This window comes from Macrobrachium rosenbergii, unplaced genomic scaffold (genome assembly GCF_040412425.1).
Source record: "Macrobrachium rosenbergii isolate ZJJX-2024 unplaced genomic scaffold, ASM4041242v1 171, whole genome shotgun sequence".
Classification (NCBI taxonomy): domain Eukaryota; kingdom Metazoa; phylum Arthropoda; class Malacostraca; order Decapoda; family Palaemonidae; genus Macrobrachium; species Macrobrachium rosenbergii.
The window spans coordinates 549,784-621,872 of NW_027100729.1; the positions used below are offsets into that span (position 1 = coordinate 549,784).

A 72,089-nucleotide genomic window follows, 5' to 3' on the forward strand; every position below is an offset into this window, starting at 1 on the left:
AGAGAGGGTCTCTCTCTCTCTCTCTCTCTCATATTATTATTATTATTATTATTATTATTCCTGTTCAGTATCATTAGCATTATTAAATCATCATTATTTCTTCCTGTTTCCCCAATTGCCTGCACCATATTATTATTATTATTATTGTTGTTGTTATTATTATTATTATTATTATTGAATTGTATTTACTTTTTCCCTGTTTCTGTGTATATGTCTGTGCCATATTATTAATGTTATTAGTACTATTATCAGTATTTCTCCCAGTTTCCCCACATGTCCAAACCACATTGCCATTAACATCTTACAATTACCAACATTCTCTCTCTCTCTCTCTCTCTCTCTCTCTCTCTCTCTCTCTCTCTCTCTCTCTCTCTCTCTCTCTCTCTCTCTCTCTCTCTGCACCAGACTCCCAAATAATAATCTTACTAACATCAAGTTTTTTCTTCACTGTTTCCCCACAAGACTGTGCTCTCTCTCTCTCTCTCTCTCTCTCTCTCTCTCTCTCTCTCTCTCTCTCTCTCTCTCTCTGCACCAGACTCCTGAATAATAATCTCACTAACATCAAGTTTGTTTCTCCCTGTCTCCCCACATGGCCGCGCCGTCCTCCACTGAGCAGGGATGAAACGCATGTCGGAGATGGAAGGAGAGACTCCATTGAAACGCGCCCGCCCAGCCGGCGACACGGAGCTGCGGCTCCTCATCCAGAGCAAGGTGAGAGAGAGAGAGTGAGTGAGAGTTTCGGCTCCTCTCTCCCGGTTTCTCTACGCGTTTGTGCCGTATTTTGAATTGTTATTAGTTATTTTTATTATTTAATCTTATTTTTTTTCACCTGTTTTCTCCACATGTCTGTGTCATTATTGATAATTATTAATAGCACATTATTACCAAAATATTAATATTATGAAATCATATTTTTTCTCCTTGGTTCTCCACATGACTGTCCATATTTATTATCATTATTATTATTATTATTATTATTATTATTATTACTATTGTTGTTGTATTGAATATTTAACCACAAAACCAGTCATGGAAGGAGGATGATTACCATCATCCTGTCATGTATATTATGTATGTATATATATATATATATATATATATATATATATATATATATATATATATATATATATATATATATATATATATATATACATATTAGTTACACTCAAACACACACACACAGCTCCCAAAGACCTGTAATGCCCCATTTCCAGCTCAGTACCCACAATGCCCTCTCTCTCTCTCTCCTCTCTTGCAGGCCGCAGGATCCGTCATAGGGAAGGGCGGGCAGAACATCTCGCGCCTCCGCAGCGAGGTCTGTATGCAATTCGACGGTGACTAGAGATATATATATATATATTTACGATTAGACACGTTAGATGGTGTGTGATGCCCCATCCACCCACCCACCCCCACCTCTCTCATCCTCATCCTCCTGATTCCTATGCCTCGTCATCCATTCCCACCGGTATCCCATTCAGAGTGACCCAGTTGTCCCCCGCATACTTAATCAGTGCATGAAGGTTCCCGTGCACACATCCACCTTCGCTCTGGTATTCCTGTGCCCCGAAATGCTCATTCATGCCCACTGAACCCCATCTACCCACTCATAGTGACCCCAACTATCTCCAAATGTGGTGAATTTATTTGCATGGTTTCCGCCCCCGTCCACCTTCACTCTGCCATTCCTGTGCCCCAAAGTGCCATTCGTAAGTACCAAAATGGCAGTCCTGTGTCCCAAAGCCTATTCCTATGCCCTGAATTCCATTCCTGTGCCCCAAATGTCATCCCTCTGCCCCTAAATGCTTTCTTATGCCCCAAGATTCTATTCCTATGCCCCAAATGTCCTTCCTATGCCCTCAAGTTCCATTCTTATGCCCCAAAGTACCATTCCTATGCCCCAAAATGTCATTCCTATGCCCTTAAATTCCATTCTCATACACCAAAATGCCATTCCTATGCCCAAAAGTGCCATTCCTGTGCCCAAAGTGCCATTCCTATGCCCCAGAGTGCCATACCTATGCCCCAAAGTGCCATTTCTATGCCTCAAAGTGCTATTCCTGTGCCCCAAAGTGCCATTCCTGTGCCCCAAAGTATCATTCCTATGCCCCAAAGTCCATTCCTATACCCCAAAGTGCCATTCCTATGTCCCAAAGTGCCATTCCTATGCCCAAAATGTCGTTCCTATGCCCCGAAATTCCATTCCTATGCCCCAAAATGCCCACTCATGCCCATCCAACTCAACATCACCCAATTTTGACCAATTGAACTGCATGGTTTCCGCCCATTACCACCTTTGCTCTGCTGTTCCATTCATGCCCCAAATTCCCATTCATGCCCCGTCACCATCCGCCACTCGACTCGATATGCCTGTCTCAGCACTTTGATTTTGTTGACATATTTTGATTTTATTTAATTTTTTCTCTGTTTTTTTCCAATTTGAATTCCGTAGATACAGTGATTCTGTAGGGTGAAGGCTTATATATATATATATTTCTCTCTCTCTCTCTCTCTCTCTCTCTCTCTCTCTCTCTCTCTCTCTCTCTCTCTCTCTCTCTCTCTCTCTCACCCAAGTCTGGCCTGACTCATGCACTCACTCACGCACGTCCCCCCTCTCTCTCTCTCTCTCTCTCTCTCTCTCTCTCTCTCTCTCTCTCTCTCTCTCTCTCTCTCTCTCTCTCTCATGTCGACTCACGACTCACGGATTATATCAAAATTGAAAGCTAAGGAACTAATGGGATAGGTGGAGCCAAATTTTGGGCATCTCCTGAGGAACGTGGCGAGTTTAAGACTTAGGGGTTTTATGTATGAAATTTGTTTGAAAATATAGGTTTTTCATTTTGTTAAACTTGGTTTGAAAAATAGGTTTTTCTTTGTAAAATTATTTTGCAAATTAGGGTTTTTTATTTTGATTAAGTTTGAAAAATAGGTTTTTCTGTATAAAATTAGTTTGAAAATCGAGGTTTTTCATTTTGATAAACTTCGTTTAAAACTTGAGTTTTTCTGTGTAAAACTTGATTTAAAATCGAGGTTTTTCATTTTGATAAACTAGGTTTGAAACTTAGGCTTTTATATATAACAGTTTTAAGCTAAGTTTTTTTTTTTTTTTATAAAAATTAGGTTAAAAGTTTGTTCAAACTTGGATATTTTATATAAAACTTCGGTGTTTTTTTTATAACACATATTTTAAAACTTTGTATATATCCAGAAATGTAAGGTTTTGATTCAAAACTTTGTATAATAAGTTTTTTTTTAACTGTCTTAGTTTTTTATTGAAAAATTTATCTGAAAACTATATTTTTTATTGAAGACATAAATTATGATTTGAAGCAGTTTAGCAGTTTTTAATTCCAAACTTTGTATCAAAACTTGTAAGATAAACTGACACATTCCTCAGACACGTCCTCCATTTTGCACCAAATTCCAGTTTTTAAACAAAACTTTTTTGGCCTTTCATATCAAACTTACTTGGAACCTTAGATTTTCGATTAAAAACCATTTTAAACTTAGTTCTGGATTCATCCTGAAATTCAGATTCGAAAGCCGTGAGTGAGATGATAAGGCGTCAGTAGTTTTTTCTTTTTTAGAGAAAAAAATTCCACCACTACTCACTACTCTCTCTTATAATACCACCACAACCTCCTGTCTTGGTAGCCGCCCAGGCTGGAAGGAAACTGCCGATTGTCTCTCCTCCCCCAACCCTTAGAGAGAAAAAAATGAACGAGTTTTTTTTAAGGACAATATAGCTGGTTTTTATCCATTTTTTTCACCAGACATAATATTTTTCCTCACTTTCGCCATTCTTGACTCCTCTCTCTCTGGGAGGGGGAGGGGGGGACGGTCTGCTCACTGCTACTACCACTTCTACCACTGCTGTAACTATACCACTATAGAAATAGTCCATTGAACCGAAGTTTTAGGGAATATTTTGTGTGTGTGTGTTTTTTTTTTGGCCCCCCCTTATGTGACGATAGTCGGCACAGTGGCACAAAAAAGTTTGAGCAAGTAGAGTACTGTACTTATGTTGAGGATTGTACATACAAGTTGATGATTCATTGATGTTAAATGGTAATGTAATAAAGCATAAAATAAGACAAAGAGACAAATAAGAGAGATATTTGATGATGAAGGAGAAGACGAAGAAGCAGAAGAAAGAAAAAAAAGAAAGTCAGGTCTCTATACATATATATATATATAAAAATCTCTCTCACTCAGTGATGCCCCTCCCGGCCCGCACTCTGCTGTCGTGTGTCTCGCTCTCGCTCGCTCGCTCACTCACTCACTCTCTGTCTCTTTTTCTCTCTCTCCCCCACACGAACAACACATTCGCGTGTGCCCCGCCGTTGTTGTTGGCCCCGCCCCATGTGGTCTTCTCTGATCTCTGATTGGTTGTTCTGTCTTGCCCAATCAACCAACCAAACAACCAAACAACGTCACGAGCCATGCCCGCCCGCCCGCCCAACCGCCCGCCCGCCCGCCCGCCCGCAATGCCCGCCCGCCATGCCCCTCTTCTTCTTCCCCATGAGCAGAATCCAGCCAGTATTATCGTCCCAGATTGCCCAGGCCCCGAACGGTAATTAGAACCACCAGACATTTGTGTGTTTCTCTTGTTATATTATTCTCTGATGCTGCTGCTGCTGCTGCTAAGTTCTCTTTGTTATTGCTCTGCTCTGTCTGCTCTCTCATCTGATCCGATCCGCTCTGATCATGTCTGATGGTCATGTGATCTGATCTGCCTCACTCTCTTTACATATATATATATCCAGCGTGTGGTGTTGGGCCGCGGGGAAACGTCCCACTGGCCGGCCACCAAGAGAAAGAAAGGAAGACGGAAGAATGAAGCTTTTGGGGTAGCCGGACGCTGCTGCCGGTAATGCCGACACCTATCTCTGATGATGCCGACATCTATCTCTGATGATGCCGACATCTATCTCTGATGATGCCGACATCTATCTCTGATGATGCCGACATCTATCTCTGATGATGCCAACGTCTATCTCTGATGATGCCAACGTCTATCTCTGATGATGCCGACGTCTATCTCTGATGATGCCGACACCCATCTCTGATGGTGCCGACATCTATCTCTGATGATGCCGACATCTATCTCTGATGATGCCGACATCTATCTCTGATGATGCCGACATCTATCTCTGATGATGCCAACATCTATCTCCTTCTCCTCTTCCTCTTTGCTCCAAGGCAAGGAGGGGGAGGTGTCGGATTAGGGACATCACCGGTGTCTGCTACCCCAGCAAGCTAATGCCGGCCAGTGCCCGTTTCTTCCCTCAATGCCCGGCTCCCACCGCACAATGCCCAGGCAAATGGGGCCCTGATGATGATGATGAATTCAGTAGTTGTCCTGTATGGAGGTTGAAACTATAAACACTTTTATATTATCAGTATTATTATTATTATTATTATTATTATGATTATTATTATTATTATCAGTATTATTATTATTATTTTAATCAGGTTTTTTGTTCCCCCATTCACACTTTCGTCCGAATCTCTCTCTCTCTCTCTTTTGTTTGTGGACTACTCTTACTGCGATAATTCTAGGCCTCGTCTCTCTCTCTCTCTCTCTCTCTCTCTCTCTCTCTCTCTCTCTCTCTCTCTCTCTATTGGTTCTTCTTGATCTCTCAAACCCCCTCCCCCTCTCTTCCTCCCTTAAACCCCCTTAATCCAGTCAGACTCCCCCTGTCCCAGAATGTCCCCCTGTGTCCCTGAATGTCCCAAAATGTCCCCCTGTGTCCCCACTGAAAAAAAAAACCTTCCTGAGAACAGTGTCGATGATACGTCGTTACGTCGCTTGCATCTGTGACCTGACCTTGTCTTTCGTGTAAGTTGTGTCTGTGGAGTTGACGTGTCTTAAAGTGCATGAGTTTTTTTTTCTCTCTCTTTAAAAGTCAGTGGATAGATGTGTTTGTCATTTGTTTTCTCCCCCCACCCCCATGGCGTCCGCATCTCACCTTCCTCCTTCTCCTCCTTCTTCCGTTTTCCTTATGCTTGTTGTCTTGTCTCTCTCGCCCTCCGCCGTTGAATCTCTTTAAAATCTCTTGAAATAATCTCTTAAAACAAATCTCTTGGTAATCTCTCTCTAAATCGCCAACCAGCCTCTCCAGTAAGTATGGATAACAGGGTGCTCCAGATGGCGTGAACATGTGGGGAAACTAATGTTAAATTCCTAATTCTGTTAATTGTCTCTTGAGCTTCATGTTTTTATTGCAGGTTCTTTTGGTTTTAGTGTTGGGATATGTCCGAGCATTCCAGTTTGCTGTGTGTTTTTATGATGCAGATTTTCAGTCTGAAATTTAACATATATTTAAAACATACGGGACATTTGGGGTCATTTCCGTCTAAAATTGAACAGATATTTAATGTAAAAGATATTTAGCACCAAATACATTGTCTTTTCAGTCTGAAATTTAACGTGGAAGATATTTAGGTCAAATACTTTGAATAACCAGTCTAAAATTTATAAGGGAAATTTAACCTGAAGATATTTAGTGTCAAACACATTGTCTTTTCAGTGTGAAATTTAACAGATGTTCAGCTTAAAAGATATGTATTTTGCATCAAATACTTTGTCTTTCCGTTCTGAAATGTAACTTACATGTAGGGTCAAATTCTTTCCAGTCTGAAATTTTTAACTTATATTTAAGAAATTTTTAACTTATATTTAAGGTCAAATACTTTGTCTTTCCAGTTGGAAATTTAACAGATATGCAGTGTCAAGTACATTGTCTTTCAGTCCGAAACCTAACAGAACTGTCGTGCCAAATACATTGTCTTTTCAGTCAGAAATTTAACAGTATGTAGTGTCAAATACTATGTCTTTTCAGTCTGAAAGTTAATGGATATGTAGAGTCAAATACTTTGTCTTTTCAGTCAGAAATTTAACGGATGTGTAGTGTTAAATACTTTGTCTTTTCAGTAAAAAATTTAACAGACATGTAGTGTCAAATACTGTCTTTTCAGTCAGAAATTTAACAGGTCTGTAGTGTCAAATACTTCTTAATTTCAGTCTGAAATTTAACTTGAATGTAGGATCAGATACTTTTGTCTTTTCAGTCTGAAATTTAACTTGTGTGTTGGGTCAAATACTTTGTCTTTTCAGTCAAAGCTTTAACTTAATGTAGGATCAAATACTTTTGTCTTTTCAGTCTGAAATTTAACTTGTATGTAGGGTCAAATACTTTGTCTTCTCAGTCAAAGATTTAACTTAAATGTAGGATCAAATACTTCTGTCTTTTCAGTCTGAAATTTAACTTGTATATAGGGTCAGATACTTTGTCTTTTCAGCCAGAAATTTACAGATGTTTGGTGTCAGACACTTTGTCTTTTCAGCCAGAAATTTAACAGATACGCAGTGTCAGATACTTTGTCATTCCAGTTTGAAATTTAACTTGTATGTAGTATCGGATACTTTGTCTTTTCAGTCTGAAATTTAACAGATGTTTAGTGTTAGATACTTTGTCTTTTCAGTCTGAAATTTAACAGATATGTAGTGTCAGATACCTTGTCTTACCAGCCAGAAATTTAACAGATACATTGTCTTTTCAGTCTGAAACTGAACAGATATGTAGTGCCCAAATACATTGTCTTTTCAGTCAGAAATTTAACAGATAATTAGTGTTAGATACTTTATCTTACTTTGTCTTTCCAATTTGAAATTTGACTTGTATTTAGTGTCAAATACTTTGTCTTTTCAGCCAGAAATTTAACAGATGTTTAGTGTCAGGTATTTAGTGTCAAATACTTTGTCTTTTCAGCCAGAAATTTAACAGATGTTTAGTGTCAGATACTTTGTCTTTTCAGTCTGAAGTTTAACAGATACATAGTGTCAGATACTTTGTCTTTTCAGTCCTAAATTTAACAGAAATTTAACCTTAAAGATAGGCAACATCGAAGATATGTATTTGTGGTCAAATACATTATCTTTTCAGTCTGAAATTTCACAGAAATTTAACCTAAAAGATGTTCAGTATCAAGTACTTTGTCTTTTCAGTCTGAAATTTAATATAAGTTTAACATTAATTATATATATATATATATATATATATATATATATATATATATATATATATATATATATATATATATATATATATATATATATCTGGAATGCTCTGAATTAAGGATTCTCTCTCTCTCTCTCTCTCTCTCTCTCTCTCTCTCTCTCTCTCTCTCTCTCTCTCTCTCTCTCTCTCTCTCTCTCTCTCTCTCTCTCTCAATGGTAAGTGTATGGCAACGCTTAATATGGTCTTTTACATGTGATGTCTGTGTGGATTTCATTGTTTGGTCGTTTTTTACCTACCAGTGCCACCCATCAATATTTAACTGTTATTGCTGCGGTGCTCTCTCTCTCTCTCTCTCTCTCTCTCTCTCTCTCTCTCTCTCTCTCTCTCTCTCTCTCTCTCTCTCTCTCTCTCTCTCTCCCCCCACACCCCAATGTATACACCTCCATATAGGATACAAGAAAATATAAAATACTGTGTTTTCACTCTCTCTCAATATATATATATATTTTTATATATATAAAAACATATACCATGGATGTTTTTCATTTCGTTTTTAGTTTAGTTTTTTATTTCAAAAACATTTTTTCAGTTTTATTTGATAGAAAACTAAATTGTCAGAGTAATTTGTACGTGGCGGTACAGTGAGTCAGTATGCCGAAGGGAATTAATTGAGCATTTTTTGAGAATTTGTTAAGGCACAAGAACTGCGGCCAAATTGACTCCCTGGACCAGCCGGCTCCCTGATTTTATATTATATCATATTGAAAGAATTGTTTTATATTATATATGTGTTTATATATGTGGTTTTCCGTGTTTTATTCCTGTGGTGCTCTAATTTTGTTTTCTGTTGTTTCCCGACTCTCTCTCTCTCTCTCTCTCTCTCTCTCTCTCTCTCTCTGCGTATTTAGGGTGTTGCCTCGCCTAATGTACCTAAACCGTATAGCGTTGCCCCGGGTAACAAGACAAAACTTTGGCCCACCCCCGAATTCGTCATGGTGTTCCGTGTTTTGCAAATCGATCCTCTCTCTCTCTCTCTCTCTCTCTCTCTCTCTCTCTCTCTCTCTCTCTCTCTCTCTCTCTCTCTGAGGAGGAGGAGGAGGAGGGGGTGTGTTTGTACACCCTCCTCCCAGTCCCCCCTCTTAACTGAGAGAGAGAGAGGGGGAGGGGGGGTTGTTGAGTGTGTTCTTTACCTGACCCACTGAGGTCCAAATTAGGGTAAAGTGGACCACCTTTCTTACCTGCCTGCTCTCTCTCTCTCTCTCTCTCTCTCTCTCTCTCTCTCTCTCTCTCTCTCTCTCTCTCTCTCTCTCTCTCTCTCTCTCACATTGTGAAATATAAAACTTTTTCTGAGGTAACGATAACCAGTTTTGTATCTCTCTCTCTCTTATAATTGTGAAATATAAAACTATTTTTGAGGCAACGACAACCAGCTCTCTCTCTCTCTCTCTCTCTCTCTCTCTCTCTCTCTCTCTCTCTCTCTCTCTCTCTCTCTCTCTCTCTCTCTCTCTCTCTCTCTCCCTGTCTGTGTGTGTGTGTGTGTGTGTGTAGGCGTTACGGACATGTCACGTGTTTGCATTCCAGGGTGTTGACCATCGGTGGATCCGAAGACGTTGTTCTGAAGGTTCTCTCAGAGGTCCTCGAATGCCTCGATGAGGTAGGTCACTCCTCTGCGAGGTCTCTTTTGCTTGAGTATCAAGAGTGTGAGGTCTGTCGAGAGTCCCTTTGTCACCTTAACTATCAAGAATGTGAAGTTTATTGAGAGTCCCTTTGTCACTTGAAATATCAAGAATGTGAAGTTTATTGAGAGTCCCTTTGTCACTTGAAATATCAAGGATGTGAAGTTTATTGAAACTCCCTTTGTCACTTGAAATATCAAGAATGTGAAGTTTATTGAAAATCCCTTTGTTACTTTAAATGTCAAGAATATGAGGTAGATTGAAAGTCCCTTTGTCACCTTAAATATCAAGAATGTGAATTGGAATAAGAAATCCCTTTGTCATTTTAAATATCTAGAATATTCAGTGGATTAAGAATCCCTTTTGTCACTTTATTCTTTTTGATTAGATATCAAGAATGTGAAGTTTATTGAAAGTCCCTTTGTCACTTGAAATATCAAGGATGTACAGTGGAATGATTTAATCCCTTTTGTTTCTTTTTTAAATATCAAGAATGTGTAGTAGAACAGAAGTCCCTTAGTCAGTTTCAATATCAAGAATGATAGAATATAGTTGAAGGTTCTTCTCCCCCTTGTAAATATCAAGAAAGTGACATGGATTTCTAGGCCCATTGAGATATCAAGAATAAGAAATTATTTTAGACCCTTTCACACATTTATATTTTGAAAGTGTAAAGTCTGTTGGAAGCCTCTTTTCTTTTTTTGAATATCAAGAATATGAAATGAGTGAAGGGGCCTTTACCCTTGTTTTGAATATCAAGAATATGGAGTGTTTTGAAGGAGCCTTTTTGTCTGTCTTAAGATAAAAAAAAAATAGAGAGTACTGAAGGCCCCTTGTCACTTTTTTAATATCAAGAATATACAGTTCATTATAAAAGGTCCTTCTCAGTCCCTTGTAATATCTAGAATGTAACCTGAAGATTATGAAGCATTGGAGGCCCCTTGTCCATTTCTATCACCTTCTGAATATCAAGAATGTGAAATGATTGATGACCCTTTGTAGCTTTTAAGTCTTTTGGGAATGACAAGTATATTAGGAGAACTTTGCCCACTCTCGAATATCAAGAATGACCTCCTGACGCAGGCCCAGCAGAAGGGGAACACGGAGACGGACGCCAGGATCCTCGTGCACCAGAGCCAGGCAGGTTGTGTCATCGGCAAAGGTGGGGCCAAGATCAAGGAGCTGAGAGAGGTGAGTCAATATCAAGAATGTTGACGGTGCACTGTAGGCATTGCTAGAGGGTTTCTTTCATTCAGGCCTGCCCACTGTACTCGCAGTGAGTGACCTCTTAGACCCCAGTGCTTGGCCTTTGGCCTAAACTCTCCATTCCATTCCGTTCCAACAAGAATGTAGATATCAAGAATAGGGGGCTGTGTCTGAAGGAGTACCCAAGCACTGTACAGTAATATCAAGAATGTTGATATTTAGAATAGGTAATAAATAAGAATAATAATAATATCAAGAATACCTAAATAGTAATAATGATAATAGTAATATATAATAATAATAATATCAAGAATAGGAATAAGAAGAATATCAAGAATACCTAAGGCAGTACAATACAGCAGTACGTCTGTGCATTTATCGATTCTGTATGTGCGTGCCTGTCTGTTTACTGCCTGTCCCCTAGGTGACGGCTCCGCCCCCCCCCCACCCCCCTATTTAGGGGGGTTCAAATGGGTCCCTCAGGGGGTGTTGGCAGGTCCAAGGGAGGGGGTTATGGGCCTGAATTTGGGGGTTTTGGTCCCATAACATGGGAACTGGTTACTGTTGGAGAGTTTGTAAGGGATTATTATTATTATTATTATTATTATTATTTCTGGAACTTTAGATCTTGTCGAGGAAAATGCTGGAGTTTGTCGACAATTTAGGGAGAAATTTTTAATGGAATTTGTCGAGAATCTGTGGAATTTGTAGAGAATTAAGGGGAATTTTTTACGGAATTTGTGTCGAGAATGTTGGGAGAATTTTTAAGGGAATTTGTAGAGAATCAGGGAGAATTCTTGGATAATTTTTATGGGCTTTGTTGAGAATTTTGGGAGAATTATTCGTGGGATTTGTCGAGAGTGAGGGAGAATTTTTTAGGGAATTTGTAGAGAATTATGGAGGTCATGGAGAATTTTTATGGAATTTGTCGAGCAATTAGGGAGAATTATTCGTGGAATTTGTCGAGAATGAGGGAGGATTTTTAGATAATTGTTTATGGAATTTGTGGAGAACTTTTTAGGGAATTTGTAGTGAATTATGGAGAATTTGTAGAGAATTATTCATGGAATTCTTAGAGAATTTGTGATGAATTTTCCTGGAATTTGTAGATAGTTTGTAGAGAAAAATGTTTATGGAATTTGTAGCAAAATATCCACAGAATTGTTTTAATTGTTTCAAAGATTCGTGGAGAATTATTTGGGAATTTGGTGCAACTTGTAGAATTTGATAAGGATTAACGCTGGAAGTTGGCGAGAATTAGGGGGAATTTGTAGGAAATTTTTCATGGAATTTGTCGAAATATCCCCAGAGTCATGGAGAATTATTTCGAGATTTGGTGAGTTTTTTTTTTTTTTTTCCAAAGTTAGGTAAAGTGGATTAAAATTATGGAGAATTATTTTGAGAATTTGTTTTGAATTTTCCAGAGATTCATGGATAATTATTTCAACATTTGGTGAGAATTTTTTTGCTAAAGTTTTGTAAAATTTTGATTGAAATTATTAATTTATAGAGAATTGTTTCCAAATTCCATTGACAATTTAAATTATAATTTTTTGCTCTTTCGTAAAACCTCTTGGAGAATTATTGCTGGAATTTATTGAGAATTATTCCAATAATTTAAGTAGAATTATGTCAGGAGTTGCAGAGAATTATCCCAGAATTTATTTAATTATTGTCGAGACTTAGAGAATTATTTCCAAATTACCTGTAGAATTTAATGAGAATTTTTTGCTGAAGTTTCGTTTTGCTGGAATCTATAGATTTATGAGAGTAATCCGTAGAATTTATATATAAAAGTTATAGAGAATTATTTTTAAAATTCTATAATTTGATATATATAATTATATGTATGTATATTATAGAGAATTTTTGTTAATATTTTGTGGAATTTTGAAGAGAATTATTGTCAGAACGTATAGAGGAGAATAGTTCCCACAATTTATGTAGAATTATTTCCAATATTCATAGAGAATTATTTCAAAATTCTCTGTACAGTATCACGAGAATTTATTTTCGCCCAAAATCCGTAAAACTTGCAATATTTAGCCGCGTACATAACCTTCCCTTCGACTAGCGGCGCGAGTCGGTGCCCATAAATGCCCAGAAATGCCCACAAGTACCCACGTACCCACGAGTACCCGGCACAATGGCGTCTTTGTTGGGACCAATTCAATTGACACGTGGCGCAAGGTGTGTCTGTGTGTATGTAGGGGGTAGTAGGGATGGAGAGGGGTGTAAACCCCCCTCCCTGTGGGGAAGGGGTGTAAGCCCCCCTTCCTGTGGGGCAAGGGGGGGTGTGAAACACCTAACTTATAGACCGATACGGCGAGTTATTTGGGGGGTACAGTTTGAGAGAGAGAGAGAGGGGTTGGGAGAATGTTGGGGGGGACTTCAACAGCCCCCCCCCAGTCCCCAACACTCCCTCTCCCTCCCTCCCTCCACCACCAACAGCAGCTTGTGTGGTGGTGGTGGTGGTGGTGGTGTGGGTCGATAGCTCCAGGTAACCGAGAGAGAGAGAGAGAGGGAGAGAGAGAGAGCGGTACTTCCAGTGGTGTCATTGCGAGCCGAGCTGCCTTTCGGAGCAGTCCTCCAACCACTCCCCTACGGAGGCGCCCTTCTTCGGTGTCGTATTAGCATATACGTGTAGAAGGACTCTTCCTCCTCCTCCTCCTCCTCCTCCTCCTCCTGGAGAGACGCCGAGGGTTGAGGAGCCGGCGGCGGCGGCGGCGGCAGCGCCCCCTACAGAGGAAGAACTCTTTAAAAAACCTTTGAGTGTTTGACGCCATTTGTGTGATTTGGAAAAAAAGATTTGATTTTCCGTACTGGAATAATGTCAGTGCCCTCAGCATTCGTCATACATCCTCCCGAGGGAGCGGAGGAGGAGCCCTTCCTCCCCTCCCGGAGGGGATGGCCTACTACTGCGTCCAGGAAGCAGGAGGGAAAGCAGAATAGGCGGAGGACGACGACGACGAGGAATAGCAGACGACGAAGCAGGTAAAAGTCCTCTTCTCTTCAGCAGCAGCAGCAGACGACCGAGTTGGGTCTTGGAAGTAGTATATTCCCGTCGGAATACCCGTCCCGGCGTCCTTTGGAATATATTATTGGACTCCCTAGATTCCCTGTCTATCCGTCTATCGTGTCTAAGTCCGCAAATAGATAGAAATCAGCCGAAACCACCCCCCCCCCTCCCACCCCCTTCCGAGTTCCCTGCGGAGGAACATTGGACCAATTCCCCTTCGGAATATATATATCAATAATAAATTCCCCCGAGGCGTGTCTATCGATCTGTCTATTTTAAAGCCAAGTTTAGTATTAATCGCTAAAGCTAAATCCTTTCTCTCTCTCTCTCTCTCTCTCTCTCTCTCTCTCTCTCTCTCTCTCTCTCTCTCTCTCTCTCTCTCTCTCTGCCACACCCTTAGTCATCGATCTCATGCATGTTTTGTGTGTGTGGGGCTGTGTACGTACGGACACGCACGCACGTACGTTTACGTCTGTGTTCGTGTACGTAATAGGTACGTGATAATGGCACGGCCATCGATTTGCGCGCGAAAAAATGCGCGCCAAAAAAAATAATAATATATTAGACTAGTTTGAATCTCGTCAACACAACGGCTATGATGATATAAAAGTGGGGGGGGGAGAGGGAGAAGGAGGAGGTAGGAGGAGGTCGGTAGGTAGGGGGAGGAGTTAGTAGCGCGTATTGATCTCTCTCTCCCTCTCCCTCTCGCTCTCCCCCCACCCCCCCACCCCACCCCAGCACCGACCTAAACCTTTCTCTCTCTCTCACCAGCCGACATCTTGCTTTCCGTCGAGACTTCTACTTCTACCAAATCGTTCGGTTTTGTCGCATCGCGGCGACTTGAAGTCGCTAAAGTCGTTTTTATTACGTCCGTTGATTAGAGGAGGTGACGGATCGAGTCGCTGTCGTCGTAGGAGAGAAAGAGAATGAGAGAGAGAGTGAGAGAAATAGTCGCTTTTGTGGACGACAAATGCAGACGTATTTTGGTGTCTTGAAGCTCTAGGCCGAGAGAGTGCGTGCTGTATCATTGGCGCAGTAATTGCTCTCTCTCTCTCTCTCTCTCTCTCTCACTTTGTCGTAATCTCTTCATTAATCCACCAAATATTTTAGGATTTTTTTAGATATTTGAAGTTAAAGACTTCTAGACCTATGGGTTGCATTTCCCGATAATGACTGAATTTATTGAAGTTTTTATTTATATATAAAAGAGTTTTCTTCTCTCTCTCTCTCTCTCTCTCTCTCTCTCTCATTATTGATTTCGTAGAAGGTCTGGGGAGGGAGGGGAGAGAGAGAGAGTTTATCGAGGAAGAACCGGGTAACCACTTTTTACATTTTAATGTTGCGGCCCCAAGTAGGTTTCTCTCTCTCTCTCTCTCTCTCTCTCTCTCTCTCTCTCTCTCTCTCTCTCTCTCTCTCTCTCTCTCTCTCTCTCTCTCTCAGCTTGTTTTATTACTCGGAGAATTATGCTTGCCAGAGAGAGATTTAGTACTATACACTGGGACAAAGAAGTGACGTCATCAGCTTTAAGGTCAATAACCCATCTCTCTCTCAATTTCAATTATGACCCAAAATTTTATCATCAGATCTTGACCCAAAACTTCAGTTTGCGGAGATATTTTAACCCAGAAATTTAATTTACGGAGATATTTTGACCCAGAAATTGAGTCTGCAGAGATAGTTTGATCCAGAAATTTAGTTTATTGGGACATTTTGACCCAGAAATTGAATTAGGGAGATATTTTGACCCAGAAGTTCAGTTTATGGAAACATTTTTACCCAGAAATCAAATTAGAGATATTTGACCCAGAAATTGAGTTTATGGAGATAGCTTGGCCCAGAAGTTCAGTTTACAGAGACATTTTGACCCAGAAATTGAGTTTACAGCGATATTTTGACCCAGAAATTGAGTTTATAGAGATATTCTGATCCAGGAATTGAGTTTACGGAGATATTTTGACAAAGAAATTGAGTTTACAGGTATATTCTGATCCAGAAATTGAGTTTACGGAGATATTCTGATCTAGAAATTGAGTTTACAGAGATATTTTAACCCAGAAATTGAATTACTGAGATAGTTCATCTCAGAAGTTGCTTGCAGAGATATTTTGACCAAGAAATTGAGTATACAGTGATAATTTGACCCAGAAGTTTAGTTTGCAGAAATATTTTTACCCAGAAATTGGGTTTCCAGATAGTTTGACCCAGAAATTGAGTGTATATAGTGGGTTTACAGAGATAGTTTGACCCAGAAATTGAGTGTATATAGTATACTGACCCAGAAATTGAGTTTGTGGAGATAATTGGACCCAGAATTTCAGTTTATGGAGACATTTTGACCCAGAAATTGAATTACTTAGATAGTTTGACCCAGAAGTCAGTTTATGGAGATATTTTGACCTAGAAATTTAGTTTTCTGGAGATATTTTGACCCATAAATTTGGTATATTGGGACATTTCGACCCAGAAATTGAATTACAGAGATGGTTTGAGCCAGAAGTCGAGTGTATGTAGGCATTTTGACCCAGAAGTTGAGTTTGTGAAGATAATTTGACCCAGAATTCCAGTTTACAAAGACATTTTGATCCAGAAATTGAGTTTATGGAGATCTTTTCACCCAGAAGTTGAGTTTATTGGGACATTTTGACCCAGAAATTGAATTACAGAGATAGTTTGACCCAGAAGTTGAGTGTATGTAGGTATTTTGACCCAGAAATTGAGTTTGTGGAGATAATTTGACCCATAAGTTCAGCTTACAGAAACATTTTTACCCAGAAATCAAATTATAGATATTTTGACCCAGAAGTTCAGTTTACGAAGACAGTTTCATAGAAATATAGTTTACAGAGATAATTTGACCCAGAAATTGAGTTTATGGAGATAGTTTGACCCAGAAATTGAATTGCCTACAGAGATAATAGATAATTTGACCCAGAAGTTCAGGTTATGGAGATTGTTCGACCCAGAAATTAAGTTTATGGGGATATTTTGACCCAGATATTAAGTTTACGGAGCTAGTTTCGCTCAGAAATTGAGTTTAAGGAGGTAGTTGACCCAGAAATTGAGTTTATGGAGATAGTTTGACCCAGAAATTGAATTGCTTACTACAGAGATAGTTTGACCCAGAAGTTCAGTTTACAGAGACAGTTTGACCCATAATTGAGTTCACGAAGATGCTTTGGCACAGAAATTCAGTTTACAGAGATAGTGACCCAGAAATTAAGTTTACAGGGATAATATTACAGATAAATTGAATTTAAAAAGATACTTTGACCCAGAAGTTCAGTTTATTGAAATCCTTTGACCCAGAATTCAGAATTCACATTAAGATGAAAATATTGACACCATATTTGGTTTATGTATAAATTTGACCCAGAATTCAATTTACAAGGTCAAGTTTGACCCAGAGTTTTATTTACAGGATCAAGTTTGACCCAGAATTCAAATTACAGGGCCTGGTTGGATTTAGAATTCAATTTTCCAGGTCAAGTATGACCCAGAATTCATTTTACATGGTTAGGTTAGACCCAGAATTCCATTTACAAGTTAAATATGACGCAGAATTAAATTTACAGGATCAAATTATGACCCAGAATTCCATTTACAAGGTCAGATTTGACCCAGAATTCAGTTGACGTAAATATGACCTGGAGTCTCTCTCTCTCTCTCTCAAACCTTTCTATTCTTTATTACACCTTTCAAACCTTTCTATTCCTCCTGTTGCGCCTTTCAGACTTTTATATTCCTCCTGTTATGCCTCTCAGACCTTTCTATTTCTCCCGTTACGCCTTTCAAACTTTTATATTCATACTTTTATACCTCTCAAACCTTTCTATTTCTTCTGTTATGCCTTTCGAACTTTTATATTCATACTTTTACACCTCTCAAACCTTTCTATTTCTCCTGTTACGCCTTTCAGAATTATATTCATCCTTTTATGCCTCTCAAACTTTTCTGTTCTTCCTGTTACACTTCTCAAACCTTTCTACTCCTCTTCTTACACCTTTCAAGCCTTTCTGTTCCTCGTATTATGCCTTTCAAACCTTTCTATTCCCCTGTTCCACCTTTCTATTCCTCCTGTTACTTCTTTAAAACCTTTCTGTTTCTGTTTCCCTTTCAGGAATCTATTTCTCATGTTATGCCTCTCAAACCTTTCTTATCCTCCTATTACATCTCTCAAACCTTTCTGTACCTTTCTCCCGCAGGAACGTGGAGGCCAGATTAATCTATTCCTCCTGTTATGCCTTTCAGACCTTTCTGTTCCTCCAGTTGTGCCTTTCAGACCTCTCCATTCCTCCCATTACACCTCTCAAACCTCTCTAATCCTCTCTCCTGCAGGAGTGCGGAGGCCAGATCAAAGTCTACACCAACTGCTGCCCCCACTCCACAGATCGCATCATCCAGATCACGGGCGATCGCAAGAAAGCCGTCCAAGCCATCACCAGGATACTAGAGCTGCTGAAGGAGGTACGTGACTCTCTCTCTCTCTCTCTCTCTCTGTGAGACATTGCCACATCTCTCTCTTTCTGATTCCCATGTCTCATGTCCTCTCTCTCTTGCAGAGTCCAGTCAAAGGCATTAACAACCCCTACAATGCCCACAACTTCGACGAGTTCTTCGCCAGCGAGTACGGAGGCTGGGGCGACGCCAGCAAGACCAACAGGTTCCCCGCTGGGCCCATGGCCCGAGGACCTCCCCACATGGGGGGCGGTCTGATGGGCCGAGGACCCATGGGCCCACCCAACGGACCCCCAGGAGGACTCCACGGGCCGCCTCCGTTCGGCAGGCGCGGGCCTATGGGACCTCCAAGGGGGCCTCCTCCGATGAGAGGTGGTCCTCTGGACGGGGATTTTGACGGCGGGATGCACAAGGTCAAGGCCTTCATGAACGGCAGCGATCTCCACAACAATGGGGATCTGCCCACCACCACTACACAGGTGAGAAGGACCTCCCTGGAAGGACTTTTGTTTCTGACTTCTTGGACAGTTCCCTCAGGAGGACTTACCTTTTTATTCTGACTTCTTGGACTGTTACCTAGATGACCGTTCCCGTAGGAGGACTTCCCTTTTTGTTCTGACTTCTCGGACAGTTACCTGGTGTCCCAGAAAAAAAAAGCTTTTTGAATTTGAAATGGGAACACAGCTGTATGAACCTTGAAATTCAGAAATGACATGCATAAAGAGGTACCTCAGAAGGACCTCCTTTTTTTTTCTGACGTCTGGGACTGTTACCTGGACGACAAGTGTCCCAGAGGGGCAGCAGTCCAAGCAGAAATCGATAAAAGTTCAACTTCACAAGGAAAAAAATTGATTTCAGTCACTATGATAAAAAGATCTTTGATAACATCCCTTCATTCTTAGCTTTGGTAAAGGACCTCCTTTTTCTGTCTGGTAAGAAACCACTGTATTATCATCGCAATTTATTTAGGATGAAGAAATGTACAGTGCTGTGTTGACTTTGTCATACCTTACTTAAGTAGGCTTAAGACCAACTCATGAACAATTCAGGACACGAACAGCCATTCGGAACATATTCGTTCGTTTGTAGTTAACTATTTCCTTTTCATCAAGGACATGAAGTAATTGTTCGTGTCAATGTAGGATTTAAGTGCGCGTCAAATTCTGTAATTCGTATTGTCCCCCTAAACTATCTTGACCGTTTCAGGTGACCATCCCCAAGGACGCCGCAGGAGCCATCATCGGCAAGGGCGGGGCAAGGATCCGCAAGATCCGCGCAGACTCGGGCGCTGCCATAACCATTGAGGACATCCGGCCAGGCGGGAACGACAGAATCATCACCATCAATGGCACGGAACCACAGATCAAACACGCCCAGTACCTTCTACAACAGAGGTAGAGTGTATTCTCTATTTGTTGGGGGTTTTTTCTTTGCAGTGTCCCTTCCGTTCCTTTGAGTGTACCTCCTCCTCTGTTTATCATATTCTCTCTCTGTGTTCCATCTTACTTTCCTCAACCATCTCCTGACGATTGTTTCGTCGTATCTCGGCTGCAAAAGGTCTGTTTCCTCCTGTTACCTATGCCTTTCAGACCTTTTTCTTCCTCTCAGTTTCCCTTTCAAACCTTTCTATTGCTGCTTGTGTCCAGTGTGCTACTAATTCAAGTATTCTGTTGAAAATCACAGATTATTAATGTACGGTAACTTTTCAAATATTTTTACATTCCTGTCCCCAAACGGCACATTAAAAAGTGGCCTCATTGCAAAGGTTAACTCGTGAAAATTGTCTCCAGACAACTTTAACTTTGTAGAATACCAGGCTGTGTGATATTTAACATGTTAATCATTGCCAAATGAGACCATTTTTCCAGTAGTAAGTTGAATTATTGCCGAGCCCATAAGCGCTGTGAATTTTTCGAAAGGTCGCGAATAAAATTGACGCACTTCTGCATGGGTAATATACTTTTGTAAGTCCTTTCATCGAGGCTGTTTACTTGAGTAATGCTCTCTTTTCGTAGTTCTCGTGCGTCAGTTTTGTTCCGTTTCTTGTAAGACTCGGAATGGTATTAAGATCTGGTAAACTTTGTAATCAAGAAGTGCAACTGACATAATTGCATGCGCTTGTGGGAGAGACTCTTGGTTACCGAGTGTGAATTGTCTATAGTAAGAGTTGCTTTCATTGCATGCCAAGATTGACCTGTCAAACTGCTTGCTAACATGGTTCTGTAACAATTAACGTGGCTGGTGTGAGCTTTCTGTCTTTAACAAAACTAACAGGCACTGGTGGTATAGTGTGGTTAAAATTGAACATAAAAGAATAGGTTTTGGACGACCAGTCAAAACTTGTCAATTTGTGTGGGATAAATATTTAAAAACTGTTAATATCCTATGGGCCTTGTCAGGTATGTGTAGATGTCTCCCATATTAACTTGTTAATTTAGCTTGTAAAAGCATATATAGGTTAATATCAACTAACATTGACATGTAAAAAGGTACATTTCAAGGGCCAACTTTAGACAGACTTCCCAGTTTAGTCTATGTAAATTGTCTTCAGGATTCCTTCTAATGCTTTATATGAGTTTTCGATTTGTCACCCCTATAGAACGTACAATATTATTGTTATTATATTATTATTATTACTGTTATTATTATTATTCAGAAGATGAAGAACCCTATTCATATGGAAGCCATTGACTTGAAATTCAAGCTTCCAAAGATTATGAAGGTGTTCGTTAGGAAAAGTAAGAGGAAGTAAAGGGAAATTCAGCAGCCCAATGAAAAGTAGGTTTAATTTAGGGGACACAGTAACTTGTAATCCTCTGGGGTCAGTATTATAACAACAGCGATTTTAGAATCCAAGAATCTCGTAGGTTAGGGCATCCTGTACTTGAAGAATGATCTCTAGGCGGCAACCGCTGTCCAAACCGTACATGTAGAGACTTTCCGGCTGCGTTGTCGGTCGTAAGCGACTTCCCACAGTGTTGTCAGCTTCCCACAGTCCTGCCGCTCGACTAACAGCAAGCTACTAACAACTAACCGCTGGCATATGCAGTCTGGAAGACTAGTGATTTTGTTGTTTGGTGCTGAGAAACAAGAAATCACTAATCCTCCTACAGCAATTGCTAATACTCTGCATGGTGGTGTTGGTGGAGATGTTGGAGATGTTGGTGGTGGTGGTTTTGTCGATGGAGAGAGGAGGGGGACAAGTTCGCTCCTCCTCTGCTTGGGAAACTTGCCGCTGTCTGCCCGCGTCGCCTCGAAGGATTTCCTCCGCAGACGGGAGACTGGTTTTGTACTTTAGCACCTCAGCTTAACAGATGCTCTGTGGGTCTGGCCTCTCTTTTGAGTATTTGATGAGATTTTCCAGATTTTTTGTAATCGACAAAGACCCTACATTACATTACAGCCTGCACTGGAATACCTTCTAGATTTTTATATAAACAACAAAGACCCTACATTACATTACAGCCTGCACTGGAATACCTCCTAGAATTTTTATATAAACAACAAAGACCCTACATTACATTACAGGCTTCACTGAAATACCTTCTAGATTGTTTATAATCAACAAAGACCCTACATAACTTTACAGCCTGCACTGGAATACCTTCTAGATTTTTATATAAACAACAAAGACCCTACATTACATTACAGCCTGCACCTTGAGATTTTTATATAAACAACAAAGACCCTACATTACATTACAGCCTGCACTTGAATATTTTCTAGACATTTTACACGGGACACCAGTTACACAGTTCCTATTGGAGAGGTTCACCAGGCATTACCTAAGGTTCTTTGCAGCGTTCCTTCCGTTTCAGCACTGATTGACCTCATAGGTCCCATTGCTTGGCCTTTTGGCCTAAACTCTACATAGCCCATTCCAAAAATAATCACAGTGTATCTGATAAGTATGGGAGGCTGCTGACCTTGCATCTGTTAAGTTGAGGTACTCCTATTAATTTAGGTTAATTTTAATACTTTTTTGTACATCTCGCTAACTGCTGCTCAAGTTTGGTTCAAGTGTGTATTAATTCAAGTGTTTTGATGAATACTGTATATTTATATCCTTGTCGTCATTACTATACATAAGTTTCCTCTGTGAGATTTTATGTCTTAAATCCACTTACTTGAATTGTTTTTATATTTAATATGTAGACTTTACCTGTTGTATATACAATTTTTAATAAGTTATACATATTAAGAAATATATATGTGTATATAAGTCTAGGTCAAATGTGTGATTTATTTGTACTAATTATTCTAAGATGTTAACAATGTTATTGTTTGGCAAAGCACAATTATTATTTATGTTCTTTCCGTCTCATTTCAAACAAAAGTCAACGGACAGATTGGCTGTCTGGATGCCAGCGAGTTCATGTTGCAGTTTCTCAGTCTCTATCATATTCTCTTTCTCTTCCATCTTACTTTCCTCAACCTTCTCCTGACAGTTGTTGCATAGTGGTTGCACTGCAAAAGTTTGTCCTCCTCCTCCTCCTCCTCCTCTTCCTCTCACGCCTTTCTATTCGTCTGGCCCAAATTTCTTATTCCAATTCAGTCTCTTTAAGAGAGATCGAAACACTGCAACACAAGACTCAACGACACCCGTACGGCCAGACTGTTTGGTGAATCTTGAAAGAAGCCGGTTCAGTTTAGGAGAAAGTTTGGAAACAGGCCACACTGACAACCCACTAATGACACCGCACTCTCCTTCTCTCCCGCAGCGTCCGCGAGTTTGGAGGTCCACAGGGCCGCAGATTCTGAGCTCTGGGAACGGACCAGCATCCGCTGCCGCCATCGTCATCATCAGATTCTCAAAAGTGTTGATGGATGTACACCCTTTTGTTTTCTTCACCCAGCCCTCCTGTCAGGTTCATCAGGAGGACGTTTTTGTTTTTGATAATGAAACGCAAGAATAGAAGACATAGATTTAACCATAACTATTAAACTGCTACAGAAGAATATGATGAGTACTGAAGAATGTGTACTGTAAATGAGATAGTCTTACATAAATGCATAAGCGATGTTGTTATGCAGCCTACTACGTCAGATGTGTTTATAAGAAGCAAAAAAAAAAAAAAGCAGATTAGACGAGACGTGAGATACCGCGAAGCTGACGTTATTAATTAGTACGTTCTGCCCCTTAATTCTTGTATCCCCCTCCTGATTTTTCAGCAATGCCTAAGCCGAAGAAGGCTTGACATGCGAGTCTTTTGTGTGTCGAGAGAGAGAGAGAGAGAACACGTCTCGAGAACGTCCTGACATATGTACCGCGTCGTTAGGACTGCCGGTAGCACAAAAGTAAAGCTAAAAGATTTAAAAAAAAAAAAAAGAGAGAGAGAGAAGTACTGTACGTATAATAAAAGTGAGCGTTTAAAGTCAGCTTGGCCCTAGGTAGGGTACACGAATAACGTATATATATATATAACTTCCTCGGAGGCATTGTGGGTTAGTGCGTTAGGTTTAGGGAGAGGTGTTCTCGATGGAATGTTTGTGTGTGAGACCTCGTAGGTGATAAAACATAGTTATTCCATCCAGTCTTTTTTCAACAAAGTGTTTAAGAATCAAAAGAAGTACCATAAACCAGTCTATATATAGTTTTTTACTGCAAGCTGCGTATTCTAAGTTTCTATAAATATATATATAAAATATGATTATATATATTGACTGTATCCCAGATGACTGCTGCATGGATTTCTTCGTTCTGTTCCTTTGCATCAATTCACAAGTTTACTACGGATTATAAGATTTCAAATATATATATAGAGAGAGAGAGAGAGAGAGAAAGAAAGAGAGAGAGAGTGCTTTTTTGCTGTATATGATGAAAAGCCTCTTGAGTTTTTTTTTTCCTCGTGTGTTTTAGTTTTCCCGTCCTTTCTTCCTTTCTTCCTTCCTTCCCCCCTTCCTCCTTTTGAAATTTGACGAGAAGATTCTTTTGTTGTCCGTGAGGGGAAATTAGTTCGTCTCTAGCCGCCTCGTGTTGGAAGCCATCGTCCATTTTAAGTAACTATATGAAATATTCAGGTATATTTGACTAAATGCTAGTTCCAAAGTAAACACTGATGTATTTTTGTACAATTTTATTGTCATAATGCTTGTTTCTTGTTGTTCTCCCAAGGGAACAGGGCCACGCCGTCACGTTCTCTCGACTGTGCCGTGCCGCTGCTGTGTGTCGCGTCGCCTCTCTTTCTATTCTACTGTTTGCCGTTTCTCTTTTCGACCTCCACTTCCTCTTCCGCTCGTCACGGGACTCCTCTGGCTACGTATAGGTTAGGTTCCCTCCTTTCACGATCCACCTCTCGTCATCCATCCGTCTGTCTGTCTCTCACACACACACACACACACACGCATGCGCCAAGAGATGCAGACGCGTCGCGCGCCGCTGCGCTCGCCGCACACGTCGTTATAACAGACCACTTTGTCTCTCTTCTCCTCCTCCTCCTCCATCTCCATCTCCATCTCCGGATGAGCCATCTGTCGCTCTCTTGGTGAGATATAATAGATCTATTTCCTGCCTTAAACTCCTGTGCTATATAAGAAGAAGAAGACCTTGACTGTTTGATGTTGTACTACTCAATATAGAGGCTATAACTGCCCTTGATCGCTTTAGCTCCATTCTCCTCCTACTCCTCCTCACTGGGTCGTACCCGATGTTCACTTAGCCGGGTTTGTTTCGGAAGATCAGATCAGCCTTCTCCTCCTCCTCCTCCTCCTCCGCGCCTTTTCCGCAGCAGTTGTTGCGATCTCAAAATGTAGGTCGAAGAACCTAGGAACGCAAAACAGAGTTTCGAAAGGATAGAAATTTAAACCGTCGGAAGGCACTGCCACGATCAACCGCAGTTAAGTAACATCCGGATACACCCCTTTTGTTTGTTGTCTGTACCTGAAGACTTTAGAGAAGCCATTTGTCGACGTACAAAGGTTTTTTTGTCGTCGTCACCACTGATATGAAAGACAAGAATAGGACACCACCCAAAAAGTGTCGTCGTTACTTTCTCCTCTCCTTTGAATCTTCCTCCTCCTTCCTCCTCAAGACCTCTTCCTCGACCACCTGTAGAAACCTCCTCGTCGACCTTCTAAGACCTCTTCCTCGGCCACCTGTAAAGACCTCCTCTTCCTGGATGAAAGCCAGCCTCCCCCAGAATGAACCAAGAATTAAAGAAATAGAAGAAAAAAAAACAAGACCGGTACACTCACACACACAACTGGGAGTGACTGGGCCCCCCTCTTTTTCTCCCTCACGTACCCTAATCCGACACTTGCTTTGATAGTGGTGGCTCCATTTGAAACTTTTAAAATGTATGAATTACAGAAACTGGCCAAAAGTGCGCATGGATATACTATTCATTTTAGACAGTCATGTAGGTATTAATGTCCATCCTCTGCCCTCGTTGAACCTATAACCCTCCCTCCCCCCCCTTGCTTGATTTCAAATTTATTATTATGATTACGATGATTTTTTTTGTTTAAGGAAGCAGACATTCCATGCTACCCGCGTCAAATTGATGAAGTTGATCACCGTTGAGTTTCAAAGTTATTTTGCCAAAGTGTCGTACCACAGTTTCCAGTGATGAAGTTGTGTACTGCTTATATAATACTACTTTCGTTGACTCTTTTCTGTTTCTTTTCAGAATTGTAAGATAATAGAAGAAGCCTACACAGATTTTGTTGAGACTTTTATGATTAATATGATTATAATTAATATGATTATTATTATTATTATTATTATTAGTGATAATACTAGGACCTCCAGTGTTTGTTACAGTTTTACCTTTTCATAATTTTAGTTTGAAGAAGTAAATAAGCTTTCCATAATGTAAGAAAGAGCCTTAACTCTTATATAGGAACTAGGTACTCGGTCCCATTGCCTGCATAAATTAGTTTTTTGAAGTTTTACCTCGTATAGAGTTTATGTCCAGTGGTATATTCATAGAAATCTAACGATGGGACTCTCCTTGCTTATCAGGGGATCACTCAATATACTATGCATCAACTGGCTCCTTGCAGACATGGCTAGAGTAGCAGCTTCTTGAGAGAGAGAGAGATAGAGAATAGTTCTTGGGAACTGGTCCCGCTTGTCGGAGAAAGAAGGCATCGTCTGTCGCGGTGCGAGAAGATGCAGTTTTTTGCCATATGTATGTCACTGCTTTTAATGAGATCTTGTCTGTCGTGGGAATGTATGACTGTGTACAGACTTTGCTCCTTGTCAGTGCTTGTACTTTCGTTAGAGGACTTCCTCTCTGTTTTGGGAAGTCTGCCCAGGACAGAAGTTCACCCTCTCGCGCGGTACGTACGCCATTTTTGGAAGAGGCAAAAGTTTTTCCCCACGAGCAGCCTCTTGCCATAGGCCGTCCCCCGGCAGCCTCAGTCTGTCGCGATTACGCAGACAGTTTGTCCGTCAGTACTGCACGACGTGAGCTGTAGGAACTAGCGAACAGGTCGATGGGTTCTTCCTCCGACAGGCGAAGCATCATCGGCCCAGAACCCCCACCGCGAACAGACGCGACGTGACGGGTTTTCGTCTTGGTATTCTCGCTGAGTTAAACACATTACTAAAACCGAGAGAGAGAGAGAGAGAGTACTTCCGAGAGACGATCTGGTCGAAGACAGAATCTATCTGGTTACATACAGATGTGCCTCTGCTCCCCTGGAAAGCAAGAACTGTCGTCAGGAAACCTGAATGTTCACAACATTAGATTTGATTTATACATAAGGACCAGACACCGTTACTCGTGTCCATAGTTTAAAACTCTTGAAGCCATCCATTTTGTAATGTGATTGATTGTATTTTGCATTCATATAAAGGATTAAATATCGGAGACACCTGTGAGTTTTTATCTCCACCCATCGCTCGTCTTCTTCAGAGCCTCTCGCGAGTTTTGCTCTCGGCTGCTGTTACAAATCCAGTTTGGGACGAAGACAGTCTGTGGGAGAATCCTTTTGTCCGTTTGTCAGAATCTTTATTTGTGTCTCACCAATTTGTCCAGACTCGGTAAAGGTCCTGCCGTACAGAAATTTCTAGCTTTGGGACATGAAAATTGCACGTTTGACCGAAGGCTGGAGCGGCGGCCGGCTGCACTAAAAAGCACGGCAGCTTTCCAGCAATTCGGGTGATCTTTCCAAACTTGAGGAGTCTGGACGCGTTGGTGTGACGAGCTGAAAATGAACTTTTATTTAGCCTGTAAGGAATTGCCTCTGCGTCTGTCGTGTGTAGAAGACACTTCGCAGAGCCAATATATTTATAAATTGTACTTTCAGCGACGAACCTGATCCCGTGTTGGGTAGGGTCGGGTCGCACGAGGTATGACGAGTGCGTTGCTTTCCTTCAGTTGACAAAAAGCAGGGCATTGCTATTTAGGTGGCTTGCGTCGACAGGTTCTAGCTGCGAATTCTAGCCACGTAGATCCATTTACAGCCAGTAAAGTGCCTTGCGCGGTCTTAGATTAATTCCCTAACCATCCAACATGGTCCAAAAACAAAAAAAGACTTATTACTTTTAATGTGTATTTCAGTGTGTATATTTATCCTACTTGTTCTGTAAAAATATAAAAAAAAAAAATCCAGTGTCTGTGTTTTTGTCCGTAAGGGTTACAGAGGGTCTATATATATATATATAGAGTTTGAGGAACAATTAGCTTTTATCCATCTCGTCTCTTATGAATGCCATGGAAATAAAATAATAAAAGTGTAGCGTAATACGTGAAGTCTCCTTCAACCCACAGTTTTGCCTGAGCTGAAGATTTACTTTGGAGATGATGCTATAACCCCTTCCGTCTTCCTTTCTCAACCCTCTCCGGACAGTTCTTTCACGTTGCTTTCACTGCAAAGTGTTTTTTCTCCTGTTACATCTTTCAGACTTTCTATTCCTGCTGTTACACCTTTCTATTCCTCCTGTTACACCTTTCTATTCCTCCTGTTACGCCTTTCAGACCGACCTTTGTATTCCTCCTGTTACACCTTTCTGACCTTTGTATTCCTCCTGTTATGCCTTTCTGACTGACCTATGTATTCCTCCTGTTATGCCTTTCTGATCTTTCTATTCGTCCTGTTATGCCTTTTCTTTTCTTTTGTCTTTCAAACCTTTCTGTTCCTCCTGTTACGCCTTTCTGACCTTTCTATTCCTCTCATTTTCCCTCTCAGCTCATATGACCTTATAATGACCTCATCGCAGGTCACAGTGCTTGCTCGGCCTTTGGCCCTAATGTCACATTCCATTCTTAGAGACAAACTACCGATACTTTCAAAAGTTTGGCTAAACCGTCAAACAGCACAGAAGTCGTGCCAACCTTTGACACAACTAATGTTTCAGGACGGCTAAGTGTCGTCCCTCGCACGGATGCCGTCTCGTCTACGCTCCTAACCACCTGGGACTCACTTCCCGACTGTCGAGAGTCTGTGACGTCACAATGGCATTGTCCAAGTGTTACGGGCTGCTCTAGATGCAAGAGCCTGTGCTGGGTTAGTCTGAAACAATCATCATTTTCCAAATGGCCTAAAATTTCTTTATCTGGTTCCCAGCTGTTTTTTTTTTTTTTTTTTTTTATTATTCAGTAAGTGAAATTTCATATGGAACAAGAAGCTCACCAAAGGGGCCACTGACTTGAAATTCCAGAAGCTTCCAAAGAATATTAAGGTGTTCATTAGGAAGAAGTAAAGGGAAATACAGAAAGAAGAGATCCCACTCATTTAAAAAAAAAAAATATATAAAAGTATATTAAAGTGCAAGAGAACAGTTTTAGGGTAGTAATGCATTGCATCTTCCAATAGTTCCAATAGCGACAACCTCAGCAGGGAGGCTGTTGTTCCAGAGTCCAACAGTGTGAGGAATAAAAGACGTCTGGAACTCTGGAGAAGTTTGACAGCATGTCGGCACGTTTGGAGAATCTCGTTGCTCTCGGGAGGAGAAGGTGGATCAGGGATCGGCTGTGGATACGAGAGATCTCTGTTGAAATATAACTTATGAAGTTGAGAACTTAAATTACACATTTTCAAGAGTAAAAGATTCTTGTGACATAAAGGCTGGTTCCCCGTAGGGGGTTAGTGCTGTCAGTACACCTCATGCAATGCACTGTAGGCATTACTAAAGGTTCTTTGCGGCGCCCCTTCGACCCCTAACCGCAACCTCTTTCATTTCTTTTACTGTACCTCCACTCATATTATCTTTCTCCCATCTTACTATCCACCCTCTCCTCACAATTATTTCACAGTGCAACTGTGAGGTTTTCCTCAGTGATGTTCCTTTGGCCAGTGGAACAGATGATCTTGTCTCTTTATCTAGCCCAGATCTGAAGAGCAGCAATGTGCATGTCTCCTGAAGGAAGGAATATTACGAGTTTGGAAACAGGGGCATAAAAAAAAATCCCAAACAATTGTTGTAAATGGTAGTACTCTATCAGCTGAGATTTTGAGACTGTAAACCATCGAATGCAAATGGCTGCCGGTCACGTTTATATTCTGAGATGCAATAATATTTTATGATAATAATCATCAACCTGTACTGTATAAAGCAACAGCGTTGTCTATCATTGATTATGGAAGCGAAATACATGGCTGGGTATCGGACAGAGCACCGAAAACGTCGGATCCAGTTCATGTCGAGGGCCTTCCTCTGGGTGGAAGGAGAAGCCTTGTGATTCATAAGAATCAGAAGTAGCCTTTGGAAATACTGTAACAGAAAGTCGATAGTATTTCCAACAGCTCACCTTGGCAAAGGTTTGTTAAGTCTGGCAATGAAGAAAGAAAGTAGGTTTGGAACAAACGTTCCGTTCCATAAACGTGGAAGACGGCATATCTGGAACTGCTGTCGATTCCTAGTAACAGATCTGGAACAGACGGTATCGATTCCAGCACCCAAGGCGACAGCTGGTCTGAAATAATTGGCGTTCACGTCATTACTGGAAAGAAATCTCAAACTGGTGGCATTATTCCGGACACTAGGTCTAAAGATGGCAGTCGTTGCATAATGAATCGACTCAAAGCGACACCAGTCCACATTTCTGGATTCCTGCAGCTTGCCCAAAGGACTAGTTTGTATGTGTGATAAGAAAACTGTTGAGGGCGCCGAACAGCTAAGCAGACAAGACTTGAGGCTGGAGGAAAGCTAGCAAAAAAGCCTTCGATGTTGTCTACAGTGCGCCACACAAAACGCTCGCCAAAAGCTATAGGCTTTCACCTTCCTATTAGACCCCCGGTTGGGGGGGGGGCGCAAAATGGTGAGGCAATGCACTTTAGAATCAATTGCAAACAATGATGGGGTCAATTGCAATATCGTCGTCAGGATCCTGCCCTAAGGTCCAATTCGTGGTTCTGTTTCTCACTACAAAAATCCTTTCCTGATATTGACATCATTCAGAATGTCTCGAATAACTCGGCTGAAGACAAAAATACTCCCTTACGGAAAAGGTACAATTTCTGAAGTGGGGTCAAGTATTAACAAAAGGAACTTGATTATATAAATACATATATTTGATAGGATATATTGCTGTAGCCTGCCACATAATTTCATCTCTACAGAGGGCGTTCTATAGAGCAGACATCTGTTTAGCAAAAATGATGTTATTTCAACCCATTCTGAACAATAATTGAAATGAATAACAAAAACAAAACACACTGTAAAAGGGATTGAAGGCGTAATACCTTTGGCCCATAGCTGCAACCCCTCTCATTCCTTTTACTGTACCTCCTTTCATATTCCTCTTTGTTCCATCTAACTTTCCAGCCTCTCCCGACAATGCATAGTGCAACTGCGTTGAGGTTTTCCTCCTGTTACACCTTTCAAACCTTTTACTGTCAGTTTCCTTTTCAGCGCTGAATGACCTCATAGGTCCCAGTGCTTGGTCTTCGGCCTACATTTACATATTCACAATTCAATCCAATTCAGTCACGATGTGGCATTTTTGAAAGTGGGAATCTATGCAGGCTTCTGAGTTTAGGCACGGGTGGGCCTATACATGACGCACGAGACGGTTCCATTCTCGCAGCAAAGTCCTTGTGGTGCAGACGTTATACCTCGAGGTTTGAGTATTCTTACACTGTAGCAACGCCACCTGTCAAAATAAATTCAATATTAGTTAAAAAAAATAGTACAAGAGCTAAGAAACAGTATATCACAAATAACTTACTGCGCTTTTCAGACGTGACCAAAATGTTGATTTTTTAAAAGAAATTCTAATCCCTTACTTATAATACCATCCTGTATGATACTACACGGTATACATGTACGTATATACGTAACGTATGCACGTCGTCTTCCTGCAAATACCAACATTCACAGATGATTTAATCTATAATAAAACAATACTATACATTTAAGAGGAACGTGAACGGAGACACAGTAAAAGGAATGAAAGAGGTTCCTGCAAAGGCCCTTAGGAATGCCTACGGTATTTTTTTTTACTGTTCACAACTGTAATTCTGACAGAATGTAAATTTTATCATTACCTCATTTACAGATTAAAAAACTCGAGCAATGTTTTTGAAATGCGGCCACATTTGCGGCCCCTTAGCGACACATACTGTTCTAGACTGACTTCCATCCCAATTTCAGTCTTGATTTCCAAATCTCACTCAGTCTGCCCATTGTTCGAGTGGCTCCAGTCAGTCTTAAACAAAATTTCCATTTGTGCATCGACACTATCTAACTGTAACCTTTCTTCAGTAGCCGTTATTATTATTATTATTATTCAGAAGATGAACCCTACTCGTCTGGAACAAGCCCCCCACAGGGGCCGCTGACTTGAAATTCCAGAAGAAGCTTCAAATATGAAGGTGTTCGTTAGGAAGAGGAAGTAAGAGGAAGTCAAGGGAAAAACAGAAAGAAGAAGAGATCCCACTTAAGAAAAAATAAAATAAAATGCAAGAAGAATAGAGCAATACATTGCACCTCTGCCTGAACTTCTGAAGTTCCGATTGATTGCACGACGTCCTCTGAAGGGAGGGAAGCTGTTGCGCAGTCCAACGGTGTGAGGAGTAAAGGACCTCTGGAACTTTTGGAGAAGTTGGACAGCAAGGAACATCTGCTGCACGTTGGTGCTTCTGCTGTTCAGCTAATCTGGTTGTTCTCGGCAGATGAAGGGATCAATTGGGAGAAAATGTTTGGACTTCAGGGACTGTGCTAATAGGGACTCCAATTGGAACGCTGCAAAGAACCTTTCTCAAGTAGTGCCTGCAGTGAACCACGTGAGGTGCGCTGACGGCACTACCCCCTTACGGGGTATGTGGACTTGGAGATCAACTCTTTAGCATTTGGATGAAACCAACGCCTTCCTGACAAAATGTTTCGTAGAAAAAACTAATCATTATTTATCATTATTGTCTTACATATTATATGTCATTTGAATTGAAAAGATAAATTACAAATATAAATGTACAACAATAATGGTAAAAATAATTATTTCATAAAAATCTGTCATAAGAATATTTCAGTAAACGTTAAACTGAAACCAGTCATCAAAAAAGACGGCAAAACTCCCAGTGGTGGCCTCGGCCACAGCCCATGAAAATCAGCCACAGTCCGGTGGTGGCCTGCGTTGTTGGTACCTAAAACGGTGCCAGAAGTATGATTATGGCTGACTTTAACCGTAAATAAAATAAAAAAAAACTACTGAGGAGGCTAGAGGGCTGCAATTTGGTATGTTTGATGACTGGAGGGTGGATGATCAATATACCAATTTGCAGCCCTCTAGCCTCTGTAGTTTTTAAGTTCTGAGGGCGGACAGAAAAATTGCCGACAGACAGACAAAGCTGTCACAATAATTTTCTTTTACAGAAAACTAAAAAAAAAAAAACTGTATAACTTTGAGAGTTCTGGTTCGTCCTTAAATTAAGGGACGCTGACTTGAGTTTCAAGAAGCTTCCAAAGAATATTGTGGTGTTCAGCTGGAAGAAGTTACAGAAGGTAACTTCTTACAGAAGGTAACAGGAAAAACAAAAACAATTCCTTTGAAAAAATATAAACGAACAGATAAATAGATAAAAAGATAAAATATTAAAATACAAGAATTCTTTTAGGGTAGTAATGCGTTGCATCCTTGCCTGGACTTTTAAGGTTCCAACTGCGTGGTGTCCTTGTTAGGGAAACTGTTCCACGGTCAAACTTTGTGAAGATTAAAGGACCTCTGGCATTTTCAAACTAAATGCCCTACAAAGAGACAAAAAGATCTCGCACTCCATCGTTCCATCTTTTCCTCGTGACTGTAAACACTTTTTTACATTTTTATAACATGTTCCTGCGCTAATATATGCGCTCAATCCAGCCGTGGTCATCGAAATTCTTCTCTAAACCAAGCACTGACTGTGGTGTACCTTATCAGTCTGGGCTGAAATATTACTCTTCGCGACAAAACGGGCGAGAATTCCCGAATGTCCCTTACCCAATTTTTCCAAGAATAGGGGAAAAACGTGGAACTGCAATAACCACATTCCGATGTTCGTCCAGGATTTGAATGTGGATCTGGAGTATTGGAAATAAGTCATTACTGACCTGACCATGGGAAGGATACAAGTCTATTGTCAAAGTAAGATGTATTTTATTACAGCTACCCAATTCTCTCATACCCCAGTTGGCTTGACACTTTTCCAAAGTGCCCCCTTAAAAAGGGTACTAAGAATATAGTAACAGATGTGTCGCCTCCATTATCATCATCATTATTATTATTATATTAGGAAAAAGACCTTCTTTAATACAGGTTTTGTTAAACAAAATGACAGTTTCAACAGCATTTATTTTATATCGAAAACGCTCAATTCGTCTTATCAGTTGCTTTTCTTGCGCTGGAATGGTTGCAGGCAATTGACCGATATCCATATCTGGTGGTTTAGTGATGTGTAGGAGGTAGTTCTCGTGGGTTGTAAACTAGTCTCGCCCTTCTCGTCAGGGCTACACCCCACCAGAACTACCTTCTACACATCACTAAACCACTGGATATGAATATCGGTCAATTGCTTGCAACCATTCCAGCGCAAGAAAAGCAACTGATAAGACGAACTGAGGGTTTACTATATAAAATCAATGCTGCTGAAACTGCCATTTTGTTTAACAAAACCTGTATTATTATTATTATTATTATTATTATTATTATTCAGAAGACAAACCCCTATTCATATGGAAGAAGCCCACAAAAGAGGCCTCTGACTTGAAATTCAAGAAGAAGAATATTAAGTGTTCATTTGAAAGCAGTTACATAAAACCAATGGGGGAAACAGAAAGAAAACATCCTTGTAGAAAATATAAATAAGTAAATAAACAGGTAAAAATATGAATACATTATTAAGATACAAGAACTGTTGTAGGGTAGCAGTACACTGCATCTTCGCTTGGACTTCCGAGGTTCCAGTCGCACGACGACATCCTCGGCGGGGAGACTGTTCCACAGTACCTAATCAGTCTGAAGCTATGTTGTTATTATTATCAGTATTACCATCAACAGTCTACCCAGCCATCACACTGGGATACCTGGCATTCGTGGTTCCCGTTTCCTGATGTTAGCAGTTACGACCGGACCACCAACATGGTCCCTCCCTCATCACTTCTTCACAAGTTGTTTTAACATACTTTAACAGAGATCTTTGCCTGCCGGGAGTAACCAGATCTGCCGATCAGCAGCACCACCGATGTGCAGTCGAACTCCTCAGTTCCAGAGGTCCTTTATTCCTCACACCACTGGATGACTGTGGAACAGCCTCCTCCCTACTGAGGATGTCGTGCAGTTGGACCTTCGGAAGTTCAAGCAGAGATGCAATGCATTGCTTCCCTGATACAATTCAACACTTACATTTTTATTTATCCATCAATTTATCAGTTTTCATGATAACCAATATCTCCTCTTTCTGTATTTCCAATTCTTACCTTCTGTTGCCTCTTTCGAACAAACACCTTAATATTCTTTGGAAGCTTCAGTTTCAAGACAGTGGCCCCTTTGGTGGGCTTGTCCCATAAGAATAGGGTTCATCTTTCGAATAATAACAATTATAATAATGATGATAAAAAAGGTTATTATACAGTCATTATACTTTTTACTGCATTCTGAATCGGTTTCTAAAGCACTGGACAGACTGCAAAATGTTGGCAAGCCTGTCAAATTTCTTCCAAAGGAAATTTTTCCAAACATTGCATTCAGTGAGCTTAAGGTGGTACCAGATTCCTGTAGATAACCTGAATGAGTCTTAGTATAAACAAAGCAGAGATTCCTGCTTACACATCTGGAGATCAGCAAAGCTGTTTGATAATATGGTAACCATACATAATATGGTTTGCTGTTAATTGCGTACTACGCTTTATAAATCCATCTAGATCTTGTAGAGCAGACATTAAATATACAATAGTTAAACTGACATTATGAATTCATAATTAGACTTCTTGTTTACTGAAGTTTCTACTTCTGATATTTATTATCATCATTATTTAGTAGATGAAATAGAGCCTTGATGGCTCGGTCGGTAGAGCAGCAGCCTCGGACTTCACGGAGGTCTGTGGCGCGGGTTCACATCCTCAGCTGACCGGTCGGAGAGGCGGACCCTTTGCTATCCGTGTAGACACCCTGGGATTATGTATGTAATCAACGGATAGGTTTGCTGAAAGCAAATGGGTGTTACAGACTAATACACACATAAACAAAGCCACTCCAACATCTTCTAAAACATATCTAAAAACATAACAGACACCTCACACGTCTCGAACTGTCGACCTAACCACCCAGTTCTCCTCGCTCCTGGGAGAAAGGGAGCTGGGATTTGGTACGATACATGTACACATTCACTACCGGGGTCTAAGCGATGTCAGGCAGGGCAGCCGATCGAGGCTACGGCCTACCCCAACGCCAAATCAAAGTCCTTCAAAAGAAGGCATCGTGCTTACCCCATATAAAAATGGGAAAAAGCACGTTAAAATGAAGAATATTATTTAGTAGATGAAACCTAATCATATGGAACAAGAAGCCCACCAAAGGGCCCACTGACTTGAAGTTCGAGAAGCTTCCAAAGAATATTAAGATGCTCATTAGGAAGAAGTAACAGAAGGTAATGAAAATAAATAATAATGTCGTGCAGTTGGAAATTCAAAAGTTCGAGCGACGATGCAATACATTACTCCCCTAATGCCTATTCTCCTTACATTTTACCACATTTTTATCTATTTATCAATTTACTTTTTCTTTTTAATAAGTGAGATGTCTTCCCTCCGTATTTCCCTTTACCCCTCTTACTTCTACCTAACTGAACTGAATTGAATATAGGATTCAGGCCAAAGGCCAAGCACTGGGACCTACAAGGTCATTCAGCTCTGAAACGGAAACTGACAGTAAAAGGTTTGATAGGTTGAATTTCAAGTCGATGGCCGCTTTTGTGGGCTTGTTCCATATGAATAAGGTTCATCTTCTGACAAATAATAATAATAATAATAATATACTTCGGGTATAGGCCCTCTTTCAAACATGTTTTGTTGAATATGATGGCAGCCTTGGTTGCATTAATCTTGTAGATTATTTGTTCAACTCTTCCAATTACCCTTTTTTCTTCTTCAGTAACAGAATTGAGTAAAATGCCAAAGTTCATTGTAGAGGTTTTATTTATAAAAATATCAAAAGTCGCAGGTAATGGAGATTCCGAAGGCGGGGTCCCAAAACGACCCCAGAAGCACTGACGACCCCTACAGTGAACTTTTTTTGGCATTTTACTCAATTCTGTTACTGAAGAAGAAAAAAGGGTAATTGGAAGAGTTGAACGAATAATCTACAAGATTAATGCAAACAAGGCTGACATCATATTCAACAAAATAATATAATAATAATAATCATCATCACACCCTGGGCTGTAAAACAGTTTCCCTGCTAGGGTGTCTTGCAACTGGAACTTCAAAAGTTCAAGCGCAGACGCAAGGCATTACTACCCTACAACAATTCTCCTTGTATCTTAATAACTTATTTATCTTAAAACATAAGTACAAACATAGGATTATCAGTTTTCTCTCTTTTACACGTTTAATTTTTAAATTTACCGCCGGACATTAGAGAACTCTAAGGTTGGTCGTCACATACCAGAATCTAAGCAAACTTCGCCTGAGTTGGCAAGATTGTGGTTAGTTGGACAATAAATCACACAAAGGGAAGACGTGTGTTTTTGTTACTCCGGCTCACAGAGAAAGGCAGAATTAATGTTCAAGTCGAACTGACGGAAGAATACCACACTAACTCTAATAAACTTTAAGATGTCATGGGCCCAGGATACACCCAGATCGCCAAAAGTGAGCGAACAGTGAGATAATGAGGGGGAAAAAACTTTGGAAGAATCAGAACGACATCGAGCGTTACGACCTACGAATGCCCGTGACGCTCTGAGGCACAAAAAATGGCGGGCGGAGACGCAGAACAGAAAAGACATGAGATTCGGGATGAATCAAATTACTTCCACTGGGCGACGAGAACCAGAGCCGCGCTCGCCCAGAAAAGGCGGTGGGAATGTGTACTGACCCAGGATACTCTGATGATCAAGATGGCTGGATGCAACTGCAGCTTCAAAGAAATACTGACGCACTCGGCTGTCTCACACAAAGAGTGGATAATCTGGATCTGGACGACATCATCGAATGAACCAAAGCAAAGGAAACTTGGGAAATTTTGAGCGATATCCACACAAAAATGGATACATTTCAAAGAGTCGATAAGCTGAAGGAACTGCAGATGCAGAAAAACTGAGGAAATGTCTATGAGGGAATATACAGTACAGCCTATGTAATCAGATTGGCCAGAGTTGTAAATTCAGCTCCAGAAGAAGAAGTGGCCCAATCTGGAGACTCAACGGTAGCCGTGTTTGTGCTCATAGGTCGTAAACATATTCCCAAGTATCAAAGTTTGTTGAAGTCACAATTCCCAAAATCTGAAGATTTAAATATCAAGAATGTAAAGTCAGTACTGCTTCTCAAGGAGAGGCAAGATAAACTCGAGGCAAGAAAGGAAGAGGAATCTTCAGTCTATAAAACAAACTTCACAAGAGGTTCAAGAAAAGAAGATGGAACCATTTGTCTGATTTGCTGGTAGCCAGCCCGGACATACAGCAAGAAACTGTCCGGAAACTACAAGATGCAAGGCAAACAAAATAAAAGAAGCAAAAATAACACAATCAGGGAAGAAAGCACAACACGACAGTGGTGAAAACAGTGAAAGTGAATCTGAAGATGAGGAGCTAAAAGCAAAAGTTGCCAAAGCCAAAACAAATACAAAGGTAATTGCTGCTCTAGCTGAAAATGAAAGTGGAAAGGCAGAGAAGGTGAACGTGACTGTAATTAAGTCATCATCAGTGCAAGACGAAGACTCCGTATAAATGGCACCTCACAAAGACATAAAACTTGTTGACTTTGAAAATAGCACCGCAGGTAACGTAAAGTGGGGCGACGGAAAGAAGTCTTCAGTCCTGGGGAGAGGAAAAGTGATTATGAAAATGAAGGACCAGCTAGTTACTTACAAAGGGGTTAAACAAGCGAAAATGAGAGACAAGTATTTCTGAAAGGATACTAGAATGAAGCAGCTAAGATGTATCAGTGCAAAGCCAAGACAATTTGCAAGGAAATGAGACAAAATTAAAGAAGAATGAAGCTATAGAAATTACAGGGAACAGAGCAGCCATAAATTTGTGGCACAGAAGATCTGGCCACGTACTAGCCTTCCCAGAGGTTTGTGAAGCAAAGGGAAAACTTGAACACTGCACCACACGCATGGAAGTCAGGTCCAAAAAGAAGAAGCCAATGCCTGCAAGTGATTCAAGGAGTACTGGAGTGCTAGAAATACATGGTCAGGGGAGAGAGAGGCAACAAGGAATTCTCAACTTTTCTTACAGAGGTGAACAGAGAGATGTCTGACAATCCCATACACTCCTCAGCAACATGGAAGGGCTGAATGCCTAAACCAGAGCTTACTGGCCATGGCAAGGTGCATGATGATCGAGTCTGGAGTACCACAAAAATCCTGGACTTACGCCCTTCTTCGTGCAAATTACACCAAGGACAGAACTATGTAAATGGCCATAAACGAGATTCCATTTGTGCTCTGAAATGGGAGAAACCTCAACCGTGACGACCTGAAACTGATCAAAGTGTTGGCCGTGAAGCTTGGGCTAAGCTGAGGGTGACTCCAAAGCTCCAGGTTCCAGTGGAAAGAAGTATCTAAGTGGGAATGTCCAAACCAAAAGGGACAGAAGTTGTGGAGCATCAACAACAAATCACGATCAACGCCATACAAGCTGAAATTAAAGAAGAAGAGATTTACCCTTTCAAGAACAAGGAACCAGCTGTGAAAACCTCAACAAAGAAGAAAACCGACTGGGAGAACCTTTTCTCTGATGATGAAACCAACAACAGAAACCTGGAAAATCAAGAATACATTCCTGAAAACCAAAAACTCATCAAGAAATTCATCAAGAGAACCACGATGAGGAACCCAATTCGAGGAGGTCTCAAAGGACGAAGAAAACCAAAGAAGTGCCAATGTTGCAAGGTCAAGACAGATTTCCATCGAGTGGGAAGCTGCCACGCTGCAAGAAATGGAGAGATTAGGAAACACAGGCACATGGAAAATAGTACCAAGAGCAACAGAACACAAAGTGACTGACTGCAAGTGGGTTTCCAGAAGAAACTACAACGAGCTCGGTGAGGTGGTGGTACACAAAGCAAGACTTGTGGCCAGGGGGGTCCTTGCCTAACATCTGGTGTGGACTATGTCAAGACTTATGCCCCAGCAGTTAGAAAATCAAGCATAAGACTGCTATTGGCCTTAGCTGCTGAAAATTGTGGACTCAAGGAAACATTTTGTTTGTGAAGCGGAGAACAGTACCTACGACTTGCCTCAAAGCGGTAGGAATTGGAAAGAAAAACTAAACGACAAGCTGACAAAAATGGGAACGATTAGATCTGAATTTGACTGATGCGAGAAAAAAACAATTACTAGAGTTCATGTATATGATTTTAACATTGCTGGAAATTCAGATGTGACTTATTTCAAGAACTCAAGAATTATTATGCATAAAAGATCCAGGAGAGGCATCAAGTATTCTTTCCATTCAGTGCATCAGAGAAGATCCATCAACAATTCTGATTCACCAGAGAGGCTGCATTCAAGAAGTGCTGACAAGTCAAAATCTTTCTGAATCAAAACGGTTGTCAGGAAGCAGAGAATATCTGCCTGAGAAAAATCAACATCAAGTACCTTCCATCAAAGAAGAACTCGGCTGATCTCCTTACCAAGGTCATCTGCGCAGAGGACCCAAGAACTAGTCACTAAATTGGGACTATGTCACTTACACCAAACAATGGTTTTCTTACTGTCAGATTTGCAAGTTCATATTTGCCAATTATTTTTGCAACGTTAATTTATAGTTTATATTGATTCTGTTGCTAATACTCATTGTTTGCATATTATACCCATCATTATTTACTAGTTTTGAGTACAGCTACAGACTGTCCGTGGCAAACTGTAGATAGTCGGACGATAAAACGCACAAAGGGAAGACGTGTTTTCGTTACTCCGACTCACAAAGAAAGAAAAGCAGAAATGACAAAAGAATACTGTACCACACTAATTCTAATAAACTTTAAGATTTTATGTATTCATTTAATAATTCATTATCTTTTTTTCTTTCCTAATAACTGTTCTGTTCTTCCTGTAGCTTCTTCAAATGAACAACACAATGTCTGCCTGCTCACTTCACAGGGCTAAACAAAAAGCAATGTATGGATTTACAACCCCCTTTTGCCAAATTCAATCAATCACTATAGATCATCCATCTTCAGACAACCATTCTGTTGGGAAATGTGGAATTCTTCCGCATTCCTCTGTGTTCCCCGAGTTTGTTTTAACCAGCCACTTTTTTCATTTCCGAGGGATACTCACCATCACTTAACATATAGAAGCTTCAAAGTATCTTGCTATGAATCAACTGTTTGGAGACTGACTGACTGATTTATAGATTTTTGGCATACATGCCAAGCACTGCAGCAACTATGGCCATTCTGCGCTTGAAGTCAAACATCAATTTAGCCAAAAATCATGAAAACTAGAAATTTCGATAAAAAAACGTACCAAAAAATATATATAAAGTCTTTAGTACAAATTAAACAAATCTGTAAAATCTGATAAAAAGTTATTTTCTTTAAAAACAACATTAGTTTACTGATACCACAATTAATACCAGCAGTTCCCCTTTCTTGGGTAAAAGCTGGGCAATCGTTTAACAAATGCTTTACTGTCAAAACTTCTTGACAGGAACTGCAGTTTGGGGCCTGTCCCCCTCTCCACTTTGCACTCAAGTATCTGTGCGTGGCATGTCTAGTCCTACGTGCAGCCTTCTTAAAATACTGGTAGTCCTCCGACCTGGATGATCTGACGGCTGCCATCTCCATATTACTGTGCCAATTATGTTTTCCTAACCAATGTGCCACTTCCTACTTGTATAGATGTGGATAATTTACTTGAAATCAGTACGGGAGGTTTATGAGTGCCTGATTATGTAGCAATCTTATAGATTCTTCAGCTGCCTTATTGTCTACCCAACATGAGCTCACCCTGATACGCTTCCGGAAGTACAGGAGGGCCGGCCATTCCTGTTCTTCTTGTGCTAGATGGTGGAAGGGAACCAACTGTTCCAATGACGATAAAAGACTACTCGAGCCAGCATATATGATGAAACTTCCATCATTCCTTCATTAGAAACATATCTTACAGCTTCAAGAACGGCGGCATATGATTCAGCCGCGAATATCGAGCAGGAAGGGGGTCATTTCTTCTTGATTACATAACTTCCTACTACTGCTGCACAGCCAGCGCCATCCATCGACTTAGAGCCATCGGTGAATATGCCCTGCCCTCTGTGTTGGAGGCCATCCTGAAGAAATTGATAGATTTACACCAAGGTGGAGATTTTGGGTATGCAACCTACGCTACTGGTGTTGTCAGTGTGCCAACACCTCCACTTTCTCTTTCTCGTCCTACCTCCACAGGTTTGGGCAGTCGGTGTCTGTCGCCTATAATTTGAATTGCTGTTATGAGGTTACGGATTTGGATATGCAATCTCAAGCTCAGACTGAAATTGGGGGTATGCCCGGGTTTACATATATACTAACTACGCGGGAAGGGCTGTGTGCCCCCGTACATGTCTGGAGCCCCAAGTCATCTACATCTCATTTTCTAGTTCGTGTGAATCTGATGGCTTTAGTTTTATGAGGTGAAAACTTGGATCCCCTAGCATCTGCCCGCTTGGAACCTGCAGTTATTGCAGTCCGAACCTTCCTACAGATAGCAAAGTCATCTCTACAAATAATGATCCTTGGATCCCGGTTAGTAGGCCATCCATCAGACTACTGATTGCCATCACAAGTAAGGTAACACTCAGCATGCCACCTTGAGGGACACCTTCTTGTACACAGGAAGAGAAAAATGCAGATCCAATGCAAACTTTTAGCAGAGAGAACCACGGAGAGGGCCGACTTCCTATGTGCTGCATTGTAATTGGCTGAGCGCCAGCTGCCATTTTGAGTGTGTGTAACTGGAGGTTGCTAGAGACCCAATGTCAACTGTGATCTTTTGTGTACATCTTCGTGTTCTCAAAGCGTACAGTTTATGAAGCAATTGTGTGTTACAATGAGACTAGAATATCAATTTAACATCAAGAATAAAGCGTCCAAAGAAAAGAAATTCCGTAAAAACAGAAAACTTGAAAATTTCCCATAAATGAATTCGTATTAATCCAACGAGTATTTTGTTAACAGGTCTTCACACTGACAGATAAGTATAGCCCTGTCTAACTCGATTAAGCTTGGCATGTGTTAATGCTTTTGGTGGTGATTTTAATGCTAAACAATGTGTGCGATGTGTATGTGTTGATGCCTTTGGTGGTGGTACGTGATTAGTAATTAAATACTACCTGTTTCCAATAGGTTGTGTACAGGCATAGCACGTTCTTCTCCCACGGCCTATTATATCTGCCATCATTTAATGACTTAGAAGTACAATAATTACTTTTCCAGATGCAGTCCTTTCACAGGGAATTTTACATAGCCTAAATGTTTGAGAATATGTATCATTTTATTTTACAGAACTTTGAATAAAACTGTTTAAACACTTATGGGTTATTTTTGTTTGTAAATATACCACATACATGTCTGTAAGAATATCGGAGAAGTGTAAAATTTTTACCCCACTAAGGAATTGCCTAAATAGGTATTATTTGGAGCAAAGTCTGTTCTCCTGATCTAGTCACATTTTCTGTGATGTATCTGAGTGGTCCTCTTACTGTTACACACTTATATAAACCTATTTGTACCCTTATTTTCTGATATACGTCCATAAAATGAACAATCATAACAGCTGTCAAGTAAATAAACATTGGCAGTTTGTTGTGTTCCAGCATAAAGACAAACTGTTGGCCCTACAGCGGCCAAATTACGCTGCACATAGGAAGTCGGCCCTCTCTGCTTTTAAGTAGTCATCTGATATTAAATCCTTAATGAAATAATACATATTGCCTCCAATGCCCTAAGAAGCCAACTGCTCCAGAATACCATCCCTCCGAGAGGTGTCGTAAGCTTTCTCCACAACAAAGAAGAATCCTACGACTTGATTCCGGATGGCAAAAGCATTCTGGATCTCCCTTGATAACATTACAGTAATAGTGGGTACATAGTACTCCTATTCTTTCTGAGTCCAGATTGCCTATTAGATAAAAACACTTATATTTACCTGCCTATTTTGATGGTTCAAAACACCAAAAACCCTCTTAAAAATGCTTACACCTGAATATTTTAATAGTTTTATCACAAAAAGTGCATTAAGTCATGAAAATGATATGAAAAAATACAGTAATTTGTGAACGTTTTTGTATGAAAAATACCGAGAACAGGCGAATTTTCCACGAACGATATGCGTTCCACGGAGAAATACGCAAGCAGGCGGGGTCCCTGTATATCTTCTCCACCGTTAGTATAGGCAGCGGGTCTGGAGTGGATTTCCTCTGCAATTTCCTGATCTCATTCCAGGTTTGGCTAGATGGTGATTTTGCTAAAACCTCCGAGATGTACTTTATCCATGATTATCTCTTACCGCTTTCTTATTGTTCTTCTCTGCTCTGCACACGCTATTTTGTTTGCCTCACAGGGTGATCTTAAATACCTACGCAAGCATTTCTGGTGACTTTCCTAAAGACTGCGCATTTCTTATTCCACCAAGGAACGGCTGGACGTTGTGGAAAACCTGCAATTCTAGGTATACATTTCTCTGAACTGGTAAGTTTGAATTGGAGAAGGGACGTCCTTGGAATTCCTTTCAATGTGTGTTAATCTTTCGTAAGAACTCCCAGCTGCTACTTCTATTTACCACTTTCGGAAGCATGCATATAACACCCCATCTATCACATACACTACCCCTGTACCAAAGAGTATATTTTGCATTAAAATCACCCAAGTTGTGCAGAACACGCCTGAAGCATTGTGTCAAGTTGGATGATGCTGCATATTACAGATTCTTAAGTTCAGGGTTACCATCATTTTTATTGAATTCCTGACAGGCAAGAGCACCTGACCCAGAGGGGATGGAGCAACAACTGTTACAAAGGAAGGAAGCTCCCTGGGGCCTCTGCCACAGGGGATGGAGCAGCAACTGTTACAAAGGAAGGAAGCTCCTTGGGGCCTCTACCACAGGGGATGGAGCAGCAACTGTTACAAAGGAAGAGGCTCCTTGGGGCCTCTACCACAGGGGATGGAGCAGCAACTGTTACAAAGGAAGGAAGCTCCTTGGGGCCTCTACCACAGGGGATGGAGCAGCAACTGTTACAAAGGAAGAGGCTCCTTGGGGCCTATGCCACAGGGGATGGAGCAGCAACTGTTACAAAGGAAAAAGCTCCAGCACTGACTGGAGCCCTTGTGGTATTAAGGGATCAAGAGATTTAGAGCTCTAGCAAAGCTCTTAGCTGTTCATGCTTCTTCAAAGCAGTCCAAGCTTCCCACTAGGCTTCTATTTCAGGACAGTTCATTCTAGTTTCCATTAATGGGCCAAAGGTACTCAAAATTTTGTTGTAGCCATACCCAAAGAATCAGATGACTGGGAGTGCATGGAACAAGATACTATGGCTTTGGGAGGAAATGGGAAATGCCCCATAGGATCTGAAGTGCCCCAGACTATGGTCATATACACATGCAGGGCATCAGAAGAGGATAAAAGAGTCAGCAATATTGCATATCCACCAGCCATCGAGCTTTTGGCCCTTGCAATGAATTGTCTGGAGAGGGATGAGGAAAGTATGACAGAAGTAATTTGAATGGAGGTACGTTCGAAGGAACAGGAGAGAGAGAGAGAGAGAGAGAGAGAGAGAGAGAGAGAGAGATATATATATATGAATTTGCTCCTCCTCGCTTAAGCAACTGGGCTGGGCAAACTACGTAACACATTTAGGACGTAGCCAAGATAAAACTCCTCATCAACCGACGCTGGAAAACGTCAAATGAAATCCCAGTCAAACCACTTCGTCCAACCCAAGAAAATTTTTTTGTGCAGTGCAAAAGTTTGTATCGTTCTCGCTCTCGTACGGCGCGACACCGACTTACAGCTCTTCTCCAGCGCCGTTAACGGCATTTTACAGCGCAGTAACTTGATGTCGCATCTCGGCTCCGACTCCTCAACCTGCAAGAGACGATTCTCGTAAATGTTCGGTTTCCACGTTTGATGCGTTTTATCTGTTTCGTGATTTATTAATTTAATGGGGAACAGAAAGGTCTGGTATGAATAAGTAACAGGAGAAACAGAAAGGTTTGAAAGGAGTAACAGGAGGAGAACCTCGAAGCAGTTGAAGAAGAAGAAGAAGAAGCACTGCGCAACAATTGTCAGGAGAGGATTGAGGAAAAGTCAGATGGAAGAAAGAGAATATTAAAGGAGGTACAGTAAAGGAATGGAAGGGGTTGCTTGCACTGTGGTAATAATAATAATAATAATAATAATAATAATAATAATAATAATAATAATAATAGTGTCAAGTAACAGGCTTTCTGATAAGTAACACAGTTACTATGGATTTCAGGCAAAAAATAGTGTGTTTTTCTTTAATATCTCCCATACTAATTATTTGATCAGAATATTACTTTGACACAGCACTCTATAGACCTCCCCCTAATTTTTGATACTATAATGCATTTTCAAATCCTGTTAATTAAGGTGTTTACTCTTGTCCTAGTAAAGCCAAAGCCAAATCTTTTTGGTAAGTTTGTTAAACAATCGAACGTATGCTGACCCTCCCTCACTTCGCTCTCCCTCCCTTCTCTCACTTTGCGAATGTCTTATCTAATATTTTCCATAATATCCACCTTTAACATTGGTATTTTCCAATATATTTGCCATCAACGAGGATATTCATTCGAAAATCCATAATGATAATATTGTAAAAAAGTAACGGGAAAATAAAGCATGGTTTTGGAAGTCAAGAAGGTCTTATGGTTTCTTAAGATTCTTTTAACTGTGGAAAATGATGAAACACACGTTTTCCAAAGGCAGGATTGATTGGCTTTACCTCCTTGAAAGGTAGAGTAAATGTAATCCAAGTGTTATATAAGTTGACTGAAAAATTTTTCGGTGTACTGGCTCAAACCATTAACTATCGTAGTTTGGGTATCTGCTATGGTTTATGCCTAAGCAGTTTGTTGTCTCAGTGTTTGTTGGACTGAGGAGGTCTTCCCATCATATTCATGACTGGCATGTTACTTTGCCCCAGTAACGCAAAAATGCATTTGCATTACGTCTCCATTCCATATACAAAATGGAACAAGCTAACACTTAAATAAGGATTAGTCTTAACAGGTAAGAGAAGCTTCAGGTTTGTTGGACACACACAATAACACAATGTGGCATAAGAAACACAAGCATATTACTGAATAAGTAAATCTTAATATTTACCTATAATTCACTCCTTATGTATATATGTGTTCTGTGTGTGTGTGTGTGTGTGTGTGTGTGTGTGTAATTGTGCATATCAAGTTTTGTAGTTCGTTTTAGTTTTAAATATATTTATTTGTGTCACAGTATAATTCTGTTTGTATTCTACAGCTATTGTGTTTTCCACACAGGCCTTATGATTGTATTGCAGACGTCATGGGCATGAAGACGACGACAGTGCATTCACTTTTACAGCGAAGCATGGGAACAGCACCACCTGGAACAGACAATTACCGTCAACGACACACATGGTACCCCGACACCCACACCAAGTGCCTTTGATAATTTTGCTATGGTGCCATTCACCGCTATGTACACGGTGAATTCGCTAAGAAGAACACATTCACCATTAAAAGTCTGACACAGGGTTTACGTGAAAATGGCATCATCCCAGCTGGAAAATATCAGTGTGGCGATTACTACATGACATGGGGTTCTGCTATAAGACCACAAACGGAAAATGTATGTCAAAAAGAAACTCTTGAGTGTGCTGGTGCATTCTGCACTCTCCGAGCACTTAATGAATATCGGAAGGAGGGGAGAAAGGTGGTATACATCGATGAAACATGGTTCACCACGAGGATGCATCCTAGCAGCGAGTGGGTTGATGCCACACAGTCCATGACAAGTGCCACATACAGTCGGCAGGTCCCTCCCGGAGAAGGGGAGCGTTTTGTGCTTGTTGCTGCAGGCACAGAAGATGGTTTCATTGAGGAATCATTCTTGTGTTTTTCCTAAAAAAACAAAACTGGTGACTATCATGGCGAAATGAATGCCGACCTCTTCGTTCATTGGCTCACGTCCCAACTTCTTCCATCATTGCCTGAGCCAGCAGTGCTTGTGCTTGATAATGCACCCTACCACAACCAATTCAGCGAAGATAGTCGTTGCCCAAACTCCTCCACCATTGAAGCAGATATCATGAAATGGTTGACGTGCCGCCAGATACCATTCCCTCCAAACTCCACACGCCCTGAGCTGTTGCAAATCTTCAAGCAAAACCACCCACTACCTGTGTATAATATTGACAACATCATCCGTTCATGGGGACATGAAGTCGCCCGACTACCACCTGCTCATCCTGAGCTCAATGCTATTGAGCAGGTCTGGGGCTTTATGAAAAAACGTGTGCGTTGCTCATTGCAGTAGCGATTCACTCGGGCAGATTTACAGGCCAGAATAGAGGAAGCGAAGGTTAGTGCAACAAGGGAAGTGTGGGGCGGTAATAAGACGGTCCAGAGCTTCATACTGGTCAAATGATAACATCCAAAGACCTGCAGATCCTATGTATAATCATCACCATAAACAGTGATGATGAGGATGATCTGTTCCTTGACAGTGATGATGATTAGGAATAAATTTTTTGTGATTTTTGTTCAATTGTTTCCTTTAAACTGATGGCGATAATTATTTCACATTAGAGAGAGAGAGAGAGAGAGAGAGAGAGAGAGAGAGAGAGAGAGAGAGAGAGAGAGAGAAACTTTTATCATGCCTCTCTTATCATTAACATCTTTATCATGATTATCATTACAACTGCTATCACCAGCAGATAAGGTAGCCCAGTTATGAAAAATAACAGTAAAACGAAAGGGAATGCAGACTGGAGATACATTAGATGAAGATAATTCTGCATGGCTGTTCAATGCAATTTATGCTGTCTGCACCTTAAAAAAGGAATTAAGCTTGGCTTTAGATATCTGAATCTCTTGTAACTGTCTGATGGGTCTTAAGCTGTATTATGAGATTTAATTTTGGTTATCTTTCCAAGTCGTAGCCGTAATCCATTAAGTTAAGAAGCCCTCAGGGCAGGTTCATCAAGTTGGATAAATAAGCTAAAGGCTGTAAACTCCTTATACACCCTGACGAAATACAACAATATCATGAAATGTTAATAAGAATTATAACAAGAATCCAACATATCAATTCTATCAGTTATTAACAAATATAACAGGTTAGAGAAAAGGTAGAGTTTACGCGGAGAGAATAATTACTGGAGGGATAGGAGGAGGGTCAAGACAGAGGGAGGGAAGGAGAGGGGGAGGACGGGGAGTGTAGGCATTCGAATTGCTGTACCTACTTACCCGATTCACTTGGCTTAGGCTTTATTAGGCCAAGAGTAAACACCTTAATTAAAGAGATTTTCCAATGCATTATAGTATCAAAAATTAGGGAAGGTCTCAAGAGTGTTTTGTCAAAGTACCATTCTGATCAAGTAATTAGTATGGGAGATATTAAAGAAAAACACTATTTTTGCCAGAAATGCATAGTAGTAAAGTAACAGGCTTCCTGATACGTAAGTCTGTTAAGTAACAGGCTTCCTGATAAGTAACAGGCTTATAAGTAACACAATCCATTAAGTACCATTCTGTTAAGTAACAAGCTTCCTGATAAGTAACAGGCTTATAAGTAACACAATCCATTAAGTACCATTCTGTTAAGTAACAGGCTTCCTGATAAGTAACAGGCTTATAAGTAACACAATCCATTAAGTACCATTCTGTTAAGTAACAGGCTTCTTGGTAAGTAACACAGTCTGTAAAGTAACAGGTTGTCTGATAAGTAACACGTTGTCTGATATGTAACACGTTGTCTGATAAGTAACAGGCTTTCTGATAAGTAACAGTCTGTTAAGTAACTGGCTTTCTAAGTAGCACAATCCATTAAGTAACAGGCTTCTTGGTAAGTAACACATTCTGTAAAGTAACTGGCTTTCTGAAAAGTAACACAGTCCATCAAGTAATAGTCTTTCTGACAAGTAACAGCCTGTTAAGTAACATGCTTCCTGATAAGTAACAAAGTCTGTTAAGCAACAGGCTTCCTGATAAGTAACACAGTCTGCTAAGTAATGGGCTACCTGATAAGTAACAGGCTACCTGATTAGTAACAGTCCATAAGTAACATTCTTTCTTTTAAGTAGCAATGTCTGTTAAGTAACAATTTTCTAATAAGTAAAAAAGTCTGTTAAGTAACAAGTTTTCTGATAAGTAACAAGCTACCAGATAAGTAACACAGTCTATTAAGTAACATTCTTTCTTTTAAGTAACAATGTCTGTTAAGTAACAAGTTTCCTAATAAGTTACAAAGTCTGTTAAGTAACAGGTTTTCTGATGAGTAACAGGCTACCAGAGAAGTAACACAGTCCATTGAGTAACATTCTTTCAAGTAACAGTCTGTTAAGTATCTGGCTTTCTGGTGAGTAACACAGTCTGTTAAGTAACAAAATCTGTCAAGTAACAGGCTTCTTGATAAGTAACATTATCTGTTACATAACAGGCTCTCTGAAAAGTAACAGGCATCCTGATAAGTAACAAAATCTGTTAAGTAGCAATCTTTCTGTTAAGTAACAGGCTCCTTGATAAGTAACATTATCTGTTACATAACAGGCTCTCTGAAAAGTAACAGGCATCCTGATAAATAAAAAAATCAGTTAAGTAGCAATCTTTCTGTTAAGTAACAATGTCTGTTAAGTAACAGGCTTCTTGGTAAGTAACAAAGTCTGTAAAGTTACAGGCTTTCTGATAAGTAGTAACACTGTTAAGTAACAAGCTTACTAAGTAACACAATCCATTAAGTAAAATTCTGTTAAGTTACAATGTCATTTAAGTAACAGGTTTCTTAGTAAGTAACACAGTCTGTAAAGTAACATGCTTCCTGATAAATAACAGTCTGTTAAGTAACAGGCTTCCTGATAAGTAATAGGTTTCCTGATAACACAGCCCATTAAGTAACATTTAAGTAACAAAATCTGTTAAGTAACAGGCTTTCTAATAAGTAACAGTCTCTTAAGTAACAGGCTTCCTGAGAAGTAACAAAGTCTGTTAAGGAACAGGCTTTCTAATAAGTAACAAAGTTCACTAAGTAACAGGCTCTCCAATAAATAACAGTCCATTAGGTAACATTTTTTCTTTTAAGTAACAAAGTCTGTTAACTAACAGGCTTACTGATAAGTAACAAAACCTGTAAAGTAATAGGCTCTCTAATAAGTAACACTGTTAAGTAACAGGCTTCCTTATAGGTAACAAAGTCTTTTAAGTAACACGCTCTCTGATAAGTAACAAGCTTTCTGATAAGTAACCCAGTCCATTAAGTAACATTCTCTCTGTTAATAACAGGCATCTTGATAAGTAACAAACTCTGTTAAGTAACAAAGGTAATGCAATACTCAAAGGATCACTTACCTGAATGTCAGAAAAACACATCGACTCCCAGAGTGACTCGTGACAGCGGACTCATCGCCTTGTGACAGCGGAATCAGCTTCTCCTGACAGAGGATGTGTAGTCTTGCAACAGCGGAGTCAGTTTCTCGTGACAGTGGACTCATCTTGTGACAGTGGAGTCAGCTTCTTGTGACAGCAGACTCATCTTCTTGTGGCAGCGGAGTCAGCTTCTCGTTACAGCAGACTCATCATCTTGCGACAGCGGAGTCAGCTTCTTGCAACAGAGGACTTGTTGCCTTGTGACAGTGGAATCAGCTTCTCACGACAGAGGACTTGTCGCCTTGTGACAGTGGAGTCAGCTTCTCACGACAGAGGACTTGTCGCCTTGTGACAGTGGAGTCAGCTTCTCATGACAGGGGACTCATCATTTTGTGACAGCGGAGTCAGCTTCTCACGACAGAGGACTTGTCGTCCTGTGACAGTGGACTCAGCATCTCATGACAGACTAAAAAAAAAAGGCGACACACTCTAAGAATATCGCTCGGCCATGCCCCCCTTCCCATGAAAGTTTCCTCTTCATGACAACACAAATACTAATTCTCTCTCTCTCTCTCTTTGCGTCACTGACCACTGCAACTCGCTCGTCCCAGGGGCAGGGGGTAGTAGACCCCAGAGGGAAGTGACCCCCACCCTTTTTTTCATCAAAAAGTCCTCCAAATTTTGACCATTCTGACGTTTTGGAGCCACATTTCTTCCATCATGGTGTCGTAAATCGGGAAATCATTTTTGATATGTTTGAAGAGTGTCGTAAAAAAAATAGTATTATTTACAACTTTTCTCTTTTTTTGAAGACTATTTATATTTTTTTTTATTTACTTTTAATCATTTTTTTCATTCAGGTCTTCCATTCAATGCTCATCCTCATCACTTCCATCACTGCTGCTGCTTGATGAGTGGCTCAGCTCGCTCGAAAATGACTCGAACATGCGTTCGAAAGCGACGTCTTTCTTGTGGTAGTCTTCCTGAATCGCTTTCGAACGTTCTACGCACCTTTTCCAGTCGTCCGCCGTCACGTTATCGACGGCTTTCAGCGTCAGCTCTTCGACCCTGAGTCTCCCGTCGTTCGAACTTCCCTCCTTTACTTCTTGCTTGATCTGCGCCCACACGAGCTCGATCGGGTTAAAGCCGCAATAGTACGGCGGCAGTCGGAGCACCTCGTGTCCTGCGGCGGCGGCGAGTTCGTCGATCTCGTAGCGCAGCTTGGCTCTCTTGTGGAGCTGTACGAGCCGATACAGCTCGGGCGTGGTGTGCGAAGGGTCGTGGGGACCCGTTGTCGCTTAGCCACTCGACGACATCTTTTCTCGAATTTCCCGCAGGTGCCCTGTTCAGCTGCGCGTTGTGATAGGGAGCGTTGTCCATGATAATTAACGACCTCGGGGGGATGTTCGGCATCAGCTGCTCCAGAAACCAAGTCTTGAATGTGTGGCTATTCATGGAATCATGGTAATCTCCTTTATTACCGGTCTGGGATTTGAACATCAACAGCGCACCAGGAACGAAGCCCTCAGAACTTCCCGCGTGGACGAGGACGAACGTGCCGCCCCTGCCGATCGTTGCGTCACGCCTGACAGTACCCTCCTTATCCGTCCGACACTGTTCGACGCTGGCGTCTTCGTCGATGCGAGTTTCGTCGAGGTAAATTTCTGGCCTTGGACACTCGCTGCTCCTGTTGGTTTTGAGCTCCCTCAGGAACCTGTCTCGGGCAGCAACGTTATCTGGTCTCTCCATCAATATGGCTCTGCTACTGCTACAGTGCTTCTTGTACCTGAATCCCATGCTCTTCAGTAACTTCCGCAGGCTTGTGCTCCCGCCTCTAAAATCCACCGGCGGCTCCCTCAGTCGCCGCAGCAGCAAATCCAGCGTGGGCAGCTCTCCCCTTTCGTAAAAGGCGAGAATTTCTCTCCTTATCGCCGCCTTGTCGAAATCGTCGATCCTCCCAAGGACAGTCGCCCGGCGATTCCGATGCAGTGGCGATCGAATGACTCCGTCTCCGCTCCTCTTGCCCTGGAGCCTGATCTTGTTGATGACGCTCTGCGAAACGTTCGTTGCCTCGGAAGTTCTCCTGACTATTTCTTGTATCAGGACGGTCTTGTCCTTGTTATCGAAATACCTGAAGACGTTAAGGACAATGTTCCTGGCTTGGCTGACGAGTGCGGTTGTCCCCGCTGGCCTACCGAGGGTCGGGGTAGGGGTGGTAACGGACGCCATCCTCCTCCCCCCTCTCAATGCATGAAGGTCTCTGAATCTTGCATCATCAGCCGACTCTGGCTCATGATAAGGACGGCGCTGCCAGAGCTTCTCCCGACAGCAGACTCCGCGTCTCGTGACAGCAGACTCAGCGTCTTGTATAGCCTGGAAAAGCAGAAAGATCAGGACCACTTGTGCATGGGCTACCTCTCACACAAGCACTCGTTAATATCTAACTGGTTAATGATAAGATCTTGTTAAATTATTTTATTTATATCTTAAAGGTTAGCGATAAAATCTGGTACAATTATTTCACTTAGATCTTCAAGGTCAACTAAATTATTTCACTGCAAGCGGATTGGCATCAGTGCCAAAGATATCGGAATGATTTTGCATTCCGCGACAAACTTGAAATATTCACCGCAATTCCATCGGTCTACAGCGTGAAAACTTACCGAGCAATCTGCCTCGATTTTAGACAGCGAAAGGCGTGATGCCCACAATCCCAAACGGCAGTTGTAGGTAACCTGGAATTGAAAACTGCCACCAGATTATTTAATTTCCATTCTCGTTGACCCTAATCTTCAGCAGTGTCCTCCTACCCTAATACTGTCCTTCCTATGAAACTAATGATGTGTTTAGGACCCTTTATGCGCCTTTCAGGCCTTTCTGTTCCTCCCGTTATGCCTTTCAAACCTTTCTGTTCCTCCTGGTTTCCCTTTCAGCTCTGAATGACCTCATACTGACCTCATCATGAGGCCAGATTCACAATGTGCCTGTTAAACTGAGGTGCTTCAAATGAACCTAACGGAGCCTGGCTAGCGACGTCATTACCCAGATTTTTGGTGCCGGTAAGAGCTTTATCGGCGCTATTACCACAGATTTTCGGTCAGCGGCGCTTTGCCAGGAACAGGACCCCTGCTGTTAACAGGGGACTGCCTATGGGAAAATATTTCCGCGTAGGTGTCGCAAACACATCAGGCCTATAACCGAACACTCTCAATAAAGGTTACTCAGTCCTACGGTAGTGGAAATCTCGTCTGTGGAACAAGAGACACAAACTGACCTAATCGAAATTCTCGTCACCCAAACTACCTCGCCTCACATTAACTACAAATGTGACGTCTTACCTAACCTAACTTGGAACTGAATCCCGTCTGAGACGATACAAACCTTTCGCAGGTATCGATAGGTATTGTGCTCAATGAGAGAGGCTGTCCCTTACAAAAATGCAGACACTGCCCAACATACGAACGAGTTACGTCCCGAACGGCCATTTGTATCTCGAATCGTTTGGAAGTTGGCCTTTACGCTATTTAAGTACAGTGGTATAGAGCCAATACAGCACTGTACCTTTTTCCACCCTAAAACGCAACACGTACAGTACTGTACGATGTACATGCAGTACTGTATTTGATAAAGTACAGTACTTTATAAACTGTAACTGAGCCGAACAGGCGCGCAGAACAAAGTCTGAATTCATTGGTGGCAAAGGGAAGCATTCCAAACACAATTTTCATTTACGATCGCGTCTATTTGTATCTCCTGAATGTTCGTATCTCTTGAAAGTTCGTATCTCTCGAATGTTTTACTTTCTCTGAATCTTCAGCTGAAGAGAACCCTTATTATGGAGAGAGAGAGAGAGAGAGAGAGAGAGAGAGAGAGAGAGAGAGAGAGAGAGAGAGAGAGAGAGAGAAAATGGACAAGTTAAAGGTGATAGGCTACAAAGTATAGAAAGGTTTGAAGCAGCTGTGCTGTAATATGACTTGGCTACAGGCACAGCAGCTGCGTTGTAATATGACTTGGCTACAGGCACAGCAGCTGGGTTGTAATATGACTTGGCTACAGGCACAGCAGCTGCGTTGTAATATGACTTGGCTACAGGCACAGCAGCTGCGTTGTAATATGATTGGCTACAGGCACAGCAGCTGCGTTGTAATACGACTTGGCTACAGGTACAGCAGCTGTGCTGTAATGACTCAGCTACAGGTACAGCAGCTGTGCTGTAATGACTCAGCTACAGGTACAGCAGCTGTGCTGTAATGACTCAGCTACAGGTACAGCAGCTGTGCTGTAATATGACTTGGCTACAGGTACAGCAACTGTGTTGTAATGACTCAGCTACAGGTACAGCAGCTGTGCTGTAATATGACTTGGCTACAGGTACAGCAACTGTGCTGTAATGACTCAGCTAGGTACAGCAGCTGTGTTGTAATATGACTTGGCTACAGGTACAGCAACTGTGCTGTAATGACTCAGCTACAGGTACAGCAGCTGTGCTGTAATATGACTTGGCTACAGGTACAGCAACTGTGTTGTAATGACTCAGCTACAGGTACAGCAGCTGTGCTGTAATATTACATGGCCACAGGTACAGCAGCTGCACTTTAATATGACTTGGCTACATGCACAGCAGCTGTGCTGTAATATGACTTGGCTACAAGTACAGCAGCTGTGCTGTAATATGACTCAGCTATAGGTACAGCAGCTGTGCTGGTATATGACTTGGCTACTGGTACAGATTAAAAAAATTATCATTATTATTATTATCATTATTATTTACAATTCTATTAATTTTTTCCTATTTTTAAACTATCAAAATTTAAAGTAAAAAGAGCAAAAACTTCAAAATTTTTTACTCTTTAATATTTCTATCAACAGAAATACATAAAATAAAATTTAAAAAAAGTCGAAATTCCTTTTGCAGAACAACAAAGGGTAAATGTGAAGGAGACTGCCACACAAAGATATCGTTTTTTAATGCAGCGGACCCCTACGTATCCGCGGGGGATGCGTACCACTGAGCCCCCCGTGAACAGGTCAAATCCACAAATACTTGACACCCCTCTAAAAATGCTTATAACTGCCTATTTTGAGAGTTCAAAACATCAAAAAACCCCCTCTAAAAAACCCTCCAAAAATGCTTATCCAGGCAGTCCCCAGTTTATGACAGGGGTTCTGTCTTAAGCTGAAAATCGTACGAAAACCTTACTTTTAATGCTCTGCCGTCTTGAAAACGACGTAACATGCATTTTTAGTAAGTTTTTCATCAAAAAAAGACCCCAAATTTTTATCATCCTGCCATTTTGGAGCCACGTTTCTTCCGTCGGATCGGCGTCATAACCCCGGAACATGCGTTGTGACCCGGGAAATAATTTTTGATGGATATATTTGAAGAGCGTCGTAAGATCGGAACGTCGTTACCCAGGGACTGCCTGTGCCTCAGTATTTTAATAGTTTTATCACAAAAAGTGCATTTAGTCATGAAAATATGAAACTACAGTAATTTGTGAATATCTATGAAAAATGTCGCGAACGCGAATTTTCCGTGAATAATGCGTATATATGCTCCGCAGAGAAATCTGCGGATAAGCGAGTCCGCGAATAGTGAGACCGTGAACATGGGGGTTTACTGTATAGAAGAAACGTGGCGAATCTTATACGCCATTTTCTACATAATTCAGCCTAAAATTTATACAGGCAGTCCCCGGTTAACGGCAGGGATTCCGTTCCCAGCCGAGCGTCAATGACCAAAAATCGCAGCTAACCGAAATCAACAATAATGGCGCCGAAATCCCCACTTAACAGCGCCGTTAACTGGAGACAGGCGCCATTAACCAGAGATCGGTGCCGAAACCCCGCTTAATGGAGCCGTTAACCAGAGATCGGCCCCAAAAATCCGGTTAAAGACGTCGCTAGCCAAGTGCCGTGACACTGAACGCCGTTAACCGAAGATGCCGGTAAGCAGGGACTGCCTGTATTAATAAAGGATATCTTTGTACGGCCTTTTCCTTTACATTTAGCCAATAAAGAGTATGGCGTATTTAATGCAATACAAGCGAGAAAATTTTATAAATTCAGTCTTTTACGTTTTTATGTTAAAAAATATTTTAATGAGGGATATCTTTGTGCAGCCTCCTCCTTTACATTTACTCGACAGAGAATATGGCGTATTTAATGCAATACAGGCGAGACAATTCGATAAATTTACCGTCTTTTACATTTTAACCTTCATCTCTGAAGGTCTGGTATGAAAAACAGCGCCCTATGGAGCTTTACCTTAGAATTACCTTCATTCCTGATAAATTTACTTTAATAATTATGTAGCCTATTAAAACGCCCTATGTCCAAAAGCAACCGGATGCCCTGGTGAGAATCGGAGAATCCAGGCTGGGTCTGGGGGGCCAGCAGAGGCACGTTACCTCCGAGACAGCGTCGCAGGTTAGGTTAGGCTTCACATTATTCAATGGAATTAAGCTACCCCTAGGCTAGCATATATCATTAGATATATTCTAGCCTAGGCTATGTCTGGGGGTCTCATAACAGCTAAATCGAGCTTTTCCGACGGATGTGAATTAATATATGTTGGACTTATGGCATCATAATCTAAGTCTGGCCTCTCACATTTCATTGGGGTTAGGCTACCGCCCTTATAGTCGACATAAGCTTGCCTAGGCTACATCTGGGGGTCTCGTAACAGCTAAATCGAGCTTTTCCGAAGGACATAAATTAATACAGTATCATAGGTTAGGTTAGGCCTCGCACCTTTCATTAGGGTTAGGCTACCTGCCCCCCCAATAACCGACATAAGCTAGCCTAGCCTACGTCTGGGGCTTCGCAACGGCTAAATCGAGCTTTTCCAAAGGAAATTTATAAAAACATAAAATTTTTATTGCTAATTATTACATAAACAACAATCCACCATTACGAGCCCCAGCAGCACAATTTTCAAAAAATACCCAAAATCACCCAGGGTTACCCCTTACCGCGAAAAATTACCCATTCCCGCCCTATTCCAACCTCGACCTGCCTTGACCTGGCCTAAATTGGGGCACTGGGTCATACTTGACCACGTGGAGGAGGGGCATCTGCCCCCCTAAATGAACGCAATACGGAGCTACCCTAATACATATGACTTTGCTTAGGGTGCCTAAGGGGAGGGGCTGTCGTTGACGCCGCGTAAAGCCTTCACATTTTCATTCATATCGTCGATAATAGCCAATTATTTTTATAAGTAATTGCTTAAATATAATCATAAACATTATTCTTGGTTGTTAAGTCGCTTACCGATACCAGGAAGATAATTAGGACGAATTATTGACGAAAGTAAGGAAACTTTCGCCATTACCTCTGGAGGTTCGCTGGGCGTGTTGGTTAGTGATCACAGTTCCGCGCATACGGGCCCCCATAGTCATAAACCCTTCACATTTTCACTTATGTCATCAATAATACAGGGTTATTTTTATAATGAATTACTTAAATACACTTATAAAACATTATTCTTGGTTATTAATTCACTTAAGAATATCAGGAAGGTAATTACGACGAATTATTGACGAAACTAAGGAAACTTTTCCCGTTAGGTTTGCCATGTTGGTCATAGTTCCTCGCACAATCTTCCATAGGAATTTACGGCTTAAAATAAGCTTATTCGATAATAATAATAATAATAATAATAATAATAATAATAATAATAATAATAATAATAATAATAATAATAATAATAATAATAATAATAATAATAATAATGGTCGTGAAAGCTTGACGAGATATTAAACATATTTGGAACATTATTTTAGCTCTGTTGGGGAGCCAATGCAGCTTTTATTAATATTGTCTCTATTTATCATACTTTTGTAGATATATAAGTCGTATATTTAGGCGGATTATGATAGATAGAACTACGATAGTCTATTCTGCATACGCCAAGCAGTTACTTTTTTTTATAGAACACTCACCAAGATATATTTTAATAAAGGTAATACTATTCTTTTATTTGACCTCTGAGACAAAATACACCCTGGTGTTAGTTTCTTCTGCTCAGTCGTCAACCATTCCTCGACACCGGTGAAAACAACATTTATTTCCTCATTTGTATCTTTAATATTGTTTATGTAAACAATAAAATAATATTCGAGTCAATGGGGCCTTTGGCGGGCTTGTTCCATGTGAATAGGTTTCATCTACTGAATAATAATAATAATAATAATAATAATAATAATAATAATAATAATAATAATAATAATAATAATAATAATAATAATAATAATAACAGAAATTGACCTAATACACTACCTTGAGGCACTCCTAAATCTTTCATAAGATGAGTATTACGAATTCCCAGTCTGTACACAACGCTCTCTGTCACATACTGAAAAGCCTCTTCTGTACAGCATATAATGCTGTATGAAACTCTCTGCAGCCACGGCCCATGAAACCTCAGCCGATACCCACAAAACTTTCAGCTACGGCCTGGTGTTGTTGGCACCTATAGGAGTGCTAGACATGATCATGGCTAACTTTAACCTTCAATAAAATAAAAACTACTGAGGCTAGAGGGCTGCAAACTGGTATGTTGATAATCCACCCTCCAATCATCAAACATACCAAATTGCAGCCCTCTAGCCTCCTCCTCCTCCTCAGTAGTTTTGATTCTATTTAAGGTTAAAGTTAGCTATAATCGGGCATCTAGCAACAATATAGGCCAGTCCACCACCAGGCTGTGGTTAAAGTTTCATGAAAGCAAAGCTCACATATTCTTCTCAGGAATTGAATAAAGCTAGATTCGTGAAATGAAATGTTCTATAGCTTCGAAACTTCCTATGGGAATGATTCATAAACCCTCTATCTTCTTCTTCTTCTTCTTCTTCAGCTTTGCCAATTTCTACATAGGGTCGCTGTTTCCTATCAGCCTTCTACACCTTCTAATGTCCAGTGCATCCCGACTTCTTCTTCTTCTTCTTCTTCTTCTTCTTCTTCTTCTTCTTCTTCTTCTTCTTCTTATTATTATTATTATTATTATTATTATTATTATTATTATTATTATTATTATTATTATTATTATTATTATTATTATTATTATTATTATTCAGAAGATGAAGAACCCTATTCATATGGAACAAGCCCACCAAAGGGGCCACTGACTTGAAATTCAAGCTTCCGAAGAATATGGTGCTCATTCGGAAGTAAGAGAAAGTAAAGGGAAATACAGAAAGAAGAGAACAGTTGTTAGAAAAACAGACATATTAACAAGTTCATCAATAAATAAAAATGTACATACAATATTAAGATACAAGGTGAATTGCATTAGGGTCGTAATGCTCTGCACCTTCGCTTGAACTTCTTCAGAAGTTCCAGTCGTATGACACCCTCAGGAGGGAGGCTGTTGTTCCACAGTCCTAAAGCCACTCTCTACTTCAGAGACTCCAAGTTTAGACGAATCTTTATTGTTGTACAAAGGAAGGGAATGGGACTGCTTTGCATTGTCAAGTGTACACAGGAAAAAAAAGAAAGTATTGATGAATTTTCAAAATCTGAGCATGATGTATGATTTTGGATGAAGGCCATCATTCATTCACAGATAAACTATGACACATCAGCAAAACCTGAAAGAAAATATGGCTGATGTTAAAGGTTGTGTTTGCTGCGACAGAAAAGGTCTGCCTTTTGAACTGAAAGAAATAAATATTTCAAAGGGGAAAAAGAGTTGTATTTAAAATACCGAGCTTCTTACAATTATATATTAGGACCTGTAAATACTCATTAAGTTTTACATTACTACACTGTCAACCTTCAAACTGACGTGGCAAAAGAAGTTAGCAATGCATTTGATTCAAGTTCCTGATTAGGATATTCTTGGGATTTACAATTTCACAAAGAGTAAAAGATTCACCTATTTAGATTTCTGTCTCCTTATTGTGAGGGTGCTAACTACCCATAAAGTAAATAAGAAGTGAATAACAAAGTCATTCTACCATGACTATGTAGAAGGCGTGTTATTGAATACGTACGATCAGAAATAACCAAACCCAAAGATATTGCACTGAAATGAATTACTACTAAAAGTTACCAAAATTTGTTTGTATTTTAATAATTATCCAAACATTCACACATCCTAACATTCCTTTCTACTGAAGTATTTAAAAATACAATCGTACAATATGACATTATAAAAGTAATGAAAATAACAGAGTTTAAGATACGTCTTTTGCCACGCACGTAAATTTTACATTTATTTGGGTGCCTCTTCTGGTATAATACGTTGCTCAAGTAGTAATGAATTCCATGTCGTTTGAAAGGTAATCTGTTCTAATTTCATAATGAGGACACGAAAGTTGGATATAATTTTCCACGATTTATTGTAAAATATTTTTTAGAAAGGTAATGAAAAGTCGTTAAGTTCGGCTAACGTATACTCGTTTTATCAAGCTAACTTTTTCCATTTTGACTTTGTTTCTGGTGTAATAATAATAATAATAATAATAATAATAATAATAATAATAATAATAATAATAATAATAATAATAATAATAATAATAATTTAATAAAAATAATAATAAAAAATAATCCGTCGGTGACCCTGGTAATTGTGACGCTAGATAACCCACCCCCTAATAAAAATAATCAATGTCTTTTCGATCGAAAAACACACTGAAATCCCTCCCAATCCGTAGAAGAAGAAGAAGAGGCCACCGCCTTTGTTTACATCGATAGATGACGAAACCTCGGAGCGTTATTGGCAGCATAAGGGATTAAAAGTGTCAATTAAAGCTATTAAGCCCTTAAAAATAAGGTCTTTGATCCCTCAAGTACCGGCGACTCAGTCGTCTATGATAACGTGCCGTCGGGACGCCCCGCCCCCCTCCATCGCCCCTTCGGAGAGAGACAAGCCGATTCCGCCTTCATTTCATGTTTTGATTCGGCGATTATTCGACCCCCGGGCGAAGGTGCGATGTCGAATTCGGAGTGCAAGAAGCAGAAGACAGTAAGTGTCGAATCAGAGTCGCTTTAGGGCGCCATTTTGTCGCTTTGGGGTCAAATAGGGGTGGGAAATATGGGAGGGTTTGGGGGTTCCATATAGGCTAGGCTAGGCGTTTCACCGTATGGGTTCGTTGATTGTTTTATATATTTTCATATTTCACGGAATATTATCCAAAATTCCGCCGTATTTAGCTCATTACCAACCTATATGAGGGTAAGCTACGTTAGGCTAGGGTGCCCGATGCGTCTGGGTCGCGGGTACGGTAATCTACCCTAGGGTGTCGTGTGACTCTTACCCTCTTTCATCTATCATACGTAACCCCATAGTAGTTATATCTTGATATTATCGATGGGTCAGTGTCGCAGCTTTAGGACTTTATTATTATTATTATTATTATTATTATTATTATTATTATTATTATTATTATTATTATTATTATTATTATTTCAGAGGCTAGGTATGTGTAAAAGATATACATGACTACTTGGGAGAATATCAGCTCAAAGCATTTGGGGAAATATCACCTCAAAGCATTTGGGGAAGTATCAGTTCAAAGCTTTTGGGGAAATACCACTTCAAAGCATTTGGGGAAATATCATTTCAAAGCTTTTGGGGGAAATATCAGTTCAAAGCTTTTGGGGAAATATCAGTTCAAAGCATTTGGGGGAATATTACCTCAAAGCATTTGGGGAAATATCAGTTCAAAGCTTTTGGGGAAATATCAGTTCAAAGCTTTTGGGGGAAATATCAGTTCAAAGCTTTTGGGGAAATACCACTTCAAAGCATTTGGGGAAATATCATTTCAAAGCTTTTGGGGGAAATATCAGTTCAAAGCTTTTGGGGAAATATCAGTTCAAAGCATTTGGGGGAATATTACCTCAAAGCATTTGGGGAAATATCAGTTCAAAGCTTTTGGGGAAATATCACTGCAAAGCATTTGGGGAAATATCAGCTAAAAGCATTTGGGGAAATATCAGCTCAAAGCATTTGGGGAAATATCACTTTAAAGCATTTGGGGAAATATCAGCTCAGAGCATTTGGGGAAATATCACTTGAAAGCATTTGGGGAAATATAACTTGAAAGCATTTGGGGAAATATCACTTCAAAGCATTTGGGGAAATATCACTTCAAAGCATTTGGGGAAATATAACTTGAAAGCATTTGGGGAAATATCACTTCAGAGCGCGTAGGAAAATATCACTTCAAAGTGTTTAGGAAAATATCACTTCAGAGTGTTAGGAAAATATCACTTCAAGGCATTTAGGAAAATATCAGTATAAATCATTTAGGAAAATATCACTTCAAAGCATTTGGGAAGACATCTGCTTTTCGGCTTTTCGTCAACGGAATTTTTAGCAGATATTTTCCCCAATGCTTTGAGTAGGTAGTTTCCCAGATGCTTTGAGCTGATATTTTTCCCAAATGCTCTGAGCAGATATTTTCCCAAGTGCTTTGAGCAGATATTTCCACCAATGCTTTGAGCAGATATTTTCCCAGTTGCTTCGAGCTGATATTTTTCGTGATGTTTTGAGCTGATAGTTTCCCAAATGCTGTGAGTAGTTATTCTGCCAAGTGCTTTGAGCAGATATTTTCCCAGATGCTTTGAGAAAATATTTTTCCAAATGCTTTCCCTGGGGCACTAAATTATAATTCAAGATATTTTCCCCAAATGCTTTGAGAAGATATTTCCCCAAATGCTTTCTCTGGGGTTTGGGTTCAGTTTGTCATCGCAGTTGGTGCTAAATTACAAGTCAAGACCGGTCTTACAATTTAGCACAAAGTGTTTGGGAAATAACTAATCAAAGCACTTGGGAAAATATTGGTTCAAAGCACTTGGGAAAATATCTGCTCAAAGCACTTGGGAAAATATTGGCTCAAAGCACTCTGGAAAATATTGGCTCAAAGCACTTGGGAAAATATCTGCTCAAAGCATTTGGGAAAGTATCAACTCAAAGCATTTGGGAAAATATATTTATTGTGTCGCACATAACCCCGTATTAGTTATATTCTGATATTATCGATGGGTCAGAGTCACAGGTCCCGACCCCTAGGCTAGGGGGCCGTCAGGCTAGGCCACCCAATACGTGCCCTGATCTCAGGTTATGACGTGACACTTGGCTTCTTTATTCTATCATATATAACTCCATAATAGTTATATTCTGATATTATCAATGGGTTAGAGTCACAGGTTGCGACACCTACCCTAGGGGTCCAAGGGCTAAGCACTGGGACCCCTAGGCTAGGATGTACGTGTCAGGTCAGGTCACGATGGGTGCCGAGACCCTTTAAATATTAATAGATTATTGGGACGATTCGCACATTAAAACAAACGCTGATGTGAGTGATGTTTTCCCAGACGCTTTGAGTGGATGTTTTCCCAAATGCTTTGAGCTGACGTTTTCCCAGATGCAGTGAGTGGATGTTTTCCCAGATGCTTTGAGTGGATGTTTTCCCAAATGCTCTGAGCTGACGTTTTCCCAGATGCTTTGAGTGGATGTTTTCCCAGATGCTTTGAGTGGATGTTTTCCCAGATGCTTTGAGTGGATGTTTTCCCAAATGCTCTGAGCTGACGTTTTCCCAGATGCTTTGAGTGGATGTTTTCCCAGATGCTTTGAGTGGATGTTTTCCCAGATGCTTTGAGCTGATGTTTTCCCAAATGCTTTGAGCTGATGTTTTCCCAATGCTTTGAGTGGATGTTTTCCCAGATGCTTTGAGTGGATGTTTTCCCAGATGCCTTGAGCAGATGTTTTCCCAGATGCTTTGAGTGGATGTTTTCCCAGATGCTTTGAGTGGATGTTTTCCCAGATGCTTTTGAGTGGATGTTTTCCCAGATGCCTTGAGCGGATGTTTTCCCAGATGCTTTAAGTGGATGCTTTCCCAGATGCCTTGAGTGGATGTTTTCCCAGATGCTTTGAGCAGATGTTTTCCTAGATGCTTTGAGCTGATGTTTTCCCAAATGCTTTGAGTGGATGTTTTCCCAAATGCTTTGAGCTGTTGGTGCTAAATTACAAGTCAAGACTGATCTTACAATTTAGCTCTCAAAGCATCTAGGAAAATATCTGCTCTACGGCCTTTCATCAACGTCATCTTAAGTTATTGACGACAAGACGAATTCGAACCCCAGGGAAGTATTCCCTCCCTAACTCTCTCTCTCTCTTCCCTCCATAACTCTATTACTCCCTCCCTTCTATAACCACTGTCTGTAAATGCCTATTGCAATCACATATAACCACTGTCTGTCAACACCTATTGTAACCACATTTTATAACCAGTGTTTATAACCACTGTCTATAAATGCCTATTAGAATCACATATAACCACTGTCTGTGAACACCTATTGTAACCACATTCTATAACTAGTGTGTATAACCACTGTCTATAAACACCTACTATAACCACCTTCTATGACCACTGTCTATAAATTCCTATTACAATCACATATAACCACTGTCTGTAAACAGCTATTGTAACCACATTTTATAACCAGTGTTTATAACTACTGTCTATAAACACCTACTATAACCACCTGCTATAAACACCTTCTATGACCACTGTCTATAAATTCCTATTACAATCACATATAACCACTGTCTGTAAACAGCTATTGTAACCACATTTTATAACCAGTGTTTATAACTACTGTCTATAAACACCTACTATAACCACCTGCTATAAACAATGAAAATTGATTAAGTTTTGAGAATAGGTGGATATAGAAGGTGGTTATAATAGGTGCTTATAGACAGCAGTTATAGAAGGTGGTTATAGACAGTGGACATAGAAGGTTGTTATAATAGGTGTTTATAGACAGCAGTTATAGAAGGTGGCTACAGACAGTGGATATAAAAGGTGATTATAATAGGTGTTTATACACAGTGGATGTAGAGGGTGATTGTAATAGGTGTTTATAGACAGTGGTTATAGAAGGTTTTTATGATAGGTGTTTATAGACAGTGGTTATAATAGGTGTTTATAGACAGTGGATATAGAAGGTGGTCACAATAGGTATTTATAGACAGTGGATATAGAAGGTGGTCACAATAGGTATTTATAGACAGTGGATATAGAAGGTTTTTATAATAGGTGTTTATAGACAGTGGTTATAATAGGTGTTTATAGACAGTGGATATAGAAGGTAGTTACTATAGGTGTTTATAGGCAATGGATATAGAATGTGATTATCATAGGTGTTTATAGACAGTGGATATAGGTGATTATAATGGGTGTTTATAGACAGTGGATACAGAAGGTGATTAAAATAGGTGTTTATAGACAGTGGTTATAGAAGGTGGTTACAATAAATGTTTGTAGACAATGGTTATAGAAGGTGATTATAATAGGTGTTTGCAGACAGTGGATATAGAAGGAGGTTATAATAGGTGTTTATAGACAGTGGATGTAGAAGGTGGTTACTATAGGTGTTTATAGACAGTGGATATAGAAAGTGATTATAATAGGTGTTTATAGACAGTGGATATAGAAGGTGATTATAATAGGTGTTTACAGACAGTGGTTATAATAGGTTTTTATAGACAATGTTATGATAATAGATGTTTATTGACAGTGGTTATAGAAGGTGGTTACAATAGGACTGCCATTTATTTTCCCTATTCGTCTTATTCATTCTACTATGTTATTTATTTATTTATTTATTTAGAGAGAGAGAAAGTTAGGGAGAGAGAGAGTTAGGGAGGGAATTTGAGAGAGAGAGAGAGAGAGAGAGAGAGAGAGAGAGAGAGAGAAAGTTAGGGAGAGAGAGTTAGGGAAGAAGAGAGAGAGGGTTAGGGAGAGAGAGAGAGAGATAGAGAGAAAGTTAGGGAGAGAGAGAGTGAGAGAGAGAGAAAGTTAGGGAGAAAGAGAGAGAGAAAGTTATGGAGAGAGAGAGAGAGAGAGAGAGAGAGAGAAAGTTATTGAGAGAGAGAGACTTATGGAGAGAGAGAGAGAGAGAGAGAGAGAGAGAGAGAGAGAGAGAGAGAGAGAGAGAGAGAGAGAGAGAGAGAGAGTTTAATTCTGTCCCAGACCTCTGCCAAAAAGTGCCCAGTATGAGAGAGAGAGAGAGAGGGGGTATGTGAGCGAGTGCCCCAACAGAGAGTAGTGTGAAGTCCTCATGGCCCAGGTAAGGTTGTGGTTATAGGCTGGCTATACAAGGTGGTTATAGAAAGTGTTTATAGGAGGTGGTCATAAGACTGGTTATACAAGGTGGTTATAGAAAGTGTTTATAGGAGGTGGTCATAAGACTGGTTATACAAGGTGGTTATAGAAAGTGTTTATAGGAGGTGGTCATAAGACTGGTTATACAAGGTGGTTATAGAAAGTGTTTATAGGAGGTGGTCATAAGACTGGTTATACAAGGTGGTTATAGAAAGTGTTTATAGGAGGTGGTCATAAGACTGGTTATACAAGGTGGTTATAGAAAGTGTTTATAGGAGGTGGTCATAAGACTAGTTATACAAGGTGGTTATAGAAAGTGTTTATAGGAGGTGGTCATAAGACTGTTTATAGAGGTGGATATAATCGGTGGTTATAATACTGGTTATAGAAGGTAGTTAAGATAGGCATTTATAGACAGTGGTTATAGAAGGTAGTTCTAATAGGCAGTTATAGACCATGGTTATAATAGGTGGTTATAGGTGTGTATTTTATTGTAAAAGGTGGTTATAGGACTGGTTATAGAAATGGTTATGCAAAGGGGTTACAGACAGTTTAAAGGTGGTTATAGAGATGGATGTAGACTTTATAGAAGGTAGTCATAGACTATAGAAGGTGGCTATAGACTTTAAAGGTGTTTATAGAAGGTGGTTTTAGACTTTATGAAAGGTGGTTATAGAGCTTATTGAAGGTGGTTATAGATTGGTTATGAAAGGCAGTTTTAGGTGGCTCTACACCGTTGATTCGCACTGACTCCGATAATCGATTTTCCAAATAATTTTTGAAGCAAAACGGGTCGATTTTCAGTTGCACAACAGTCGTGAAATTCTTCTGCTTTATCCTTCTTATCGCTGTCAAAATGGTACTTGATTATGTTGGCGTTTGTGGCAGGGATCATTTCATGAACAGTTTTCCTTTTAGCAGACAAATTACCGTGACAGTTTTTAAACTTTGTTTCAGTAAGCTGATTAACTCGTTTTTATACATAAAATGTCCATTTTTCTTCCTTTTGTTAACAATAATTGTACTTCGTCAGAATGCGATAGCAAAGACTGAGCATTCAAGTGTTCTCTATGAGTTTATAGAAAGTGGTTATAGACTGTTTATGGAAGGTGGTTATAGACTTTATGTGAGGTGGTTACATTATAGTAGTTGGTTATAGACTATCTATGAAAAGTGGTTATAGAGGTGGATATAGACTGTTTATAGAAGGTGGTTATAGACTATTTATGAAAATGGTTATAGAGGTGGATATAGACTGTTTATAGAAGGTGGTTATAGACTATGAAGAGTGGTTATAGAAGATGGATATAGACTTTATAGAAGGTGGTTATAGACTTTATATTAGGTGTTATAGAAGGATATAGACTTTATAGAAAGTAGTTGTAGACTATAGAAGGCGGGTATAGACTTTATAGGTGTTTATAGAAGGTAGTTACAGACTATAGAAGGTGGTTATAGACAGTTTATAGAACATTGTTATAGGTTGGTTATGAAAGGTAGTTATAGGTGGTTGTATAATATATATAGATGTTTATAGGTGGTTATAGACTTTATATAGATGGTTATAGACTATATAGAGTCTATAGAAGGTGGTTATAGACTTTATTGAAGGTGGTTATAGATGTTATAGAAGGTGGTTACATGCTTTATAGGTGGTTATAGACTATAGAAATTTTATGGAAGGTGGTTATAGACGTTATAGAAAGTGCTTCTTGAATGTGGTTATAGACTATGGGAGATGGTTGTAGACTTAATAGGTGATTATAGACCTTATAGAAAGTGTTTATAGGAGCTGGTTATAGACTGTTCATAGAAGGTGGTTATAGACTTTATAGAAAGGATTTATAGATGGTGGTTATAGACTTTAGTGAAGGTGGTTATAGACTTCATAGACAGTTATAGATATACTAAATGTTTATAGAAGGTAGTTATAGACTGTTTACTGAAGGTGGTTATAGGATGTTTATAGAAGGTGGATATAGACTGTATAGGCGATTATAGAAATTATAAAAAGTTTTTATAGAAGGTAGTTATAGTCTGTTTATAGAAGGTGGTTATAGACTATTGAAAGTGTTTATAGAATGTGGTTATAGACTGTTTATTCAAGGTGGTTATATACTATAGAAGTTGATTATTGACTATAGAAAATGTTTATAGAAGATGTTATAGACTCTTTATAGGTGATTATAGACTTATAGATAGAAAGTGTTTAAAGAAGTTGGTTATAGACTTTATAGAAGGTAGTTGTAGACTTTATAGAAGGTGGTTGTAGACTATAGGCGACTATAGACTTCATAGACAGTTTATAGAAGATAGTTATAGGCTGTTTATAGGTGGTTATAGACTTAATAAAAGATGGCTATACACTTTATCGGTGTTTATAGGTGTTGTAGACTTAATAGAAGGTGTCTATAGGATTTATAGGTGTTTATGGAAGGTGGTTATAGACTTACAGGTGTTTATAGAAGGCTATAGAGTTTATAGGTGTTTATAGAAGATGATTATAGACTTTATAGGTGTTTATATAATGTGGTTATAGATTGTTAATAGAAGGTGGTTGTAGTATTTATAGGTGTTTATAGAAGGTAGATGTAGATTGGCAGTAGAAGGTGGTTGTAGGATTTATAGGTGTTTATAGAAGGTAGATGTAGATTGTTAATAGAAGGGGGTTGTAGTATTTAGAGGTGTTTATAGAAGGTGGTTATAGACTGTTAATTGGTGGTTATAGAATTTATAGGTGTTATCGACTGTTAATAGAAGGTTGTAGACTTATAGGTGTTTATAGGCTGTTAATAGAAGGTGGTTATAGGATTTATAGGTGTATAGTAGGTGGTTATAGACTTTATAGAAGGTGGTTAAAGGATTTATACCTGTGTATAGTAGGTGGTCATAGACTTTACAGAAGGTGATTATAGACAGTTTATAGAAGGTGGTTATAGACTTTATAGAAAGGGTTTATAGATGGTTATATACTGTTTAGTGAAGGTGGTTATAGACTTTATAGATAGTTTTATATACAAAGTGTTTATAGAAGGTAGTTATAGACTGTTTACTGAAGGTGGTTATAGGATGTTTATAGAAGGTGGATATAGGTGTTATAGGTGATTATAGAATTTGTAAAAAGTTTTTATAGAAGGTAATTATAGACTTTATAGAAGGTGGTTATAGACTATTGAAAGTGTTTATAAAATGTGGTTATAGACTGTTTATTGAAAGTGGTTATATACTATAGAAGTTGATTATTGACTATAGAAAATGTTTATAGAAGATGGTTATAGACTGTTTATAGGTGGTTATAGACTTTATAGAAAGTGTTTAAAGAAGATGGTTATAGACTTCATAGAAGGTGGTTTTAGACTTTATAGGCGACTACAGACTTTTTAGAAAGTTTATAGAAGACGGTTATATGCTGTTTATGGGTGGTTATAGACTTAACAAAAGATGGTTATACACTTTATCGGTGTTTATAGGTGTTGTAGACTTAATAGAAGGTGTTTATAGGGATTTATAGGTGTTTATGGAAGGTGGTTATAGACTTATAGGTGTTTATAGAAGGCTATAGAGTTTATAGGTGTTTATAGAAGATGGTTATAGACTATAGGTGTTTATATAATGTGGTTATAGATTGTTAATAGAAGGTGGTTGTAGGATTTATAGGTGTTTATAGAGGGTAGATGTAGATTGTCAATAGAAGGTGGTTGTAGGATTTATAGGTGTTCATAGAAGGTAGATGTAGATTGTTAATAGAAGGGGGTTGTAGGATTTATAGGTGTTTATAGAAGGTGGTTATAGACTGTTGATAGGTGATTATAGAATTTATAGGTGTTATCGATTGTTAATGGAAGGTTGTAGACTTATAGGTGTTTATAGACTGTTAATAGAAGGTGGTTATAGGATTTATAGGTGTATAGTAGGTGGTGATAGACTTTATAGAAGGTGGTTATAGAATTTATACTTGTGTATAGTAGGTGGTTATAGACTACAGAAGGTGATTATAGAAGGTGGTTATAGACAGTTTATAGAAGATGGTTATAGATTGGTTATGAAAGATGGTTATAACAAGATACAGAAGTTGACTATAAAAAGTGTTGGTTATAAAAGTGGTTATAGAAAGCTATATATCTAGTGTTCACAGACAGCTTTAAAAAAATCGGTTATAGACGGCTATAAAAGGTGGTTATAGACTGGTAATAAAGGTGGTCACACATGGTTATAGAACTGGTTATAGAAGGTGTTTATAGAACTGGTTATAGAAGGTCACAGATAACACCCATCATAAACAATATCTAATCATATCACATCTGAACCTTTGCTCTCTCTCTCTCTCTCTCTCTCTCTCTCTCTCTCTCTCTCTCTCTTCTCGTCTCACCATGACTCGCCAGTCATCAAGTACCCAGCTGGGGCATCATTGAAAGAGCGACCATTGTTCCCCGGGCA

At 40.1% G+C, this 72,089-nt stretch overlaps 2 protein-coding genes and 1 long non-coding RNA gene across 21 annotated transcripts in view; 2 read left to right on the forward strand and 1 right to left on the reverse strand.

Moving 5' to 3' along the window:
* HnRNP-K (Heterogeneous nuclear ribonucleoprotein K) overlaps positions 1-23,712 on the forward strand; it is an 83,655-nt gene extending 59,943 nt beyond the window's left edge. For 8 of the 15 annotated variants that reach the window (XM_067103026.1, XM_067103032.1, XM_067103029.1 and 5 more), the window contains 9 exons: positions 617-711; positions 1,262-1,318; positions 4,533-4,576; positions 9,609-9,681; positions 10,769-10,894; positions 18,264-18,392; positions 18,488-18,862; positions 19,590-19,777; positions 23,105-23,712. In XM_067103026.1, the coding sequence (XP_066959127.1) occupies positions 617-711; positions 1,262-1,318; positions 4,533-4,576; positions 9,609-9,681; positions 10,769-10,894; positions 18,264-18,392; positions 18,488-18,862; positions 19,590-19,777; positions 23,105-23,144 (1,127 nt within the window). In that variant the 3' untranslated portion in view covers positions 23,145-23,712. The remainder of the gene's footprint in view (positions 1-616; positions 712-1,261; positions 1,319-4,532; positions 4,577-9,608; positions 9,682-10,768; positions 10,895-18,263; positions 18,393-18,487; positions 18,863-19,589; positions 19,778-23,104) is intronic. The other 7 variants (XM_067103027.1, XM_067103034.1, XM_067103031.1 and 4 more) reach the window with 1 other exon arrangement.
* A 7,111-nt stretch (positions 23,713-30,823) lies between these two features.
* On the reverse strand, positions 30,824-59,122 carry LOC136838167 (uncharacterized). 2 transcript variants are annotated; one of them, XR_010852882.1, is made up of 5 exons: positions 58,807-58,918; positions 54,195-54,266; positions 51,514-53,904; positions 45,958-46,033; positions 30,824-31,426 (listed from the first exon to the last, which is right to left on the reverse strand). It is a non-coding gene; the product is annotated as an uncharacterized lncRNA (long non-coding RNA). The 2 variants fall into 2 exon arrangements; XR_010852881.1 differs by lacking the exon at positions 54,195-54,266 and having other exon boundaries at positions 58,807-59,122.
* A 3,221-nt stretch (positions 59,123-62,343) lies between these two features.
* The window catches only part of Papss (PAPS synthetase), a 36,776-nt gene continuing 27,030 nt past the window's right edge, over positions 62,344-72,089 (forward strand). The window contains exon 1 of one of the 4 annotated variants that reach the window (XM_067102971.1): positions 62,344-62,503. In XM_067102971.1, the coding sequence (XP_066959072.1) occupies positions 62,471-62,503 (33 nt within the window). In that variant the 5' untranslated portion in view covers positions 62,344-62,470. Of the gene's footprint in view, positions 62,504-72,028 lie in introns of those variants that run through there. The other 3 variants (XM_067102970.1, XM_067102969.1, XM_067102972.1) reach the window with 3 other exon arrangements.